The sequence below is a fragment of the Budorcas taxicolor genome, chromosome X, assembly GCF_023091745.1.
Source record: "Budorcas taxicolor isolate Tak-1 chromosome X, Takin1.1, whole genome shotgun sequence".
NCBI classification, from domain to species: Eukaryota; Metazoa; Chordata; class Mammalia; order Artiodactyla; family Bovidae; genus Budorcas; species Budorcas taxicolor.
In genome coordinates, this window is record NC_068935.1 from 131856405 (window position 1) to 131928493 (window position 72089).

General features: G+C 45.4%; 2 protein-coding genes across 2 annotated transcripts in view; both read right to left on the reverse strand.

Annotated features, from left to right (window-relative positions):
- Positions 1-30426: 30426 nt before the first annotated feature.
- TLR8 (toll like receptor 8) lies at positions 30427-33528 on the reverse strand. Its single transcript, XM_052663591.1, has one exon. It carries the CDS (start codon positions 33526-33528, stop codon positions 30427-30429), a length of 3102 nt encoding a protein of 1033 aa, XP_052519551.1.
- Positions 33529-69113: 35585 nt separating this feature from the next.
- The window catches only part of TLR7 (toll like receptor 7), a 3171-nt gene continuing 195 nt past the window's right edge, over positions 69114-72089 (reverse strand). Inside the window, exon 1 of the mRNA XM_052663607.1 lies at positions 69114-72089. This exon is cut by the window's right edge and continues 195 nt beyond it. Coding sequence (XP_052519567.1) covers positions 69114-72089 — 2976 coding nt within the window.

Sequence of the window (72089 nt, forward strand, 5' to 3'; positions counted from 1 at the left end):
AGATTTTCATCCTTGCCCAGCTGCTGTGCTTTAAATTTGAAGATTTTATCTAAATTAAATTTTGTCATATTTATTAATCCTAAGTGCACTTATTTTACAAAAAACAATTTTAAATATTGGATTCGAATTGGAATCAGCCATTAGACAAAGAAGGAAGCACGTCTTCAATCCTTTATAAAGCAGCTGTTAAAATGTCGTTTTTAGCTATTAAAATGTCGTTTTTCCGTATATGACAAGACTGGTAACTGGCTAAATACACCAAGTTTGACACCTGAAGTAGTGTGCTGTGAATTATACCACCTTCAATTTCTTGAGATGAGAGGTTCAACGTAGGCTTAACAAACCCTTTAAAAGTAAGGACTGCAATTATTTTTGTCAGTTTTCACTGAACTCCAGACACCAGGAATTCAATCAGCCTAAGAAAATGAACCATTGCCCAATTACCCAGTGTAGACGAGGTATTTCGCATACCTGGATGAAATCCATTTTGGTCTTTTACCCAAATTGCCAGATGTTTGTCATCTATCACTCCCCAGGCCACCCACTTTAGACCCTTTTACCAAGATTTCCTCTGAGTAAGCCACTCCTTCCAGAGACCAAAGCGTCACACCAGCCAGGTTTTAAAACTTTTTATTTGCATATTAAAAAAATTGTGCATTCCAATAATTAAAATCATTTGAACAACAAAAAAAATGGCACTCTGATTAAACTGCATTTTACAGCCCGCAGAACACCTTGGACCAGCTTTTTACTCTAGATTTCACTGTCGTCCCACCCAGCTTCCTCCTTCACCAACATGCAAGTTCTTTTCCTTCCCTGCCAGCCACACAGGCAGATGGGAGAGGCAGGCGCGGCCTACGTTGTCAGTAGTTCTCCATTCTTTGATGTGAAAAGGGGTAGCACAGTCATTTAAACTCGATCCAACCTCTTTGCATCTTACAAAGTTAAACAGCTAAAAGAAGTAAAATAAGAAGGCAATGCTTGTGGAATGTACAGTGCATACTGGCGGCACACGCTTCATTACGACTCGCCTGCTTGCTTCTCCTGTTCAATCGCTGTGACCAGAAAAGAAAAAGAAAAAAGATGGAGCGGGTGAAGATGCGAGTTCCGTATAGCGTAACATAGGATTATAGTCCTTTCTTCTGAAAAGATCTCTCCTTATCATACATACAAATTCTATCAAGTACCAATAGGCATTCCATCATGAAATGCTTCTACGAAACAGAACATTTTTACAGATAAAAAGGATACCGGCATCTGCATATTAATATGGAAAATTAAACACTGCATTAAATTATTAAACCCTATTGTTTGTTGGCTGCAGCAGTTTTAAATTAACCTTTGCAAGCCACCAGAATCAAAAAGCTGTTGGCTCCTCCCGCACTCCCTACCCCCACCTCAATTCTTCTCCCAGCCCCTCCCATCCTCTCCTACCCACCCGGCCACTCCCGCCCAGCCTTTTCGAAACAAGGGGGGGTGGCTTACTTTCTTTCGAAGGCAGTGGATTTTTCTCTTGCGTTTCCGTTTTCTTCAATTTCGACTTATCGAACTTCTCAATCTCAGCCATATCGGGTTTGTCAGACATGGTTGCAGAGGGCGCTGCAGGTACAAAGCCAAGAGGTTGAGGGTGAGCCACCTACCCCTCGTATTTCTGGGCTCAGAAAAAGCGTTCTGCCTTCCTGTCTCCTGCCTGAAGACGCACTTTTAACTCCTTCCACTTTCATTCAGGGCTAAACATCTTCCTCTTTCTACAGGAAAAAAAAAAAAAAGAGCGCTTTCCCGCTGCCTTTAGGATTTCAAAACGCGAGGGGCCAAATTGGGAAGACCGCCCACGTTAGGAGGCGGAATCTCTCGCAAGCGTGAAATTAATCACCGCCGATTAATGGCGGCGTTTCAACATAAAAGTGAAGTCATTTCAAGTTAAAGGGGAAGAAAATCGAGTAAGATTTCTGAAAATGAAGCCAAGGCTGCACAAAATGTTTTTTTCTATACTTGGCCTCTTCCCCAAAGATGCGAGCCGTGCGGCTTTCTTTTCTTCTCACAAAGGCGGCAGCTGCGGCCGGGCGCCACCGACCACCGCCCTCCCCGCTTCCTCCCTCTCGCCAACAATGCAGCCAGCCGCACACAAGGCTAGATCGATTACGATCTCCATTTAGGAGCAATTCGGCAGCCCTGCACACGTCCCCCTGCAAAAAGGACGTTTTCCAGATTTCATAATATAGCCCCGCAGCCCTAAACCTAACAGATACAGCCCACGAAGCCACCGGAGGCGAGAGAAATAACTGTGAGTCTGAAGCTCCGGGCTTGGGTGGGTGTGAATTGGAACAAAGGATCTTTCTATTCCTGATTCATCACCGCCTAAGAGGCTATGCAGAATGCCTTTGAGGGTAGGAAAGAGAAAAAAACTATTCCCTTCCAAACGGCAATAGCAAAAAACCAGTTTTAAAAACATATTTAAGAGTCACCGAATTCCCGACCCCGTTACCCATCTGAACGGTCTGGCATTCCCCATGCTCCCGAAGAGCAGCATTTTCCCAGACGACCCCTCGCGCTGGGTTTCGGGGTTGCGGGCGGCGAGGGGGCGAGCGCGGGGCGGGAAGGGGAGCGGAGGGCAGGAGGTAGAGGGCCCCGGGGCTCACCGGAGCGAACTGCGAGCGAGTGAAGTCGAATCTGCGCTGTGGCCGCCGCCGAGTGCCGAGCGGGGCGCGGCGGGCGCAGCTATATGCGCGCTCCTATGCAAATGGAGTGACGTCATCTGCCCGCCCGCTTAACTCCTTAGCGCCGGGTTTCGTCTCCGGAACGGCGTCCGGGGCCTGCATGGCGTTTGGGGGGGGCCCCGCGTCCACCCATGCACCAAGCCACGACGAGGGCGGCAAAATAAAGCGCGTAAAGCGCCCTCTCCCCGCCGCACTTCCTTCGTAACGTATCCCCCACCCCTTTATGTCGGTTCTAGCTGCGTGGATTTTTGCAGCGGCCGCGAAAACCGGCCCTTGGGGATACGAGCTTGTGATAACTAAGGGCCTGGGTGGTACCTAGCGGGACAGGCATTCCTTTACTGTGAAACTGCCTTTGTCCGTGGCAGACATCCCCCAGCCGGGGTGCAGTATGCCTCGCCCCGCGGCCTCGCCCACTTGCAGGGCTGCGATTCCTGTGACTCAGCTTTCAGACCAGTGGAAGCCCTACGCCCCACCCTGGCCCTCTTTGTCTCGCTAGCATTCTCCTAGACTTGACTGAGAAGTAAAGCACCCTTAAGTGATTTTTTAAAAGAAAATTTTCTCACTGAAACACGCCTATTTTTTTTCAATGCTGTAATTGTGGTGGGCACCCAAACCAAATAACCGGAATATTTGCGAGTTGGTAGTGAATTTTTCGGGGTTTATTGAGTACGTCGCCTCCCTCTTAGAAAAATTAAGTCTCAAGTTCAAGCTCTGCTATTGACTTGCTGCCGGACCAGGGGGAAGTTCCTTTACTTTCCTGTTCCTTATTTCCCTCAATTATAAAAGTGATTGCTAAGGAGGCCCGGGTACAAGGCCAAAGGCTGCGATCCCATTATGTCTAAAACCTGAATATTAAATTGAAAAGGCGAACTCTATCTCGAAGGGAGTCTTTTGAGCAGGATTCCATTTTGAGGTGCGTATCTGAGTTATATCCGGAAACATGGGAGCTCGAGGTAGACTGGAGCAGTTTTCAAAATGGCACCTGACTCTGCGAACACGAGGGACCCCCGCCCCTTGCGGCTGAAACAAGTTACAAATACCATGGGGGTGGGGCTGCCCGAGGCCTGTGAAGGGGAAAAAAGCCAGGTTGGGTTTTCAGATAAAGCAGTTAACGCAATGCTGCCCCACTCCTTCTCCCTCAGAAAATGTTTCTAGAAACCTCTTGTTAATCTCGTTTATGGCAGAGGCTTTTGTCTCACTGGGGATTAAAATCAATTGTTCTATAGACTCTTAACAGCCACTGCAGGAGCACCTCCGACTTCCCCATTTCTTCATCCACTAGACTTCCTTCTTCGTGGTGGGGGGCAGGTGACCGTCTGGTTCCCCAGTTCCTGCTCCGTCGGCGGGCAGCCATTCTGCTCCCGAACTGGGGGCACTGAGCCTTCAGGCAGGCACAGCATGTCACCTCTCTGGTTCCGCGTCCCTCTGACCTTCCCCTAGTTGACTGTTTGGTGAGTCCACTTCATCGTGGAAACTCAGGGTGGATTTGGGGCCCTTTTCAGCGGCAGCTGCTTCGTGCCAACACCATTTCTCTGGGGTTTGGAGAGTCCAGTTCCCCTCACCCAGCCGCTGTCAAAAATCACTTCTTTCCTCCTCAGTCTCCCGATCACAAGGGGACGCCACTAAGGCTCCCTGCTTCTCCCTGAGACCTTTTCCTCAGAGAGGGATAGGCCTTGCAGAGGCAATGCAGAAGTCTGCAGAAGCCTGGAGCATTTTTCCAGTTAGGTAATGGCAGCTTTCCTGCTGCCTGTCTGTTTAGATACCGATACAAAGGAAGGGAGAGTGGGAGGCGGCTCTCTAAAAGGAAGAGAGGGGCCGAGTGTTGGCCCTGACGTCCTGACTTGCCTGGGGTGCTAGAAAGAATGGAAGGGGCAGCAGGAGGCAGATGGAAGCAAATGCAAACTCAAGGAATATTCCTCAGAGTTGTGTGACCCTGGCCTATGAATTCTGTGTTTTCTAGTCTGCGAAATGGGCTTGGTCAGTCCTTAACCTCTCAGGGTTGCTGGGAGACCGAAATGCTTCAGACAGTGTGTGACACTGTTGTTATTGTTTTGCTTTATATTATTAGTATTTAGGATGGAAGGTTGAGAAAAAAAAAAGATTAGTGTCTGGAATTGACTGCATATTTTGTATTAGTTCTTTGTCTTATAAAGGACCAGTTGACTGAGATTTTCGTGGGATCTTTTGCTAATTTTTCAGCCAATAAAAAATAATTCCGGGCAGGCATTGTAATAGGGGCTTTACATGTGTTTTCACCTTTCCTGCCCAGGGACTTTCCATGAGGAGAGATTTACAGGTGGGGAAACTGAGGCTTAGAGATCCAGGGCTGTGAAAACTCAGCCAGTAGCAACTCTGTGGTACTTATGCTGAGAAAATTCTTCAGCCCCAGACCCCAAGTCTGCACCTGAGACCCATCAGGAAGAGCGTGGGGCAAGCTGTCTCGTTTCCCACAATGTCTGGTTATGTAGTAGTTGCTTAGTTAACAGTGAAAGACGACCTGGGACTAACTGGCGCCTGACTCAACTCCACTCTGCCCCTGTGACTCAGGCCACTGTGCTTTCTTCGCTTCAGTCCTTTCAGTATTGATGTTTTAGACGTCAGGGGGTCGTTCCTGCCTCCTAGAAGCTGCTGTCTGTAAGTGGGTTAGCATGTGCTGGGCCACCACTGGAGGTGGGAGGTCTCAAGACCAAGAAAAGGCTCGTGGTTTGGAGCACGCAGGAACAGCAAGCAGGATGTGCCTGGCGCTCTCCAGCAAAAGCTGAGGAGACAGCCCACCCAGCCCTGGCCCTGCCTTCCTCATCCTGGGGTCACAGACCCCGTGCAGACTGTGCCGAGAGAGAGCCTGCCCTGGAACGTGGCCAGCTCCAAGTCCGTGCCCAGTGGAACCAGGAAGCGGTGGCAGGGCACGCTGGGTTTCATGTTGCTTTCCGGGGCGGGCCGGACACAGATTTGGAGCTATTTCCAAAGCTGGAGAAACAGGCCTTGAAGTCTGTTGAGTTCAGGAAAATTCATCCTATTATTTTTAAGCGATTTTGCACACAGCACTGACCAGAGAAGAGGAAAAGGAATGGAGATGAAGCGGGGGCTCCCAACTCTTTGCTTTCTGAGGCCCAGGTCACTTGGTCCATGCTTCGGGGCCTCCTGCCATCTCCCCCTACCTGCCTCGATCCACCTTCCCCTGTGGCCCTGCAAGCCGCATCTGTTCATCCAAATCCCCTTAAACACACAGCCCAAGCCCCCACCCCACCCCACCGTGATGACAGGGAGGTGATATTTAGTGATCTTGCTATGTACGTTGGATCCTTGGTTAAAAGCCCTTTGTGTATAACATCTGATTTAATTCTCACCCTGCACAGGGGCTACTAATATGCCCATTTTACTGCTGAAGAAGCTGAGGCTCAGGGAATCTAATTTGCTGGAGATTATCTCCCAAGATCTGTCTACCATGTCTAATTCCCCTCCACAGAGGCCTATCTCTACCGGAGTCCCCAGCATGGGCGGCTCCACGTTGCACTCAGTGCTAGGGAACCAAAGGCGCCCCTAGCGAGAGGCTGAAAAGGAGGGGATGTTGCCAGGAGAGCAGAGGAGAGTCGGAGAACACTCTTGAGAAGGTCTGCCCGGGGGCTGCTAACTTCCCTATCTGCTTTGTTGATCTGATGGAATCTTAGAGCCCAGGGGAACTTTCCAGGGGATCTCATTCCGCCCAGTTCCCTTCTGTGGCTTGAATTTGCCTCTACAACATCCCCTCCAAGTGGTTACTTGGCCTCCTCACAGCAAGGGCAACAATAAGAAGGCAGAGAACTTTCCAGTTCGCGCAGGGGACAAGGATTTTCGCCCGGGGTTGCATTGAATGGGAAAAACTGACAGGAAATAAAGTTGTGGGGCAGGCAGGAGCCAGAGGGTATAATAATAACAAAAACAACAGCCAGAACCAGCACAACAAAACCAACGGCAGCAGTAGTCATGCCCATAATAATAGCCAAGACTCTTTTGAGGGCTCGCCATAAACAGGGGAGCTTTCCATGTATCTCCCCAAATCCTTGCACACATCTCTGACAGAGGCACCCTAAGGTTCCCCATTTTGCCAATGAAAGAGTCTTGGAGAAATCAGATAACTTACCCCAAACCACACAGTGAAAGCCTGAGGCGACATATGAACTCAGACTAGCTGGCTCAGAAACTGCCTCATTGAAACACAACACTTTTCTAAAAACCTACCCTAAGGCCTTTCATTGTCGTTCTGTAGGCCACTTCAGGGTAGAGTTCTGTTCCATTGCAAGAAACCATCCAGGGTTTCCAGCACTATAACATTGAAGCATACATATCATAGTCTTAGATCATATCAATTAAAAATTTGCCTGCTCCAATTTTCAAATGATTTTGTTACAGTAACCCAATCTGCTCTTTGCCTCCTCCGACACAGCCTGACATAGTTGTGGTAATGAGGATTCTTTATCATGAACACTGACAGTGTTACATAGCTTTTCACTACTTTAATATTTTTCCCCGCAGACGTTCATATTATGGTGGTTAAAAAAAAATTAGTAGGTCAAATAACATATTGAAAAGGGAGGTATTACGTACAGCCCATGGCCTCCTGTGTTAAAAATGAAACTTTATTCCACTGTGAAGTCGAATTGGAAGTGTTCATGTATTTTAATGTGCTTGTATGAAGGACGTCAAAGCTTTTTTTATAGAATATAGTTCCCACATCATCAGCAGAAGGTGGCTAATGGCTTTATGGTGAGAGAAATGAAGCTGAGGTGGGCAATGGACAGGTGGCCCAAATTTGGGGGGACACCTCACATGGGCCCTAATCAGGCTTCTTGGATGACTTACCATTGCTCCTCCCCTAGCCTGGATTTTTGGGGCCTGTGATGTGTGCTGTTGCACGAGGGCCCACACTCACAGAGGCAGTGTTTCGCTTAACGCTCTGCCACCACCATCTTGAAAGTCTTAATAATTTTGAACCAAGGGCCCCATGTTTTCATTCTGCACTGTGTCCCCAAGTTATGAAGCCAGTCCTGCCTCTCTCGTTCTCATTCCCTCTGTGCTCCCAATGCCCCTGGCTTTTCCTGGGGTCCACTGACTCATCTGTCTCTTCTTCTGCCTGGAATGCTCTCTCTCATCTTGACCACTCAGCTGCCCAGGTGTGGAAAGGTTTGAGTGTATACATGAGACGGTTCAGCCTCTCCCTCCTCTGCTAAGCTTCAAAGTTGCACTTGGAGCTGGTGGCCTGGGGTAGTCACCGCCTTTTTTCAAGGAGCTATGCCTGATGCATATGCCGGCTCTCTTCCCTTCTTTTCTGCCACGTTATTTTTCCTGTTCGAGGGATGCCGGCAGTGATCGGCCTACTTGTGCATCAGAACTGACTGGCATATACCAAGGCCAATGAAGGAACAAGCCTTTCCCAGCATCTCCACCCACTCCCCCAAGTCTCCCTGGAGCCTTCCCAGGGAAAGAACCTCATAGGCATCATTTCCATCAAAGCAAGAAGATGAGGAGGAGGATGTCATCTTTTCACCCAAAGGCAACACATGGAGCAAATGAAAGCACCAGGAAAGAGAGAGCTGAGTTCCAGCTTTATGCCACACCATTTTTAGACAGGAATGAACTGTCTGAGAGGGTCAAGATGATATGGACAATTGGGATTCCTAGACACCACAATGACCAAATCTCACTTTAGCAAATAGATTTGACTAAATATTTAAAAGTTAATCATATTCTTCACAGAGGTAAATAGTTAATGTTCATACGACCCAGCAATTCTACTTCTAGGTATGTGCCCCAAAGAACTGAAAGCATGTACTCAAATACTTGTACGCTGGTTCACAGCAGCACTATTCCAATTGCCAAAAAGTGGAAACGGTCCAAATGTCCCTCAGTGGATGAATGGATAAATGAAATGTGGTCTAGCCATATGGTAGAATATTATTTAGCCATAAAAAGGAATGAAGCACTGACGCATGCTGCCACATGGAAGGCCCTTGAAAACCTGCTAAGAAGCCAGATATGGAAGACCATGTATTGTATGATTCCATTTATGTGAACCATCCAGAAGAGACAACTCCATGGAAAGAGAAAGGAGATTAGAAGTTGCCAAGGAATTGGAGAGGGAGGAAAAGGGAGTGGCGATTTAACAGGTCCAAGGTTTCCTTTTAGGGTGATGAAAATGTTTGGGAACTAATTAGAGGCAGTGATTGCACCAGGCTGTGAATGTGCTAAATGCCACTGAATTGTTCACTTTTAAATGGTTAATGTTATGTGAATTGTAACTCAATTTTTAAAATGAAAAAAAAGAAGAAAAGTGAATCTAGTCCCATTTCCTCATTCCCCAGGGTCTGGTTCTGAGGAAATGGGAGGGGAGTCAGGGTGGAGTAAGCTTCAGGGGTTCTTAACTCTTTTTGTGCCAGGGCAAACTGAGGAAACCCCTAGACGCTCAGAATTATATAAATGCAGAAAACAAAAAACCTGGGACCACGAATGAAAGCAGTTCCATTTCCATACAGTTATCGCAAGGGTTGTAAGCACTGTGATGTAGTGATATACATGCTTCTTTCTGCATTAAATAACACAATTTAGGAGGAGGTCACACACCCAGCATAATTCAAACTGGAGATGAGTGTGTAGATAATCTGCAAAATGTGGACACGTATAAAAATACCTGTGATTTCTGTTGTTGCCACAATCTCAGGAACTGCTGATAACAGGGGTTGCTTGCTGTTACGGACAGAATGTTTGAACGAAGGCGGGTGTCTGTAAGCCAGGAAGTGGGCTCTCACCAGACACTGAATTTGCCAGCACCTTGACTGTGGACTCCCCAGCCTCCCAAACTGTGAGAAATAAATGTCTTTTGTGGGACTTCCCTGGTGGTCTGGGGGCTAACACTCCACACTTCCAGTTCAGGAGGCCTGAGTTCAATCCTTGGTCAGGGAACTAGATCCCACGTACCATAACTAAGACCTGCCGCAGCCAAATAAATAAACATTTAAAAAAATGTCTGTTGTTGAAGCTGACTAAGAGATGTGCCTCCACCTACCCTTGAAGGAAAGGCTAAAATAACACTTGGTTAGAGGTTGATGCAAATAAAGATGTGATTTTTGTCTAAGTTCATATATTCTCTCCAGAGATCACTTGAATGTCTATGGACCCGAGTCTATCTAAAAGAGATGTCTCTTGAACTAGAGAAAGTCCCCGGCAGGGTTTCTGAGACAGACAGGAAGAGATGGCTACCAGTACATCTGGGCTTCCCTGGCGGCTCAGATGGTTAAGAATCCACTTACAATGCAGGAAACCCGGCTTCCATTCCTGAGTCCAGAAGATCCTCTGGAGAAGGGCATGGCTACCCACTCTGGTATTCTTGCCTGGAGAATCCCATGGACTGAGGATCCTGGTGGGCTACAGTCCATGTGGTCACAAAGAGTCAGACACGACTGAAGAGACTTAGCGTGCATGCACACACGTATCAGATAAACCACTGAAGAACTCTGCTGTGGAAATTTAATCTATTCCTTCCCCCTGCATGCTGTCTGCATGGCCTAAATTCCACAGTAGAGAAGAGAATACCTAAAAAGGTTTAGGCACTAGCTCAGGGGAACCAGCATATTGGACAACAGTTGGGAAAAAAATTAAACTAACACGACCAGCTAACAGCTTACAGGTGTCACCTTACATTCTGGGCTGCGGTAATTCTTATGTAATACAACTCACATTTATCTGATGTTTCTACACTTTATCAATGCATTTTCTCATTCTGGCATCATTTTATCCTTCAAGCACCCTTATGCAGATAAAGGAATGAGGTGCTGGAATCAATCTTTCCCAGAGGATGAAACTCAGCACAGAGAGTTTTTGTGACCTGCCCAAGGGTATTCAGCTGGTTAGCTGAGCCAAGACTACAAACTAACTCCTGACTTGAAACTGTATGCCCCAGTCCTCTAGGCATGGTTTAGGTGTCTAGAGCTCAGACAATGCATACTTCACGAGAAAGATTTGAGATCTAGGATGACAAGGAACCAAATTCAGTCACTTGTGAAACACAGTCATCTATGGGCAGTATTATTAATATAACTAACTGCAGGATGGGGCTTCCCTTGTGGCTCAGCTGGTAAAGAATCTGCCTGCAATGTGGGAGACCTGGGTTGGGAAGATCCCCTGGAGAAGGGAAAGTACTACTCACTCCAGTAGTCTGGCCTGGAGAATTCCACGAATTGTATAGTCCATGGGGAATTCCTCATTCATGAAAGTGGCTCACCCAACATACTTATACACACGCTCTCCCCCAACTCTTATTTTACTACTTACGGTCCTTGGCACAGAGAGTAAGCGTACATTTGGACTTCAGTCTCTTTTTCTGTCTACATCCAGACAGGGACATAATTTTAGTTTGGGCCAGGAGGAGGTATTTTAATGTCTGAGTTTTCTATTTTGTACTCTATGGCTATGTTTGCAGAAATGCCTTACTTTTTTAGCTAAAATACTTGATCTGGTTTTGCATATGAAAGAATGTAGCTGGCCTTGGTCCCTGGTTCCCGGGAGGGAGCCTCGAAACTTTTGGCATTTCCCAAGTGTTTGGGGTGTCTTTATTATTCCTGATGGACCCCTTGGACCAGTCCCACTTGTTTATGATAACAAGGTGACTTACAGAAAAGTTGCAAAAATACAATGAAGAAACAATGAAGAATTCCTGTTTACTCATCATCTAGATTCACCCATTGGTAATATTTTGCTTTATCATTCTCTGACTCTCTCACTCTTTATCTGTCATCTATCTCCTAAACCCTTTGCAAATATGACACTTTTTACCCCCAAATAATTGGTGTGCATTTACTAAGAGCAAGGACCTTCTCCAGCATAGCCACTGGACAATTATCAGTACTAGGAAATTTCACATTGCTCCAATGCTGTTATGTTAGCTACAGACCTAATTCACATTTTGCCAATTAGCCTGAGACGATCCTTATAACATTTTATTTTCTGATCCAGGTTTCAACCCAGGAGCATGTATCACATTTAGTTGTGATGTCCCATTAGTGTATTTTAATTTAGAACTTCCTCAGTCTCTCTCGGTGTTTCATGACACGAATATTTTTGAAGACGACAAGCCAGTTGTTTTGTGGAATTTCCCTTGAATGAGGTTTGCCTGATGTTTCCTCATGATTAGATTGGGGCTTTGCCTTTTTGGCAGGAATACTACACAAGGGATGTTGTGGCCTTCTCAGTGTCTCCCATCAGGAGGCACGTGGTACTGGTTTGTTCCATTGTTGGGGATGTTAATGTTGATCACTTGACTAAGGTGTTCTCTGCCAGATTCCTCCATGGAGAAGCCATTATGCTATGAGACGTGCTTTTGATTGTATCTCTGTTCCTTACGTGGTGTGGCTCTTTTAGCGGTCCTCGAAAAGAACTCTTAGCCCAGTAATACCACAGACTGGGTGGATTACAAACAACAGAAATTTACTTCCTACAGTTCTGCAGGCTGGATGTTGAGATCAGAGTGCCAGCATCGTTGGGTGAAGGCCCTCTTCAGGGCCACGGAGTTCTCATTGTAGCCTCAAATGGCAAAAAGGCTAGGGAGCTCTGTGTGTGTGTATGTTGCGGGGGGGGGGGGGTCCTCTGTTATAAGGGCACTAATAACATTCATGAAGGCTCCACCTCTTGATACCATCACATTGAGGGATAGTATTTCAACACAAGAATTTTGGAGAGGACACGTTCAGACCATACCAATCACTCATGGTGGGATTAATTGTAACCTCCAAGCAGGTGAATTACTCTCCCCACCATGCACAAACCCAGCTCAGATTCTATACGACATTGAAGGATCTGGAGAAACCATGTGAGCACCATCCCAGCTTACAGGTAACTTGGCTGTCACTTGAACAGTACCACAGTATTCAGAGTGTACACCATTTCCAAAGGAGAAAATTTTAAAAGATAAAACATGGCAAATATATTTTCATTAAGTAGACTCATGAAGGTCTTTTCTTATTAGATGCTAGGGTATGGGGTAATGGGGGCTGCTTGTTGAACCTCATAGGATATAATTTGATCTCAAAAGCAGACCAGAAAGTTGAAGGATTCCCTTCCATCAGTGCCCTATGCAGTGTTTAGAGTCTCAGAGCGCCTTCGACTAGCCTGGCATTGAATATGTGTTCGAGAATCATCTGTTAGTTGAGGGGAGCCTGCTGTCCATCTACCCTGCTGGGGGATGTGGACTGAGCCTTTGGGGGGACTCGTGGCTGACAGTAACAATACAAAGCTCATCCCCAGAGTACTATCCCATGTGTTCCAGCATTCCCCTAACAATCTGGCTGGGTAGGCAGAGCAAACACCCAAAACATCCATCTTACAGTGGAAGAAACTGAGGCTCAGAGATATAACATGCCCATGGATGCTTGGTGAGGGAAACCAACCATTTAATGTGACAGTTTCAGTTTTCTTTTTCAGCGTCTGATTTGCATTTTCCTCCCTCAAACAGGAGCAGCAAGTAAGGAGAAGGTGAGGCCTCAGATACTGCAAAAGTTGTTTTGACTAGGTCAATTGACATCAGTTTTTTATTTTGGGGCACATTTTGTTGTCTGTTTTGCTTTGATGGGAACACACTAACATTTGTAGTTCTAAATACTCTCTGTTGGATCCTCTTAATAACCCCAAGAACTTGGTCTTAGGATGCTCATTTCACAGATGGAAAAACTGAGGCTGCAGAGTTTGGCAAATGGCTCATCTGGTTCCACAGTCTGGTCTTGAAGCCCCTTTCACTGAGCCAGAATTGATGTGAGGAGACACCTGCCCCCTCCATAGGAAGCTTTCAGATGCAAATCAAATAAGGAACCCTTGTGTGTCCCTTTCAGACTGGCAAAGTGAGAAGGTGGGGTAAACCTCCCGACCTGAGGTTGGTCAGAACGCAAGGGAAGGAGAGTGGGAAGCAGTTCTCCCAGGTCCTGGTGGGAAGTATAAATTCAACTTTTCAGAGTCGCCAATAAATTTCCCAGCATTTCTAACGTGATCTAGCAATTCCACTGTTAAAACTGTTTTCAATGGCTGTATTTAGACACACACAGAGAGAGATCTACATCCATATACATATATATTAATAACCTTTTCCCCATAGCACTAAGAGGAAAACCTATAATCAACCTAAGTGTATATTAATTAGGAGATCACTTAAATACAGGATAGAATACCCAAACAATGGAAAATGATGTGGCTGTTAGAAAAAGATTGGGGCAGGTTTATTCACAATGTCCTGGAAGAATGTCCAAAATATACTTACATGAATAAAAGAGAACCTCAGAAATAGTGTATGATCTCCTTTGTGCAATAAAAAAGTGAGGTGTATTGAGACAATTGCCAAAAGGGAGTTTTAAGAACTGTGAATAGAGGTTACCTCTGGGGAAGGAAAATGGACAATCCTCTATTATTTACATTTTCCCAGAAGCATGTACTATACCTTTCTATTTTAAAATATTTAAAATATCATTTTATGTTTTCATCTTTTATAGATTTTAAAAATATTCTTTATGGGGATGGTGGGGGACGCTATGTATTACTATGTGGCGGGGCAGGGGTATATGGGAAATCTCCATGCCTTTAACCCAGTTTTGCTGTGAACCTAAAACTGCTGTCAAAAATAAAGCCTACTGAAAAATATAAAGAGCTATATATATTATTTGTACCCTTTCCTGCCCCCCAAAATTTCATAAAACCAACACAAATGGGAGCTGAGTATGCGTTTGAAAAAAAATCAAATGTGACCTTGGACTTGGGGTTTCTTTAGTAAGAAAACACCTTTGAAAGGAAGTGAAACAGGCCCTCAGGATGGTGTAGGGGCACTTCCTGCTTAGCTGCACTTGAAGGAACTTGAGTTCTTAAAGGGGCAGGAGGACAGTTTTCTCCAAACTTTCCACTGACTTCTCATGTGCCTGCCTCGAGCATTAAGTGCCAATGAAGCGTGGCTGTGGGAGTTCTAACCAGGGCGGGGTCCACGCGTGTAGTGGATGAGGGGAGAGCCTGGGAAAACAGGTGATGTGCGGGCGGCATCGAACCTTCCCTCTCTGCCTCTCATCCATGCCCACGATCCCCAGTGACTCCCACTTGGTGACCTTGTGGGCTTCAGGGCCTGGGAGATGAAAAAGGGTGGCACAGAGGAGGAGGTGGGGGTGGGAGACAGAACAGAGCATCTTCACAGCTCATTCCTTCTGACATCAGCCAACTGTGGCTTTCCCGGCAGGATGTCCACCTCCATGGAAGCCCAGCAGAGAAGCTGCCCGTACCTGCCCTACAATCGCCATGATCACTGCCGATACTGACAGGATTCTGACGCCCTGGTGAAGACTGTGTCCTGTGTAGCCTTAAAGGAAACCCATCCTCTCCTTTTCCCCACTGTTTCCCACCACACCCCAGCACGGATGCTCCATTTAGCAGTTGGTTAAAAAAGCAGGGTGTTCCAAGACTGGACTTTCAGATAAATAACAGATAGCTTTTGGAGTCTAAGTTATCTAATGTGGTCTTCAAGACATTTAAATTTAAAGGTGATTCCTAGTGTATCTGAAAGTCCAGTTTAATGGGGCATTGGAGAGTTGATCTGGCAATCGTACCCTGAGAGGGGACACTTAGACCTGTCCACCAGACAGCTGAAGAGCTGTCTGTCCATCCAGATCCACCCAAACACAGGCAGGCAGACTGACAGACACACACACACACACATACAAAGAGACCTTAGTAAGTCTCAGGCCTCTCAGTTCTCCCCTAGGGCCTCCTGCCAGCCCTGCCCCACCGGGTCCTCTGAAAGAGGAGGGAGGGGGAGGGGAAGAAGCGGGGAGGGGGGCGGGGGGGGGCGGCGGGGAGAACTCTGGCATCAGGGGCAGCAGCCCAGAGGAGGCTGCAGACAGCCCAGCAGATGGGAGCCACCAACAGCACAAACAGGCTTGCGAGGCTTGGAGCTGGTCCACCAATCACGCCCACGATCAGACCCAGAGCTCCTGTGTTTTAAGACAAACGAGCCAAAAGACTTCCCTGTGCTGCCTAAGGCCCAGCGGGATCTGTGCATTGAGCTGAGGTTCCTCCTCCCGCAGAGGCTGGCCCCAGCCCGGGCTTCTGGTGGCCACACAAAGGCAGGATTGAGAACTGGCAGCCAGGGAGAGCCGGCTCCTGGGGACACAGAAAGTTTCTGTCCTCTCGCCCCTCAGTGCCTTCCAGCTCTCGTGGGGCAGAGAACAGCTGCGAGAGGCCACCAAGCGCCAGGCAGCATGCTCACACGACTGCAGGGCGCCTGCCCTTGCAGACTTCTCTTCCTAATGGACTCGATGGACAGTGAATTTACATCAAATAAAGCACATTCGTTTTAAGTTTCCGTCTGTGGATGTGGATGACCATGTGCGCCAGTGTCGCCATCATCCCGGTTGCTGGAGATACAAAATATTTCCGTGGCCCTAGAAAGTTCCTTGCCTCTCAGCCATTTGAGAGACTTGGCTTTAAATGACGCCCTCCTGGGTGAAGCTTTGACTTCCTGAAGCAGAAGGCAGTTTCCCCACACCCCCTGCCTCGGGAAAATCTTCTGTTGTGACGATTGCTCCCCTTGTTGCCATCTGTCTGCTTGCTCCCTGTCAGGCCTGTTTCCTTGGGGCGGGCCTAGGTTTTATTTCTGTTTCTATCTCTGGGACAGACACCTATCAGCCCTGAGGGAATAAGGCTTGCTGAATGCTTCCAGGGCAGAGTCGAACCCTGCAAGTAGGAAGATGATGAATCCAGAGAGTTCCTCTTCCAAGGCAGGTAGAGATCGGGTCGTCTTCCCCTCTCCCCTGTGACCTGGCTCAACGCAGATTTCTGAACTGTTAGTGGTCTCTGTTCATCAGGAGCCTGTATCAGTAAACAAAAGAAGTTTCGAGCATCAAGCCCTAAGCCCCTGCACCCGACCCAAGCTGTGCAACTGAGGGGATTCAGGCTGGAGACAAGCAGGATACTGGCCCTGAGGTACACATCAAAGGAATGATTTCAGTGAGCCCAGACTCTTGTATCTTCTCATACTTAGGAAAGCACCAAATTCATTAACTGGAGATGTCTGGTTTTCTTTATCAGTAATCTTTTGACGTGCTGACTACTTGGCATTTTTGCATAAACTCCTATATTTCCTGGCTCCTCCCTTACCTCTTGAGAGCACTTCTGCAGAGTGATTTGAGAGGCTGTCATCTGGGCCTAAGTCCTCAGTTTGTCCGCCGAATAAAACCTAATTCTCAACTTTTAGGCTGTGCTTTCCCTCTCTCTCTCTCTCTCTCTCTCTCTCTCTTTTTTTTTTTTTTTCAGTCAACAACCCCATGTGGGGGGACCAGCCCATGAGTCCTTCTTTCCAGGACAAGCAAAAGGCTTAATCCACCCTCGTGACCATAGTGTCAGCTGATGGTACCTTCATTCCCACTGACAACAGAGAAGTAATAATAAAGATGATATAACTTATATAGATGCTTCTGATCTTCAGTGTCATTCGGGATCATTGTAGAAAATCTGGAGAATATGATAACTGACATTTATGGGCTGCTTATCAAGCATGCCAGGGACCAATTCAAGCAATGCTCATTTCATTTTTAGAACAAGGTAATGTGGTAGGCATGAGGTAAGAACTAGCATTGTTAACCACCCCCTGCCACACACACACACATACACACACCCTTCATAGAAAGGAACCACCTAACTTGTCCAAATCCCATGGCTAATAAGTGGGAGCTGGGATCTCAATCCAGGCATTTGGGCATGAGGTGGGCCACTACCCAGGCCCCTCCCAAGTGTAAGAGAAGACTCTGGGAGAGATTCGGAAGAACACTCCTTTTTTAATTCATTTTCTGATTTTGTTTTAACTGCATAGTTTCTTCCCTCTGAAATTGACAATTATTGTCATATGATATAATTACATACAAGGAACACAATCAAAGAACTGATAATACCTCTGGAAACTGGAATATTCAGAGGGAAAAACCCAAATTGAGAAATAAGTTAATGTATAGCCAGTGACAGCTGTTCTTTTCAGGAAGTGAAATCAATTTTTGTCTTCTCAAAGGATTTCTTCTTCCTGAAGAAATGTATCCTGTTTACTACGGGCTCAAAGGCTAAGTGTGTGTAGGTGATGACACCCCAAGACAGGCCTGAGGCCCCCAAAATGAGAGGCCAGGTCATCAGGCCTCAGCAGCTTTTCCTTTTCCCCCCATATGCAGATGGTAACCCAAACTCATCATTTTGACTTGCCTGAGCTTGGGAAGATCCCCTGGAGGAGTGCATGGCAAAGCATTCCAGTATTCTTCCTGGGAAATCCCATGGACAGAGGAGCCAGGCAGGCTATAATCTATAGGGTTACAAAGAGTCGGATGACTGAAACGACTTTGTGCGTACACACACACACACAGAAGTTGTCCCTTTCTCCCCATTTCCCTGCCTCTGCCCCCAGAGCCCCTCATCATTGTGCTCCTAGGGTGTCATCAGACCAGCTTCCTCCAGTCCATGCTCATGCCCAGGCCTGCCCTGTTCCACACAGCCCCTCAGGAGAGTTCTCTGACCTGTGTCTACATCACCTCCTGCGTCTAAACCTTCCAGTATGTTTCGAACATATGCTATTTACCAGCATGCTTCTGCTTCCTGCAAGTCCCCAGACCTGCAGTCACAAGGGTACCTCATCCCTCATGCATATTCGTCTCCATTGCCTCCACTTCCAGACCACTGCATACACCATTCCCGCTGCTAAGAATGCACGAGTCTGGGGAGTGGGGTGGGTTGCGGGGGGGAGGAAGGCTCAAGAGGGAGGGGACATAGATAGGATTCTGACGGATTCCCCTTGATGTGCAGCAGAGAGCACCACAGCATTGGAAAGCAATTAGCCTGAGGGAAAAAAAAAGCATGCTCACTTCCAACCTGTAATTGTCCTGACTCTGACACTGACAAGCCATGTAACTATAAAATAAAAATAATGGTGAAGGGCATAGAACAGGGTGGGCAACACTAGGAGTGAGCAATTAATGAGACACGTCTTTTCACTCTGTCTCACCCAAGAGGAAACAGAGCCTCAGTGAGTTCATCAGCAGCCCATGGATGTCACGTGACAGGTGACGCAATTCACTTTCACTTCTCTGTGAATGTGAACTTTCCTACGTAGCCCTGACTTTTCTCAGCACGTGATCACATCTGCTCTCAGTGCATTAACTGTGTGACAGTACCCAAGACCTGTTCATACCTTTTTTACTCCTTTTTATAAAGCCTTGAAAGTAATCCAAGCACAGAGCTGGCATTTCTCACATTTGATAAATGAGGGCAGAGTAAATAAGTGACTAGCCTTAAGGCTCAAATCCAATTATCAGCTTTGCTGCGACAAAGATGGCGACATCAGAGTCTGGGGCTCCTATAACTCATTCATAACGCTGTCTGGAACCAGAACCTTTCTTCCTCCCTGCAGATTGCCCAACAGGACACACACTGGTCTGGGGGAAAGGCTACTTCTGGGGCCGATGGGTAGGTAGTCTCGATCTTTCCTGCAGCTCCCAGACTGCACTGAGGGAAGTGAGGGGTGGGAGGGAGGTAGCTCTAGACGCTACCAAGAGATGCTTTTAACCGTCGTGCAGCTGTGATAGCCCAGCCCTGTGATTCTTGGTGATGATGAGGTACAGTGATATTGCTAATATCAGAGTCTAGCATTCATTCACACATTAATTTCACTCTGAATCAAGTTACTATGCTCTGGTCTTGGGGAAAGTACCACGCTGGCAGAAAGTGATGCAAAAGTGAGGAGCAAACTCTCTTGCTGTCAGGGATTAGGGAGAAGACGGACAGGGAGGCCAAGAATTATAACCATATTGGAGAGGGAAATGGCAACCCACTCCAGTGTTCTTGCCTGGAGAATCCCAGGGACGGGGGAGCCTGGTGGGCTGCCGTCTATGGGGTCGCACAGAGTCGGACACGACTGAAGTGACTTAGCAGTAGCAGTATACCAGAGGGCCCCAAGCTCCGGGTCACGGACCAGTACCACCTGTCAGATGAGCTGCAGCATTGGATTAGAAGCAAACCTAGTGCGCCTGAATCATCCGGAAACCATCCGGAAATCATCCCGCCCTCTCTCCGGTCGGAAAACTGTCTTCCACGAAACCAGTCCCTGGTGCCAAAAAGGTTGCGGACCTACATAAACGCTAAAAGCCAGGTATTACGAGAAACTCAGTGGGTAAAAGCAAAGGTATAGAAAGGGCGGGGGGGCGGGGGGGGAGCCTCTCCCAGACGGTGGAAGCCAGTCCACTGTATTCCCTTCCGACGGCTGCTGTAACAAATGACACGATTTCGGCGGCTTAAACACCACAAATATATTCTTACGGCTCTGGACATCAGAAGTGCCTCATAGGTCTCACGGGGCCACAGTCAAGGTGCTGGAGGGGTGTGTTTCTGTCTGAAGACGCTAGAGAAGAATCTGCTTTCTTACCTTTTGCAGATTCTACAAGCCATCTGCACTCTTTGGCTTGCAGCTCCTTCCTCCATCTGCAAAACAGGAAGGTAGGGACTTCCCTGGTGGCCCAGAGGTTAAGCATCCACTGGCCAATGCAGACGCCACCGGTTCCATCCCTGGTCTGGGAAGATCCCACACACCGCGGATACAACTAACCCGCAACCAAGTCCCGGCACCCACGTGCCGCAACTCCTGAAGCCTGGGAGCCTAGAGCCAGTGCTCGGCAACAAGAGAAGCCAATGAAACTAGAAGCCTGTACACCTGCAACAAAGAACAGGGTTTCCAAGCCCCAACCCCCCCCCCCCCCACACACACACACCCCAATCGCTGCAACTAGAGAAAAGCCTGCGCAGCAATGAAGACCCAGCACAACAAAAAATAAATACAGTAAAAAGGAAAAAAACTCCAGCAACGCAGCCTCTCTTTGGCCCTTTCCCTCTAGCTACATTCCCTCCGCTTCTCCCTCCCTCTTCCACTTGTAAGGACGCTTGTGATTACATTGGCTTTATCTGGGTAATTCAGGAGTCCCTATTTTCAGGTCAGCTGACTAGCAACCTTCATTCCAGCTGCAACGTCAATTCCCTTCTGGCACATGACCTTCACAGTCACAGGTTCCAGGCAGTAGGATGCAAACAGCTTTGCAGGCCATTATTCTGCCTGCTGCACCCATTTCATAGATTACTTACAGTGTGGCCTTGAGTAGTTTATTCTAGACTCTCCGAGCCTGTATATAACATCTGTAAACGGTAGAAATCACACCCACCCAGCCCATCTCACAATGTTGCCCTGAGAATTTAATGAGAGAGTGTATATGAAAGTACCAGAAAAAATACTAAAGCCCTATGTCGCTGTATGTGGTGGCTCAGTGGTAAAGAATTCACCTGTCAATGCAGGAGACACAGGAGACCCGGGTTTTATCCCTGGGTTGGGAAGATCCCCTGGAGGAGGAAATGGGGACCCACTCCAGCATTCTTGCCTGGGAAACCCCCTGGACAGGGGAGCCTGGAGGGCTGCAGTCCATGGGTCGCACAGAGTGACTGAGGGCATGGCAGCATATGTGTTTGTATGGCCAGGGATGGGGCGGTGGGATAACCAGGACATAACCTCTTGTGAGTGTCTGTGACATTCTAGGAAGGCACCGCAAGATAGTTTCTCCTAGGTGGTACACATCTCTTCCCAATTCCACATTCAGTGACGTCCCACTTATCTGGAAATCAGCCACGGTGGGAGCATTTACATCATGGAAATAGGCAAACACTACCGATCAGGGTGCTTCACATGCCCCTCCCGGCCCCCACTCGTGTTTAAATATTCCCAGCACATCACAGCTTTATCCCGTTTCTTTAAGAGAAACCATCTGACATGATTATCATTACCTTGGAGGAAGGGTCCCCAACCTTTCTGGCCCCAGGGACCAGTTTCGCGCAGGACAGTTTTTCCACAGACTGAGGTAGAAGGATGGTTTGGGGATGATTCAAGTGCATAACATTTATTACGCACTGTATTTCTATTATTGTTACATCAGCTCCTCCTCAGATAATCAGGCATTAGATCCTGGAAGTTGGAGGTCCCTGCTTTAGAATACGGAAGAGCAAGGTGAAGCCCGAAGCCAGTGATAAACGTGCGTAAGATCACACTCCTGGTGAGAGGGAGGTGAGGCCAGCTTGTCACATACTCCAAGGATCCAGCCCGTCCAGCACACCCCGTGACCATGTTACAGCCCCCCAATTCTGCCTGCCCTTAAGAGGGCAGTTAGTCTAACCATCCAAAAGATTCATGGGACCTTACCGCATACTTAAAAATGTAACCATCAACAAAAGTTGCTAGACGACCATTTTTTGGCTGTGAAAGTGATGTGTCCTGGGGCTCATCCAAATCACCTCCTCCAGTGGTGGCCCCTGTGTACTAACCTTTAAACAGACTTGACCTAAATTGTGCCTGGAGCCTTCAGCTCCAGAGTTTCGGCAACATATGGAAACGGTGACATCACCTTCCAATGCAAAGGTTCCAAGAGATGTGGCACCACCAAGCTGCCAAGTCACTCAAAAGTCCAAGTGCCACATGGCTTCCTCTTAGACAACCAGAAAGTATTTGAAGGTCAGCCAATATGAATACAATCCCTTCATTCACAGATGGATAAAGTAAATAGCAGGCTGGTATTTGGGGGAGCACTTAATGGAGGCAATTGGAGAGAGAAAAAAAAACCTGACTTTGCTTTATGTTCCATTTAAATCAGGTTCCCATGTCTCTGACCCTGCACTAAGTGTTCCTTCCTAAGGTTGGGCTTCTATTTCAAACGAACTCAAGGCATGAGGAATCTAGTTGTGGATTTCATTAACACAGGAGCAAAGGCTCACATCTAACAGTGGTTCTGTCTTGGCGGAATACCAGAATCACCTGGGGATCTTTGAAAGCTCCAGCTGCCCATATTACATCCAGAGCAGTTCATCAGAAGCTCTGGGCTAGGATCCTGGAGCCATACATGCCCACGGAAATCCCCAGCTGATCCCCACGTGCAGCCCAGGAGAGACTCCCTGCTGCTGAGTTTATTTTTCTCACTCCCACTTTCCATTCAATTTCTGGGGGTTCCTGTTCTTCATAAAGTGTCTGAGAAAAGCTTAGTATCCAGTTACAGCTGGAGGCCCTGGCTGGGCAGGAGGTGAAAGGCATCAGCACTTTCTAGATGTTTCAGGGAAGAAAGCGGCCCCACACCTAGAAAACCAGTTCTCCCAGCCTCATCTGACATCACCAGGAGCCAATGAAAAACTTGCACTTGAGTTGACCGGTTCCTGTCTAAACTGAATAACCGAAAACTGACTGGACAAACCATCTAGGGTTATGCCCCCCTGACGCCCCCTGTCGCTCTCTTTTCAGGAGAGCCTATTCTCTGATGTGCACTGATTCAGCCGTCTATCAGCTTGCTTAGTCTCAACACATTTGTTCTGAGGCTGTGGATGGAGGAGGATTTGATTCCCCAGGCAGGTGAGAAGCCAGGTCTCAGAGTAAACAATAAGAATTCCACACCCCAAGATCCTTGCGAAAGAGAAGATTTTGGTAGATCGTGGCTGCCACCTGTCGGCAGTGATTGGTAATTGACTCCTGTGAAACCATCACACCCCTTGGTGGAGGTCAATCCTTAGCTGCAGCCATCTGACCCCGTTGCTCCATATGCGCCAGCAGTGCTGCAGGCAGAAAGAACTTTTCCTTAAACATATCAGATAGGGTAATGCAGATAGGGAGACACACGCATCAAAGCACATGAGCTTTGGATCATGTTCACTTGCAACTTAAATGAGCCTTCTTTTTGTAATCATTCATGTTCTATGATCAGAAAATCATGATTGTGTGTTTAGATTAGGGCCAAACTTGATACTTTTGACCACTGGAAGCTGGGCAGGTGTGAAAAACCCATCCTGAGGAACTGGAGGAGCAGGGAGACTAGAAGTAGCCAAACTGTCACAGCTTGGGTGGTTCAGTCGGTAGGTGTTTGCTCAAACTATATCCTCTCAGCATTGCTCAAACGAACATCATTAGGGACACATTCATTTAAGATACTGCCAACAGGAAACAAACCCTGGAAATCTCTGGAAAGGCTAATGTGTGCATTATTTATGTAATAAACATATTTATCAGATCACTTTCTAGAATTTCATTCTGCCTGTCTTAAACGACTGCTCTAAGATACCCTGTGCTTAGCACTTGGGGAATACAGGTGTGAGGCAGAGCTTCTCAACCTTGGCACTGCCAGTATTTTGGACAATTCTTTGTTGGGGGAGGGGTGTCCTCTGCATCGTAGGATGTTTAGCAGCAAGCCTGATCTCTGCTCACTACATGCCACTGGCACCCTCTCCCACAGTTTATATGCTACATCTATCAAGGAAAAACCATAATAAATTCCTAGAGTCCAAGTGTCTGTCCATTGGCTACAGATTATAAAAAGTTGCCCACTTTTGTCCTTAAACTGGGGAGAAAAAAAAAAGAGAAGGTTTGTTCCACGTTTATACTACAGCATACTCACACCTGTATCCTCCTGAGTGCCAAGCACAGAGCATCTTAGAGCAGTCGTTTAATAAATGTAGAGTGGAATTCTGGAAAACTCTGGCAAGTGAACTGACAAATGTTTTCCCTTTGCCTTCTTCGTCTGCGTTGCACTTGCTCTGAACCACAGCCCCGCCTTCAGAGAAGAAGGCAAGTGATTTCTGTCCGGGTGCTGAGCTTCATGGACTCAGCATCACAGCATCCAAGATGGTTGGTGCTATCTAGGACCCAAAGGACGACTGGCATGCTTGCCACTGCGAGTGGGAAAGGGGGAAATGGAGGGTTAAGGAGCTCCCCCCATAGATGCTGCGCTGTGACATATGACAGTGGGCCCTCCTGCCCATATCTATCTGAACTTTCATTCATGCATCCATTCATTCACTCACTCACTCACTTGAGAAGTATTTCCTGAGAATCTCTGTATGTCAGGCACGGTCATAAATGTTGGGGACACAATGATGGACTGAAAGGAACCTTATCTCATCTCTAGAGGCCACAGTCTAATGGAAGACCCATGCGTTAAAAGCACTTTATCCATTTCTCTGTGGTCTTCACAATAAAACTTGTGATCAATGCTAAGATGATAGTCTAGGTGAGATTTGGAGGTTAGGGAACAGCCTCTCTAAGTGAACCTCTCTCTGTAGGACGAGCAGGAGTTAGGAAATTGAAGCCTGGAGGAGGAGGGGCCTCAGGGCAGTAGCCTGTGTGAAGGTACTGAGGCAAGAGGGTTCGGTGTGTTCTCAGCATGAACCAAAAGCTAGTGACAGGGATGCACAGAGAGGAGGCCTGAGGGGCAGGCCAATGGGAGGTTACAGAGAGTCCTGTGTGCCTTGTTTAGGATTAAGATTTTAAATTTAATTCAGTAGTTGCATCTTTTACACGAATCACTGGCTGCTGGAACTGAACTGGGGGAGGGATCAGAGTAGATACCAGCAAGCCAATAAGAGATGCTCGTAGCTTGGATAAGGCATGGTGATGATAGAGACAGAGACGGAGGATGGATGGGAGAGAAATTTAAGAGGTCAAGACTGCTAGATGGGGACTTCCCTGGTGGTCCAGTGGTTAAGACTTTGCTCCCAATGCAGGGGCCTTGGGTTCGATCCATGCTCAGAGGACTAGATCCCACGTGCCATACTTAAGACCTGGCACAGCCAAGGAGGGGGGCGGAAATCTGCTAGATGAATGGTTGGGTATGGGAGTAAGATGGAGTAGTCAACAGTGAGCCTCAGGTGTCTGGCTTGGGGAACTGCCTCTGAGCTTCTACAAATCCAGACATCGATCACTCTTGATCAGCTCTGAGTTTCTGGTATCATCATTACTGAGATAGAGAGTTATACTTAAAATAGGCCAGGTATAATGTCAAGGGAGAGGAAGACTGGGAAAACAGAGGGGTCTTCTTTTCTCTCCTAGAAATGCAACTCACTAGAAATGAAAAGGCTCAAAAAAAAACCCAAAGAGCTTCCCCATGGCAATATTCTGCTATCATAAGTGGGGTTTTTCTCTTTGTACCTCTCATCTCTTCACACACTGAAGGGACATTTATAAAGACTATTTTCTCTTTGGGGTCATTGGCAGAGGATATCCCGTGATGGCCCCTTCTGGTTCAAAACCCAGTTTTCCCTCAGCTTGTTCCTCCAAGACTACACCGTGATTGCTGAGTGAGACATGGATTGACCAATTCTCGCATTCAAGGGCAGAAAGAGAACACAACTGCGCGACCTTCTTTTATGCTCACGGGAAATAATGGATACCATTATGGCTTTAAGTTCAAGGATAATGAGGGTGAAACCTGGCCATATCACTATTATAGCTTTATTAATAGCTGAGAGGGGAATTGCCTTTAGTCTTCCAATATTCATAAATGACTTTCCCTTTCACAAGGGCATTTTCAACTTTCACGGAGTTCTGAGTAATTTCTAAAGAAGCAAAGCCACAGTTGTTGTTAGGAGGTGAACTGTGTCCTTCCCATATTTTATGTTGAAGTCGTAACTCCCAGTACCTCAGAGTATGACCTCATTTGGAGGGACTTCCCTGGTGGTCCAGGGGTTAAGACCCCACGTTCCCAAGGCAGGGGGCTGGGGTTTGATCCTTGGTCAGAGAACTAGATCCCACATGCCGCAACTAAGAGCGCAGTCAAATAAATAAGAAAAATAAATATTAAAAGAAATAAAACACTACTTCCTTCAAAAAAAGAAGACTATGACCTCATTTGGAAACAGAGCTGCTGCAGATGTTATTGGGTAAAACACAGCCATGTTGGAGGAGGGTGGACCCTGACTCCAACAGGACTAACGTCCTTATAGGAGCAGAGAGACAGGGAGGGAAGGTGGCCATGCAACAGCGGAGGCAGAGACCAGAGTGACGCAGCGACAGGCCAAGGGACTCCGAGGACTCCCAGCAACATCAGGAGCTGGGAAAGGCAAGGAAGGACCCTCGGCTACAAGTTTCAGAGGAACCATGGGCCCGTAGACACTCAGATTTCAGACTTGTAGCCCTCAGAACTGTGAGACAATAAACTTTGATTGTTTTAAGCCACCCAGTTTGGGGCACTTTGTTTTGGTGATGCTAGGAAACGAATGCAGTTGTAATGTTGGAAAATCACATAGAGATCACGTAGTTCATTCTAGACATGAGGAATCGTGCTCAGAAAGGTGGAGCGGGAACTTCCCTGGGGGTCCAGTGGTTAAGACTCGGTGCTCCCAATGCACGGGGCCCGGGTTTGACCAGGGGGTCAGGGAACTAGATCCCACATGTCACAACTAAGACCAGTACAATCAAATAAATTTTTTGAAAAAGGAAAAAAAAGAAACACAGAGTGATTTGCTATGATCAGACCTGGGCATTCTAATTCCTGTGGTTCAGGGTTCTTTACAGAGGCCAACCACCAGAGATCAGTGCCAAACAGGGATTTGGCGAATCTTGACCAGCTTCGCCCACAAAAGAGGAAGACAAAACTGAGCTGATAGAGACGACTTCAGGAGTAGAACAGAAATGCTGGAGCTTCAGACATGGTGAGGCCATGCTGGAAAAGCCACTGAAAAAGTGGCCAAGAAGAGAAATAAGGCTGTCAGGAGATTCACAAAGTTATGCAGCCATCACTATCATGAATTTGAGAATGTGGCCTCACTCCAACAAGACATCCTGTGACCATATGCAGTCACTTCCCATCTTCTCTTGGCTCCCCCAGCCCCGGGGGAACCACTTCCCCAGTTTCTGTTTCTATGGATTTGCCTATTCTGGACATTTCCTATATATGGCATCAGACAACATGTGGTTTCTTGTGACTGGTGTCTTTCACTGAGCACCTGGTTTCCAAGGCACATCCATGTTGTCCTGTGTGTCATACTCCATCCCTTTCTAAGGCTGAATAATACTCCAGTGTATGGCGATACCCCATTTTATTTATCCATTCAACAGCTGATAGATATTGGGCATTTCAGAACCCACCTTAGGACTCAATACATATTGGTTGTTCAAAAAGCATCTGTCCATTAAGTAGAAATTGTGAATTGAAGAAGATAGATGAGATAAAGGGATTTTATTTTCTTATGCTCTAATGATTTCCAGTTATTTTCAGGTCAATTTCATAAGGTTCCTCTTCAAGATTCATACTGCAATGGACAGAAGATCCTATGGACAGATGCAGAGGAACAAAGGGCTAGCAGAGGTGCTAGGGAGGGACATCACTGTTTCACTTAGGAGAACTACATAAAGGGCACCGATACGTACGCATCGTGATCTTATGTCTTCTGAATAGGAAGTAGTGAAAGTAGGAATAGTGAAGGTGAAATCGCTGTCATGTCCGACTGTTTGCGACTCCATGGACTGTAGCCTACCAGGTTCCTCCATCCATAGGATTTTCCAAGAAAGAGTACTGGAGTGGGTTGCCATTTCTTTCTCCAGGGGATCTTCCCGACCCAGGGATCGAACCCAGGTCTCCTGCATTGCAGGCAGACGCTTTACCATCTGAGCTACCAGGGAAGTCCAATCCCCAGGGAATAGGACGTAAAGATAGAATTAATTTCTGTGTTAACAATTGTACACACTTCATGAAAACTTTCCCACCTTTGATATCTATTAAAGGTTTTCTTTTTCCCTAAGAATTCTCCAAAAACTCAGTGTTGGTGGTAATTTTATCTTTTAATCCCCCTAGGTTTTACTTTGATGTCAGCAAATCTGGAAAACTCAGAAGTGGCCACAGGACTGGAAAAGGTCACTTTGTCTAGTCAAGGCTATGGTTTTTCCTGTGGTCATGTATGGATGTGAGAGTTGGACTGTGAAGAAAGATGAGCACCAAAGAATTGATGCTTTTGAACTGTGGTGTTGGAGAAGACTCTTGAGAGTCCCTTGGACTGGAAGGAGATCCAACCAGTCCATTCTGAAGGAGATCAGCCCTGGGTGTTCGTTGGAAGGACTGATGCTAAAGCTGAAACTCCAATACTTTGGCCACCTCATGCGAAGAGTTGATTCATTGGAAAAGACCCTGATGCTGGGAGGGATTGGGGGCAGGAGAAGAAGGGGACAACAGAGGATGAGATGGCTGGATGGCATCACCAACTCGATGGACATGAGTTTGGGTGAACTCTGGGAGTTGGTGATGGGCAGGGAGGCCTGGCGTGCTGCGATTCATGGGGTCACAGAGTCGGACACGACTGAGCGACTGAACTGAACTGAGGTTTTACTTATTTTTAAAATTGAACTATAGTCGATTTACAATGTCATGTTAATTTCTGTATACAGCAAAGTGACAGTTATATACATATATACACTCTTCTTCATAGTCTTTTCCATTATGGTTTATCCCAGGACACTGAATATAGTTCCCTGTGCCTTGCAGTAGGACTTTGTTGTCCATCTATTCTGGATGTAATAGTTTGCATCTGCTAACCCGAAACTCCCAGTCCATCTCCCCCCACCCTCCTTGGCAAACACAAGTCTGTTCTCGATGTCAGTGAGTCTGGTTCTGCTCCACAGATGGATCCCTTTGGGTCATATTTCAGATTCCACATATAAGTGATATCTCTTTCTGACCTACTTCACTTAGTACAATAATTTCTAGGTCCATCCATGTTGCTGCAAGTGGCATTATTTCATTCTTTTTTTATGGCTGAGTCCATTGTACATATGTACTGCCTCTTCTTTAACCATTCATCTGTCAATGGACATTCAGGTAATTTATTTTATATTATATATTTACTTCCCTGTATATTTATTATATGCTCATGATGTGAAATGAAGCATTTTAATAATTAACTTCATGATTTACAGCAATGGTGATTGACAGATAACTCCAAATGTTTCTAATTTAGCTGCAGACTTAAAAAAATGGTAAAGCAAACAAACAAACTTAACTACCATCCATCTTAGCCTTTAAATGGTATCTAAACCTTAGAAGTGAAATATTATAGCCAGTATTTATAAAAAGTAATTATAAAAGAAGGCCTAATGCAACCATAACATAATATAACCACATAGCCATGGATATATGATAAATCTAAACAGCAACTTAACATCAGAACTATTACAGTCACAAAAGTTCTGAGATACTGAAAAGAAGCCAAAGCAGGCCAACTGTCAGGATGGCCACGGTGATCCCTGCTCCTGGTGTTCACCATTTACGACCGAGATGGCAGGCTGAGCGAGCTTACCATGACTGCCCACCTTGGTCATACACTACTTTCCCCAGACTGAGGTGATCACTCCCATGGAGCTGGCAGGGCCGCTGATTTACTTCTAACCAGCAGAATATGGTCAGAGTGAGGTGTTATCACTTCCCTGATTGGGTTACAAAGATGGCAACTTCCATTGTGTCAGCAACCTGTCTTTCTTGCTGGCTTTGCTGAAGCAAGCGGCCACAGGAAAGGGTCCGTCCATGTGGCCGTGAACTGAGTGTAGCCTTGGGCCGGCAGCCCAGGGAGAACTCAGTCTTGAAAACCACCACACAAATGCAGCTTCTGAAGTGGATGCTAACCGTAGTAAGATGCCTGTGGCCCTGGCTGACAGAGAGATTACCGCCTTTGAGGGGCCCTGAGCCAGAACTCAAGCCCGGATTCCTGGTCCACAGAGACGATGACACAACAAAGTGTATCATTTTAAGCTATAAAGTTTGGAGTACTCTGTTATACAGCAAGTGACAGCTAAGAACAAAAGGAGCATTGCTGTGCATTTTGACTATGCCTGTGACCCCTGGCTTAACATCAGTTAGTACTGCTTAATGGAATTGACATACAAGTTGTTATACCGTGAATCGTTGGCTGTTAGGACGACGTTTTTCAGACTCTGCCAAAACAAGCCTTCCGCCTTGGGGTTATCAGGCCACTGGAGGATGGAACTCTTGCAGATCCTCTGCCGCAGCCTCAAATACTGCGAATGCTGCAACACTGGCTCCAGCAGAATAAAGACAATCACATCCATATTCTCCTCCATTAGCCTCTGCAAGGCCAAGTAGAATGCCGTTTTAAAATTCCAGTTTTTGGCATATTTTTTGGTTAAAACAAATATTGTTTTCTTGCTTTGGTTGATGCTCTGCATGAGGTTGTCGATGATGGCTAGACCCGGGTCCCAATCCCTTTCCTCTAAACACAGGAGCACATTCTTGTCCTCACTCTCTTCCAGGTGGAAGCGCAATTCATTGATCACCCAGTCCGTGACAGAAGCATCTTTGGTGTCATAAGAAACATAAGCATCGTAGAAAGTCTGGGATGTGGACAGAGACCTGTAGCCTTTGACCTTAGCTAAGCACACATGGTAGATAAACCAAGCATCCCAGTAAAACCAGTGGTGGGCCAGGGCAGCCAGCATCACTGAGATGGTGACAGAAAAGGTTAAGAAACAGAATATGGCCGCAATGGTATCTGAAACACAAGTGGTGAGGTCTAGACTCACAATGCTCTTGCCTTCTTGATCCCCGGGACTGGCACAAAGGACATCGGTCAGTCTGGGAACCCTGACGTTCAGATTTCCGTCCATCCATTCTCGAAAATCTCCGAAGTCACAGGTACAGTCGAAAGGGTTACTCCCTAGTTCCAAAATGGTTAACTTGGTGGCGGTCTTCGTTTCAAACGTGGATCTGTTGAGCATCTTGAGCTGGTTGGAGCTCAAATCGAGGTGTATCAGGCTGCTGGCTCCAGAAAGAAAGTCAGATGGCAGGTGGGAAATTCTGTTTCGACTCAGTAGTAGCGTCTCAAGAGAAGATGCAAATGTAGATAGGCTATTGGTTAAAAAGAACAGCTGGTTTCCACTTAAGTCAAGCAACCTGAGGTGAGGGAAGTATTCCAGTAATGACCAGTTAAAGAAATTTAACATGTTATCATTTATATATAGGTCAGTGAGAGTCCTGGGCAAGTTAAGGAAGGCCTGACTGGAGATATGCTGAAGGTTATTACGGGCTAAGTCAAGCCGGGTCAGATTGGTGAGATTTTGAAAAATTTGCCAGTACCTGACATCTTGAGCATTCCACAGAAGGTCAAGGCGGTTCCCACTGAAAACTAATTCTCCTAGGGACGCGCTTTTCAGTTGTGTTTCTGTTAAAGTAAAAATGTCATTGTTGCTCAAGTTTAAAACTCTCAGGTTAGTTAAATGTTCAATAAACCCTAGACGGTGCGTTACCCCTGCTATTCGGAAATAGTGCGCATTGTAGCTGAGATCGAGAACTTCCAACAACGGCAACTCACTGAAAGCAGCATCATCATCAAAGTCTAGTCTATTGTTTGTCAAATCCAAATACTTGATACCAGACAAGCGTGAAAATTCCGTTCCATTTAACACCTGGCCATTGCCATTTGAAGACAGATTTAAACAGGAAATGTTTCCAAAATCTTTAAACTGGTTTACCCCAATAAAGAAAATACTGTTCAAGCTTAAATCTAAGGCATTGCCAAGACGTGAACATTCTGTCTTTATTAAAGGATGGGTGTTATGATAAAAATTCGAATGTGGGTCAAATTGAATGTCAGCTGAGCGTCGCTTCAGGATGTGACTCTGGAAAAAGGTCCCATTTGCATCATGTTGCTCAGTATCACTGACCAGGGGCGATATTCTGTTTTCTGACAAGTAAATGATTTTCAGGTTGGGGAACCAGTGGAAAATGCTAAAATCAATCTGCTTAATAAAGTTAACGCCCAAGTTGATAGTCGTTAAATTTGAGAGGTGCTGCAGGGGCTTGAAATCTTTCCTTCTAAGTTCCTGGAACACATAACCTCTTAAATGCAACATCTGGAGAGATATAAGCTTCGAGAAATTTTTGGAAATGTTAATGTGCTGAGGATATTTTTTCAGTTCGTAGTTGTAAGATAAATCAAGTATTTCTAAGGAGGGCAATTTTGTCAAAAATTCCCCCGAGGCTATTTCATCCATTAAATAGTTGAATTCAAGATCCAACACCTTCAGATTGTGCATGTTGTCAAACCACCTGGCAGGAACCTTCCGGAGTGAAGTGCTAGAGAGGTTTAGGTAGCGAAGTTGGGTCAGGGTTTGAAAAGCAAGAGGGTGTATCTGAATTGAAGCACCTCCTTGGCAAGGTACACAGGGAAACGGAGCATTAAAACATCTCGGGCAGTTTCCACTTAAATCTAGTACTCTTAAATTGCTCAGTTCCTTGAAGTCTTCTTCACTGACGTTTCCAATATGGGTATTGCTAAGGTAGAGTTCTGTTAGCGAGCTTGGCAGACTCGGTGGCACGCTGTGAAGGGGATTAAAAGATAATGACAGCACCTTCAACTTGGTAAGGTTTTGGAATGCTCCATTTTCTATGCTAAATTTTTTATTACAAGCAAAATAACAGTTCCAGCCCAAATAGAGACGTTCCAGGTTCCCAAGTCCAGAAGTGTTCTTTTTCGTTAACGTAATTATGTTGTTTTGAATTAGACTAAGTTCTTTCAAAGATTCTGGCAAACCAGCCGGTATTTCTTGTAACTGGTTGTCTTCCAGCAGCAACTCCCTTAGGTGTTTGAGGTTGAGAAATGCCCCATCTGTAATAGTCATAGCTTTCTTTACAGCAGGATTTCCACTCTGGGACTTGGCATTATGGTTCAGGTTGATTTTAGTCAGATTTTGCAGCCCTTGAAAGGATTCATTCGTTATACATGTGATGAAATTATCAGACAGGTCTACTTCTGTCACAGCTTTGTCCACTGTTTGGGGTACTTCCTGTAATCGACGACTGTTACATTCTGCAATAAAAGAGCCATTTTTGTTTTTCACATCGCAAGGATAGCTTCGGGGATAACTGGCTTCAGTGAAGAACTCACAGGAATCGGAGATGAGCAGGAAAAGGGAGGTCAGAAGCAAAAAGCGAAGGGTCATGTTTTCCTAAGAAAAATCAAAGTGGAGTCACAATGTTAGACTGGCAATATTTTCTAGGCATTTCAGGATGAAATTCACAGTGCTTTGATCATACTTTGAATGAGTTCTGAAGTAGGAGTTCTCTGAATGGTTAAAGAAAGTGCAGCAAGTTAAGTTCAGAATGGTTTTAGTTTTCACCCTGTTCAGCTTCCTGATGTTCAAAGAAGCAAAAGATGAAGCTATCTGAGATGTGATGACAAGAAAACCTGAAAAGCTTTGGCAGAAGCACACATCAAGATGCCCCACCATCACAGGGGGCCTGATATTGGATCCTGGGCTATGGTTCATGCCAGACCTATAGCAGAGCAAGGTATATGTCTTTTGCTTCAATCTATTAGCATAACTCAAGGAAACTGTGGCCAGCCCCAAGGAGAGTCCAGATCTAGCTTCTACTAGGCCATCCTTCAAGATTTCCAAGCTAGAGTCTCTCTACCTTATCTATACAACCATATATTTTATTGATATTTCCCACAATCTGTCTATACCTCTATGATGGTATGTATCAAATTCTCTCATGTCCCAGCATGACAGGAAGGTGGACACTTTCCGTTTATAATAATAGCGAAGTGTCACGTGTTATGCTAAACACGAACATTTTCTCACCCATGTTTATGCTCCCAACAATACAATGCAATAGGTTCCATTATTATCCATAGGTTGTAAGTGAGACTCAAACTCAGAGACTTCACTACTTTTCAGAAGGATGATACACTGCAGAAGTGAGACGAGTCCATCAGATTCCAACATGGTGCTTTTAACCAGTAACCATCATGCTACACAATCTCATTTTGAAATCTTTATGTTAGACTACATCTTCAAATGTAGACAACACTCAAAAAGCTTTTGTAGGGAGGCTACCACTTATATATCCCTTATCATACAGACACTGGTATTAATAGCCATTCTTTTGCTTTTGTAAACTTTTGTGGGCAAGACACGGCATTTAGTGTTTTTGTACGCACTCTATAATGTTTAGTAGGGTGTCTCACTTTCTGCGATTCTTAACGGGAGGCTGAAAATATTATTTTGGTAATTATACAAAGCAATGAAAAGATTAATGTGATTGGTATGATCAACTGCTACTGCTAAGTCACTTTGGTCATGTCCGACTCTGTGTGACCCCATAGACGGCAGCTCACCAGGCTCCCCCATCCCTGGGATTCTCCAGGCAAGAACACTGGAGTGGGTTGCCATTTCCTTCTCCAATGCAGGAAAGTGAAAAGTGAAAATGAAGTTGCTCAGTTGTGTCCAACTCCTAGCGACCCCATGGACTGCAGCCCACCAGGCTCCTCCATCCATGGGATTTTCCAGACAAGAGTACTGGAGTGGGGTGCCATTGCCTCCTCCGGGTATGATCAAGGGTCATAGTGAAAAAAAAAACAAACTCTCAAAATCGTATTTCACTGGATGTGGAGACCAATCTTTACTAAACTGTATTTTTCACTAAAATCCAACTCATCTCCTTAGTGTGAGTTATACCAAGCACGTGCTCTCTTTTTAAATTCTCCTTAAATTTAGGATTAGTGAACTAATAGTCACTACTGTACCCTTCCTACAATATAAAAAACTTGCATATGGATGTTGAGAATTCTGAGGATCAATAATTATTGCCCATTCATAAGAGCCAAGGAAAGGCCAACTCCTTATGAGACGAAAGTTAAAGTGGAACAGAACTTGCAGGCATTTTCAGTTACCTGTAGTTACTCCCAAATACAGCACCATCAAGGTACCACTGTTTAATGTTTAGCTTTTACTGAAAGAAAGCCTGGCTTTACATGGGGTAGGCAGAATTTTAAGGTGATCTCTATGACCTTTGCCCCCTGGTATTACTCCTGTAATTACATTATGTGACAAAAAGATTATCTAGATGGGCCTAATCTAATCATATGTGCATGCCAAGGCCGCTTCAGTCGTGTCCAACTCTTTGCTACCCCATGGACTATAGCCTGTCAGGCTCCTCTGTCCAAGGGATTCTGCAGGCAAGAATACTGGAGTGGGTTGCCATTTCCTTCTCCAGGAGATCTTCCCAACCCAGGGATCACACCCATGTCTCTTTTTGTCTCCTGCAATGGCAAGTGGGTTTGTTACCACTAGTGCCACTATGCCTTTAAAAGCAGAACGTTTTCCCTGGCTAGTGGCCAAGGGAAGCATCAGAGGGATGGGAGGCCAGAGAAGAAATAGACACGTCATTGCAGATTTGAAGCTGGAGGGGTGGGTCCCTGGCAAGGAATGTAGGCATCCTGCGAAAGCTGAGAGCAGCTCCCTGTTGACAGCAAGGAAACGGGGGCCCTGATTTGACAACCCAAAGAACTGAAATTGAGGGGCAGCCCAAATGAACTTGGAAATGACTCCTAAGCCAGAACCTAGCAATAAGAGTCCAGCTGGCCAACACCTTGACTTGAGTCTCACAAGACCTAGAGCAGAGAATCCACTTAAGCCCACCCAATCTCTAATGCCCAGAAATGTAAGCTAATAAATGAGCATTGTTTGAAGGGTTTAAACATGGGGGTTATTTGTTATGCAGCAATGGAAAACTAATACATCTAGAAAACGTGTGTGAAAAGATGCTTCATGGCTTCAAAATATGCAGCTTTTGCGGAGTCCACCCCAGGTCTCCAAGTTCAACGTCTCCGTTGGGAGAGACACATATGCCAGGAGGGTAATGAACCTTGGAGAAGCAAGGAGCTTGGGTAGGTGACCCAGGCAATACTGTGTTTGCTTGCCACCTAAGCAGATCTCAGCCCATGTGATTTTCAAGTGTGAATATCACTAGATTTGGAAGTCACTTCCTGACTCTTCCTTGTCCTTTCCTAGCTAGTGGGTGGCCTGTTGGGGGTGGGGCAGTGGTAGTGTTAAAGAACCCGCCTCCCAATGCAGGAGACATAAGAGACGCGGGTTTGATTCCTAGGTCGGGAAGATCTCCTGGAGCAAGGAATGGCAACCCACTCCAGTATTCTTGCCTGCAGAATCCCATGGACAGAGGAGCCTCACAGGCTGCAGTCCATGGGGTTGCACAGAGTTGGACACGACCGAAACAATTTAGAAGGCATGCACGCACAGATTATTAGTTAACTCACAGACATAAATGAAACGCAACCACATTACAAGAACTTAGTGATGACACAAAGAAGTGAGACTAGAAGAGCCTTAAAACAGGAGGATTTCACCTCTTCATGGAGGCTGGGAAAGGTTTCCCTGAGGAAGTGAAACTTGAGCTGGGATTTTCAGGTTGCTTTGGCATGAAGAAGACATAAAGATGTCAAAAGAATGTCTCAGCATATGCAAAGGCCCTGCGAGCATTCCTTTGAGTTTCCCACGCAGTGCCGCCACAGGAGCCCTGGACAGCACACAAGAGGGGTATGGTGTGGGCCAGAGACAAAGCACAGCAGGCTTCAGAGCCTCAAAGCCCACCAAAACCTGAGGGGAGCTGCTTGCAACAGCAGCACTCAGAATAAGTAGGGCCAGGAGGACTGGAAGGGCATGTGAGAGATGACATGGGCAGAGATCCTCAGCACCTCCATGTCACTACCATCAGCAGACATTTCTCAAGTCTCATCTGAATGAGCATGTGACTCTAAGGGACTGAAAGAAAGTCACGGATGTAAGAATCCATGAGTGTGGATTTTGATCTTGATCTGAGGAGCAATGCAAGCCTCTGAAGGTTTTAAGCAGGGTGGTGCCATGCTCATTATTCTATAGTAGTCTCTAGCAAGAGGGCACAGACCTTCAGGAGAGTGTAATTTTCACTGATTCTACTGTGTAGGTGAGGCTGTGGGGAATCAAGTATTCCTATATTTTACTTGGAGGGGTCTAAATTAGGTGGAGAGAAATTTGTAATATCTATCAAAATTAGACATACTTAGAACTTAACAATTTCAATTCTAGAAGTAGACCACAAGAGAGACCTTCACATATACCAATGCCTGTCTACAAGGATATTCCGTGCAGGGCTCTCAGTGATAGCAATAGATTGGAAATAATCTAGATGCCTATGAGTCGTGCTCCAGTTAAATAAAGCAGGGTGTTATAGTCATAAATGGAATACTATACAGCCATTAAAAGGGAAAGGGTAGCTCTACATTCATTTATTCATTCAAAAATATTTACTAAGCATATACTTTATTGGGGGAAATACAGCAATGAACAAAACAGATGAAAATATCTTCCCATTTGGAGCAGTATGTTAGATGGTGTAAAGTACTAGGGAGAAAATGACGGGAAAGGGGATAGTCATGTAGACTGTCCCTCAGTTGGGATGTGTCTGATGTCTTTGTCAGGATTAGACTGGGGTAATGGGCTTGGGGGAGGGCAATCACAGAGGTCAAAGGCTACTCGAGTCACAGCTCAGCAATGGCACATACAGGACTTTCACTGTTGGTGCGGAGCTTGATCACCTGGCTGAGGTAGTGCCTGTCAGCCTCCTGTTAATAGATTAATAAATAATTAAAATATATATATTTTTTAAAAGTCTCCTTTTTAAAGGAGGTGGCAAGGCAGGCTGGTTGCAGACTCTTCCCTGCATGCAGTACACAGAGTACTGTTAGTAGGTGAGACATTGCTATGTGGGTACTCGGGTGGGGGTGGGGTGGGGGTGGGATGGGGGTGTCCCCAGGACAGGGAGGTGCTGTGCAGCCTCCCCAGCCTCGTTAACTCCTCAACATCTGATTCCAAACTCAATTATCACACAACACTGAGCAATTGAGGAGAAAAGCCTCTAGGTGGCGCTAGAGACCACGAGAAGAGCCCTTTGACACTTGCAGATGAATGTTGAAGCTTCACTACTTTGTCCACCTGATGCAAAGAGCCAACTCACTGGAAAAGACCCTGATGCTGGGAAAGATTGAGGGCAAGAGAAGAAGGGGACGGCAGAGGAAGAGATGCTTGGATGGTGTCATCGACTCAATGGACATAAGTTTGAGCAAACTCCGAGAGATGGTGATGGACAGGGAAGCCTGGCGTGCTGCAGTCCACGGGGTCGCAAAGACTTGGACACAACTGAGTGACTGAACAGCACCACCATGGCCTCCCAGAGAATCTGAGGCAACTTAGGGGCTAGGCCATGGAAATGAGCGTAATATTGCAGAGAGGATTTCTAAGTGAAGAGCTTGAGGTTCCTAACTCCAGCCTCCCCAAAGAGTGTCCTGAGGTAAAAACAGGATTTGACAAATTCCAAATAACTTCAATTTGAAAAGAAGTACATGGATGGGAAGAATGGGAGGTGGGAAGTAGGCAACTAGCAAAGATCTTAAAGAGAAAGCCCAATAGTTCAAGCCTCTCCATCTACCTCAGGGCCTCAGAGAGGCAAAACGGACTGCAAATGCTCATCATCCATAGAGCGAACCCTAGCTCACCACATCCACTGGCCTCTGAGGTGAGAGGGCAGAGCCTAAAGCCCTGGGCAGCAAAAGCCCCACCTTGGTAGCCAAGTTCTTCCTCTTAGTCACACCCATGCCTCTGGCTTCCAAAAGTCTTGGCTCCAAAAGGTCTTCAAAGGGAACCAGATCCCAGAGAACTAAGAAGGGTACTCGAGAGAATTTATTCCCTTAGTGGATAAATGAATAATAAATAATGAAAAAAAACATTCAGCTTGGCAGAAGAAAAATGGCAACACTGCAAATAAAATAGAGAAATGGCAACTACGTGGAAGAAGAAAAAAAAAGAGAAATAGCAACTCTGAAAATAGAAGGGAAAGGGTCAATTATGCAAATAGGATAGAAAGCAAAACTATGCAAATAAAGCTGAGAAAGAGAGGGAGAGACAGAGACACTTCTGCTGTTTAAGGCTAACAGCTGAAGGTACCCATTAAAGTGAGAGCAAACGGTTAGGATTGTACAAGGTGAGAAAGGGCATTAAGAGGAAAGCACAGGAGACACGGACTGTGTATGAACTTGAGGAAGACAGAAAGCAGATGGATGAGTGGTAGGTGGTACGGCAGAGCGGAGAAGGGCTAAAGCTGATGAGAGTCAGGTCAATTCATAGCAGACAAGCCCACAAAAGACTCGGGAGCTGCAGACAGCAGTCATAGTGTCACCAGTGGAGTGCCAGGTGGGGCTGCACAAAGGACGGGCTGGAAGTCTGCATGAGAAGTTAGACCCCACCTGAGTCCCTCCCTGAGACTTACTACCTTGAAAGGTTGAATCCAGAGCCTTGGGTTCAGGAATTCAGGCACCAAGTGAAGGCAGGGGCGAACTGTCATAAAGAAAACAGGAAGGTTAAAGCCCCATGTGTCTCTGCAGCGCAGATCCCCGTTCTCTTCCCTCCTCTGGCCCTGGGGCCCCTGACATCCACCTGGTTCATTAGTGCTCCACTCCACCCCCCAAGCAGGAGACTGGAGCACCTCATTGGGAAAATGGAAAGGCACAGTAGCAGGGCCACAGTAGCAAAAATTAAGAGGATGCCCCAAAAGGTAGTCATCAAGATGAAAATAGTTTACAAAAAAATGAAAGTTCCTGATGGACCATATATCACTATGAAATAATGACAGAGTTGGACCCTGCACGTGCCAGGCAGTAAGTTCCCTGCCTTCCCCCATCCCGGCTCTGGTTCCAAGAAAACTCACTTTACCAAAATAGGCCCCCAGCCTGTGGGCCAGAGTTCCTCACTATGACTTTTAAAAATAGAACACTAAAATATTATGTGTCCTGACTGCCAAGCTGTTGGGGACGTTACCTGCCTGCAATTCTGCACCCAAAGCTAGGGCCTCACTCCCCTCACCCTAGCCCTGACCCTGCACCACAGAAGAGACCTGTGGTCACAGTGGTGCACCAAGCCCAGAAGTTTGTTCCCATCCTAGGCTGGGACCCATCCTTTGGAAGGCCTGTTCTTGCAACTGAAACTTCTCATCAGCTGTTTGGGGCTTCATGCTTGAGTAGGAAGTAATAGTCAGTACCTGTTACAAAGTAACAGTCAGTACCTGGCATTTACCCAGCATCAAAGAGAGATGCACACAAGCAAAAAAAGAAAAGGAAAATCACAAACATAGAAATTGGTAGAATCAGGTCTTCTGGTCACCAGGACAGTGGCTGATGGTTTATATTCTGAATGCAGGTCCTGTCTTGTATGGGTGCTCAATAATCTCTCCGCAGCTCTGAAATCCTTAAAAATCTGAGCACCAGAAGATTGGGTTTTTTTTTTCTAACTTATTTGACAGCAAAAGCTGATCTGAACTGAGCTAAGGCTACTAAAATGTTTATTTATCCACTTATGGGAGCTCCCTGGTTTCAGAGCGGAAATTACCACGTGCGTGATCGTCAGGGCTTCTGTGGCCCCATCCAAAGTGTTTTATAATAAATCCTCTATGTACTATGATGGCATCACCAACTCAATGGACATGAGTTTGAGCAAGCTCCAGGAGATGGTGAAGAACAGGGAAGTTTGGAGCGCTGCAGTCTATGGGGTCGCAAAGAGTCAGACACGACTTAGCAACTGAACAACAAAACTATCTTCTCTCGCTACAGTGCAAATTCTGAACTTTGACACAATTCTAGCCTACAGGTTGCAGGCAATGGATTGTGATTCAACAATTAAAGCTCCTTCACTGGAAACCTATTAGCAGTTCCTGAACTGTGCTTGGCATATGTCAGATCAGAAAAGAGAACGAGGTTGTCAACAGCACTGAGTTACGACTTCATGGGCCTGAGATGCTTTCGCCTTTACGGCCTCTTCCTCCATAAAAAAAAAAAAAAAAAAAAATTAGTAAAAAATTATATGTTATGACCACGTTGGCATAAAGACAAATATAACCCAGACTGGAATATATTCACTCTTCTGCAGATTTTAAAAACAACTAAAGTCTTTGCTTAAAGTGTCATGGGCCCAAGGCCTTGTGTCTTTTCTGACCAAAGAGAGACTGGCCCTGGTTGTCAATGATGGTATCCTGGGGCTCAGACCAAGTCCTGGAAAAGTAGTCAAGATAAATAGGAGATACTTGCTTAAAAGTAAGGTAAGTATTAGGTTGGGAGAGGCTGAAGGGGAGGCCTAGGGTTGAGTGGAAGTGGCAGAATAGAGGACCAGAAAAGGACAGTGTTGCAGGTTGAATCGTGTCACCCCAAAATGATATGTTGACATTTTAGCTTCTCCATGTGAATGTGACTATGTTTGGAAATAGGGTCTCTGAAGTTGGAATCAAGCTAAGGTGAGGTCATACTTAGACTTGTTCAGTTGCTAAGCTGTATCTGACTCTTTTGCGACCTTATAAACTGTAGCCCCTCAGGCTCCTCTGCCCATGGGATTTCCCAGGCAAGGATACTGGAGTGGGTTAACATTTCCTTCTCCAGGGGATCTTCCCCACCCAGGGATCAAAATCATGTATCTTGCACTGGCAGGCAGACTCTACCACCGAGCCACCAGGGAAGCCCCATACTAGACTTGAATGGGCCCTCATCCAATGACTGCTATTCTGATAAGAAGAGAGAAATTTGGACACAGACAAGGGAAGAGAGCCATGTGGACATGGAGACAGAGACCAGAGTGATATGTCTACAGGCCAAGGAACATCAAGGATTGCCAGACACCACCAGATGCCGGGGAGAAAGGCACAGCCCAGATTGTCCCTCACAGCCTCCAAGAAGGAGGCAACCTTGTTGGTAACACCGGGATTTCAGACTTTTGGTCTCCACAATTGGTAGAGGATACATTTCTGTTGTTTTGCGTCACCCAGTTGGTGGCAGCCCCAGGAAACAGAGAGGAAGAGCAGAGAGCAGGGGAATAAGAGATGACCAGCAGACCCCATGGCTGAGCCGAGTCTGATCTGCTAGAGACAGCTCTTTGGCCGTGGCAGTGAGCTCTCTGCACAGCACACTCTGCCAACGACGGTCCAGTCTACACAGTCTCCCTGCGTGTCGCTTTTGAATACCCAATGGGGAAAAAAAATCAAGAACCCATTTCTTTAAAAAAAAAAAAAAAGCATATGAATCACACACAACAAAAGAAATTTGCCTCACGTCCCACTCCATGCCGAATAAAGCATTGCTCACTATTGAGGCAGTCATTTCACAACTGTTTTCCTGGTTTCCACGGCAAATCAGTCCTCTGGTTGGGTCCACGGTGTACAATAATCCAGTCCTCTTTTTCCCTCATAGCTCAGTCGGTAAAGAATCTGCCTCCAGTTCAGGAGACCCAGGTTCAATTTCTGGGTTGGGAAGATCCCCTGGAGAAGGAAATGGCAACCCACTCCAGTATTCTTGCCTGGAGAGTCCCATGGACAGAGGAGCCTGGCAGGCTACAGCCCATGGAGTCACGAAGAGTAGGACGACTTCACCTCTCTCTGAAAGCCTCCTTCGCTAAGATGTGATCTGCCTCACGCCATCTCCCGAGCTGCACTGCTTTCTCAGAATGGATCCTGCTGATGCCCCCTGACACGAAAATGTCAAAGGAACCTATGGATTGTAAAAGATGAATCCGCCCAACTGAATCACTGAGCCGTTTGGCCATGATGCAGGATTCTACCGGAACTAAATGCTTGCCAAACTGGAAACATTTTCTAATTTTGCATGGGTTCTGATGTCTTCATAGTTGACTATGTTGACCACTGATACATTCTGAAAGTAAATTGATAAAGAAGTGGCAGAGAGAATTTGTCACCTGAGATGAAATTTACAGTAAATACTAGCTACTTGACTTGATCCATTCCACATTTGATGGATTCACTAACACCTTTGGAAGACCAAAGAAACCACTACCACTAAATGCATGTATCAACGAAGAGGTGGAGCCTGATTTCATACACATAAAAATATGAAAAAGTATGCTATTTGAAATCTAGCAAATATGGTAGCACACATTTGTTGAGTGCTTTAAGCAAACGCTGGGAGCACAAATCAAGTATTTTCTTGTCTGATCTTCATAAAAATCAGTGAGGTGGGTGCTGTCATAAGCCCTGATTTTACAGACATGGAGCCTGAGACTCAGAGGCTCCTTTACCCAAGGTCAATCAGATGGTAGGTGGCAGAGTGGAAGCTGAGTCTAAAGGTAGCCACGTAGGTAACAAGGTGGTACCAAGCAATGATCTGGTTTCAATTATCAGCAGAAGCATCACAGCCATACATGGAACCTTCTGGACTTCAATGGCTGGGGGTATTACCCACCTTGCCTTTCCACTGATACCACAGAGTACTTACAGGTGCTCTGTAATTCCATAGAACAGCTGGAAATCCACTGATTCTAGACATATTAGCCAATGAGTGGCTATTAACAATCAGCTGAAAAGTCAGCCCAGTCTGTGCTAGGCAACGTTGACCCAGAACCATGGGTTATGCATTTACATGTACCGTCTCTATAGCCCTGAAGAGTTATAAATTGGGAGTAATAATTTAAAAAACCACAAATCCCTCAGCACCATTCAATAGGTCAGCTGAACTCAAATGATATTTCACTGAAATGACATCCCCCTCAACAGACCCCAGAGGTGACGCTGAGACACACTTACAAATAATATCCAACTGAGTTTCCAAGGCTGACCCTGGGTCGTGACACCGTCTCATGTCAGACATACCCTGATACTCTGTCAGTCTGGGTTTCCACAGGGCTGACTTCTCTCTCATCAATTCCTGTGCACTTTTCAGGATTATTCCATGAAAGAATGAGAAGCAGAAAGAAGAGTGGACAGCATCAAGTGTCCCTGCCCTGATCCACAGCCTCAGCTTTTTGGATAAGGTATACGTGGAACTTTTATTTTGCTTTCTGGAATCAAGCTGAGAGGCTAATGAATAAGCTTCAGGTCTTCCTGGAGGCTTCGTCAGTCCCACTCCCAAAAGTCTGTGCTCCTTGCGGAAAAGACCAAATGGGATGTTCAGATGCTTCTCTAAGGTGGTGGTCCTTGACTCTGGCTGCTCGCGGAGATACTTGGGAAGTTGAAAAACTACCAATGCCCAGGCCCACTCCAGAGATGCTGATTCTATTAGTCTGTGGTTCAGTCTGGACAGGGGGATTTTTTTAAAGTTCACTCTGCGGTTCTGACACATAGTCAAGCCTAAGAACCTCTACTCTTGAGACCAGGAGTCAGCGAGGTCCTTGCCTTCCACCCACCACCAATGACAGGGAGGCAGGGCATTTTTCCAAGTTGAGTTTGATTTCATTCTAATATCATTTTCTTCTAATGCAATTATGTTGGCTATCACAACAGTTTGTAAATATCAAGTCGAAATGGGATAAGTTTAAATGCAATTCCCTATATATCATTGGCCCTGCTGGCCTAATTCCTTCTGAGCCTTTGCAGTCATTCTGCAAAGCATCAGAGAATTTCAGGGCAGACTTAATTTACTTTCAAGATCTATAATGGGCAGTCACTGGATATAAAAAAATGAACTTCAAGAACTTACATATTTTAAATAGTGGTAAAAAAATAACTCCAAGAACTTTAATAGGCACTAAATGATCACAGAAAAAATATACTAAAGTAAACATTGCATGAGATTCTCTGGAAATCAGTCTTTGCAATGATGCTTAAATTGCATTCAATTTTCAAGAAAATACAAAATTTTTTACAAATTGTTAAGTTTTTCAACCTGACAGTTCTTGACAGTAACAAAAACTTACCACCTTCTATGTCTAAACACTACAGAAGATAATTATAGCAAAAGTAACATCTTCACTTAAGCATTCTGAACAAGAAAACAGAAATACTGAATGCACCTGAAGCTCCTGGTAGGAGATGAAGTTCGGGTTTTGCCTAGGCACCAGCAAGCAACCTGAATGAAGAAAGAGAGCTTGTCCTTTTCTGTAGAAATAGCAAAGAACAAACACCTCCCCTCCGGCCTTTTGGCTTTAGATGAGAATACTATTTCTGGCAGGACTGGATCAATTCCTAACTTGGAATTTGCTTCTTTTCCTCTTGAAAATGCTAAGACCACGGCACTGGATTTCTTACACTTCCTGCACACCGGACCACTCCACCTACACTTAGAGCTGCTTTAAGACTTCGCCTTTTCATGCTCATCTGCCCGTTCTCCACTTCTTTGGTCACAGTTATTTGCCACCAAACCCTGTTTCATGGCCAGAAGTCCTCTATTTTGCTGGAAAGCTTTGTTAAAAGAATAGAAGGGGCTTACCGCACCTCTGGTGGTGTCCTAACTGCTCATTCTAGAACCTGCAGTGCTGCCGAGTGGCAACCTCTGTGCTGTTGGGTGTATGCGCACAAAGAAACTAACCAACTTCCTAAAACTGGCCGCTTTACCAGCAGCAGAGCCTCGCCTACGGTTTGCAGAAGCTTATATGGGAAGAAAGGAACTCGTGATTTCTTAACTGTTGCCAAATCATTTATTGACTAGGCTGTACAATTTCAAAACTGAAGTGGAGGGGGTGGAAAAAAGGCATTTATAAAATGATCTAAATATAACACAAGTCAGATTGACCTGGCACCTCTTTGTGAGTTTGGGTTCATTTGTTTGACCAGGTGGGTTGGTGGGTGGTTGCTGCAGCGAAATGTTAAGAGCAGTGAGCTCTGGGGAGCAGGATGAGGGGGAAAGGAGGGAGAAATGGGGAAATTTTTCCTTAAAAAAACATTGAGTGTTTTTTCCCAACTTTACCACAAATGTATACTTGATTTACGGTTGCACACACTCGTTTTGCTCATGGATGCAGTTAAATAACATTGCATAACATGCATGTTAAATAACATTTGAATGGCTTCATCTTTGTTCTGCCCATCTCTGGGACAGCCCTTGGTGTCGTGGGCGCGGGTCCCCCCACCATCTTTCTCCTGGGTGTCCCTGCACCCCCAGACAGTCCCCGGCATGTAGCATAAGCTCAATACACCTTTGGTGAATGACTGAAGGGATGAGCAGGAGCATGAGGCAGGAAAATTTTACTTCCTGATCTGCTGATAAGTGGATTGCTTCTTAAGCTCTCAGAGAGAAGGCTCTAGAAGGTTTACCAAGAGCAGGAGTCAGCAAACTCCAGCATATGGGCCAAACCTGGGCAGGGAGTAGAAAATGATTTTCACAGATGAACTTTGCCATTGATCAGTTGAGAAAGAACACTATCTATAAACTGCCATGAGGCAAAAGAATTCCAGAGAATTCCATTCTTATTAATAGACATAAAAAAAACCCCTGCATTTGGTTAATATTTATAAAGTTCCTATCTCTTTTCTTAAAGAACCTACATAATGCCCTCAATTGGCCTATTGTCCTGCAAAGCCTAAAATATTTACTTTACAGAAAATATCTAGATGATAATGATAACCCTGTATGCAAGACAGCAAAAGAGACACAGATGTATAGAACAGTCTTTTGGACTCTGTGGGAGAGGGAGAGGGTGGGATGATTTGGGAGAATGGCATTGAAACATGTATAATATCATATATGAAACGAATCGCCAGTCCAGGGTCTATGCATGATACTGGATGCTTGAGGCTGGTGCACTGGGATGACCCAGAGGGATGGTACGGGGAGGGAGGAGGGAGGGGGGTTCAGGATGGGGAACACGTGTATACCTGTGGCGGATTCATGTTGATGTATGGCAAAACCAATGCAGCATTGTAAAGTAATTAACCTTCAATTAAAATTTAAAAAAATTATATTAAAAAAAAAGAAAATATCTGCTAACCCCTGGCCAAAAGAATAGTCTTGAAAGAGATATAATGTGGTTCACATTCCCCTGACTCTCCTTGAATTGGAGGGAGCCACTTGGGGGCCAGAGTGGGTAGGAGGTTACATTTTCTCACACACACACACACACACACACACACACACACACACACACACTTTACCGTTATTATTTTCCCTCAGGCCCAAGGTCTGCCTCTCGTGCATGACCTCCAGGTGACAACCTCGTTACCAAGGCATGCCTTTCAGAACACACAGGCTTGGCGGCAGCTCCTGAACTGCCCTCCACCGGTCTCTCAGGTGAGTCATGGCCTGACACATGGCGTTAGAAAGAGATCACAGCTATTCCTACGATATCAAAGAACACGGCCCGTGGCTTCACGGACTCACCAAAACTCTGGGTTATAATCAACACGAAGGCCTCATCTGGCCACCACCCAGTCCTCTTGCGTGTGTGTGAGTGTGTGTGCTCAGTCGTGTCTGGCTCTTTGCAATCCCGTGGACTGTACGCCCACCAAGTTCCTCTGTCCATGGGATTTCCCAGGCAAGAATACTGAAGCGGGTTGCCATTTCCTCCTCCAGGGGATCTTCCTGATTCAGGGATTGAACCCGCGTCTCCTGCATTGCAGGCGGGTTCTTTACCACTGAGCCACCAGGGAAGCCCCACCCAGTCTCTTGGTTTCCCTTAAAACGTTTGCTTAGAAATAAAGTTTAAGAAAGTAAATCAGCGTGACCGCCAGTAGTAGAGCAGTGGAGCGTGCTCAGCCTTTCGAGAAAAAGCCAGACACACGTGGCCTGGCCCCAGGCTACAGAAATCACCCACTAGGCAGCTGAGATCACACAAAGCATGGCACACACTTGCGTTATACTTGCCAACAGTCCAGTGCCTGTGCCAGGCGGATCAGAAAAATGAGCTACTTATTCAAATCAAATGAGCCATCACAGGTTTTTCCACACAGCCAGTAACTAAAAAAGATGAGCATGAAAATGGAATCGACACCAGGTCAAAACAGTCACCATGAGCCAGAACCCTCAGAACAGTCCCTAGCACAGAGTAAGCGCTCCACAAGTGGAGCGGATTATTGCTTCTCTCACTGTCATGGACTTCACTCATCTCTGGACTGCTGCCTGAAGTAGGCCGGAGGACCACTCCAGGTCTGGCCATGACCCTTCCCTCTGGCGGCCATGAGCATCAGCACACTCACAGGGCAATGGACGGCTTCTCCCCATCAAGGACGCAGCAAAGTCCCTCGTGTGGACCTACCCCATGGAGCCCTGGACACGGCCCAAGACCTAGGACACCACCACGTGCTGGGAATGAGTTGTTTGTCCGGGAAAAAAAACAATCAATGTGAAATATATATATATATATATATATATATATATATATATATATATATATATAAGGATAAAGTGGAAGCTGTTTCCTAAAAGAAATATTCCTCAAGCAAAGGATTCAGACGAAGAAGTACACAAGAGGATTCCTCTACAACAATCAGACGTGACGTGAGCCCGTTCTGGTTTTAAACTGTAGTGCAGAGCTCCTGAGGGGACAGCAAGTTCCCCTTCCTGACTGGAGGGGACACAGGTGACACAGGCCACAGGAAGCAGGTATTGTCAGTCTCCTGGACCTCCTCCTCTGCCTCCCTAAATCCTGAGCCCCATAACCCACTCTTCCCGAGCCCTCTCAGTCTCAGCATTCACCCTGATTTATACTGCCTCCACTGTGCACATCCCCACCACAGAAGTTCTTCTCCAGCCGTGCTATCATTTCTCGTCTTAAATGAAAGCTTAAAACTAGTCTAGATAACTCCCCAGTGCCAATTAGAAAATGACAGCACAAGAAGCCATCTGCCAATGTAGGGGTTACGGGTTCGATCCCTGGTCCAGGAAGATTCCACGTATCATGGAGCAACTAAGCCCCGTGTGCCACAGTTACCAAAGTTTGCTGACAGCATGCTTCCTGTGGGCTGATGTAGGCCACATCAGGGCGCAGAGCTGGATAAGAGGAGGGAGGGCTGGATTCCAGGCTTGCTTGGCCATATGGCCAACTACCCTTGAGCAGTGGACAACTTATGCAAGTATACATGGCGGCCCAGCTAAATGCAACTCATTCCATCATGCTGAATGGGACCATCTCCCCTCAACAGCACATCTGACTGACCAAGAATGGGGACAAGGGAAGGTCTCTGCTGTTCTTGGCAAATTCCCTTCTTGAGTCAGGGACAGGTTGCATGCAGCCCAATTACCTGTGACAATCTGTCTTTCCATCAGTTGAAACCTCTTCCTGTCTTTCCTAAAGTCAGTGTCCCCCCATATAATTGGCCAAGACATCAGAAAAACCCATAGCACCCTACAGCTGGAAGGGCCCCTTATTTTTTGATGAGGAAACTGAAGCCAAAGGTCAAGAGTGCAACAGTGCTGGAGAGAACGCTCGTGGCTCCACTTCTGCTCCTGTGTTCTTTCAACTTCTCCCTTTGTTAACCTCCTAAGAAAGGAGGTGCTCCATAGCCACAGCTGACTTAGGCAGGGCTTACTATGGGCCCAGAATTTTTCCTTGATTAATTTCTTTACCTTGCCCAGAAACTCCGTGATGGAGGGACTGTGACAATTTCCAATTTTCCTATGAAGAAACTGAAGCACAAAGAGGTTAAGCAAAGTGTCATCTTCTGGACTTCCCTGGTGGTCCAGTCCATAAGAATCCACCTGCCAATGTATAGGGTTACGGGTTCGATCCCTGCTCCAGAAAGATTCCACGTGTCACAGAGCGACTAAGCCTGTGTGCCACAGTTATTGAAGCTGGTGTTCTAGAGCCCATACTCCCCAACAAGAGAAGCCACTGCAATAAGAAGCCCCTGCTCATCACAACCAGAGAAAGCCCACACAAAGCGATGAAGACTCAGCACAGTGAGAAAAAAAACCAGTCATGTTCCTCTGGCTCCAGAATTGTGCTCTTATCCACTATCCAGTATTCTAGCCATGCACAGGATCCCAGAGACTCATAAAAGCCATCTAATTTAGCAAAGAGAAGATTGTTGGTGACACTCAACAAAGTAGCTTCCATTGTGGCAGAATCAAACGCTGGGTTCTAAAGGGCTAAACAAGTAGTGAGGGATGACAACAAACATGGTCACCTTCCAGCACCAATCCCAGCACGCCAGAGGAACTTTCCAGAAGGAACACACTGATGATCCTCACCATGGTGGAGTTGGAACCCCTGTGCTGAGAAGCAAATTCCTCCGCAATCTTGATCCAGTCTTTCCCAATGTTCCCTCTCCATAGCCCTAGACACCAGTTCTCCTCCTCAGGTTGACATGACTGCCCCTCACTGCTTGAGAAGGCCCCACACCCTGCTCGCCTCTGCAGCCTTCTTCCTGCTTCACGGCGAGCTCTGCATTGGCCCCCACCTCCTGGGATGGGTGCCTCCTAGCCAGAGGCGTTTGGGGCACAGCTGTCAGCAGCCTGCTCATCTCAGCCAGCACCCACGTGGCCAGGCCCGCCCAGCAGATGTGTGCCCTGTGTTCAGTTCCCAAGCCCCTCCCTGCCTCTGGTGGCATTTAATTTCCTCCATCCTAGGCACCCACCTGAGGCTCCAGCCATGTACATTTCACACTGTGCTTTGGTGGTTAGTAAAATCTCCACTTTTAGAGAGGGAAACATGCTTGCAAAGCTCCAGTAATTCACCCCAATGAACCAAAAGCTCTGTAGAACTTGTCACGTTCTGTCTTGTATTGTATTTTGGTAGGTCCATTTTACCTCCTCTATCAGACAGTAAACCTTCTGAACCCAAGGGCTGGGTTTCTGGGTTTTTGTTTTTGGCTGCGCTGTGTGGTTTGTGGGATCTTAGCTCCCCAACCAGCAAGTGAACCCACGCCCTCAGCAGTGAAAGCGTGGAGTCCTAACCACTGGACCACCAGGGAAGTTCCAGGTTTTGTTTCTTAATGGCTCTGCTGTATACACTGTATGGACGTAACATTTTATTTAATGAATCGCCTATTGATTGACTCTTGGGTGTCCTAATCATTTTTTTCCCTGAGCTGTAAGTATTGATGACTTACAATACTGTGTTAGCTTCAGGTGGTTTATTCAAAATAGCCAAGACAAGAAGGTAACCCAAGCGCCCATCAACAGATGGCTTAAGAAGATGAGGTGTGTATACACACACACACACACACACGTTCCATTGTATGCATATGCATATGTGCATATACACACAATGGAATATTACTCTGCCATAAAAAAGAATGAAGTATTGTCCTGATCTTTTAACATTACAAACAATGCCACAATAAACACCTTTGGGGGGAAGGTCATTTTAGAAGAACTATGTTCAAGTGAGGAGAAGTGCCAGCAAGATGGACAAGAGGGATGATGAAGCATATCTGATATAGCAAGTAGGCCAAAGGGAGTGAACCAGGAGCAGAGGTGGGTGGAGCTGTATCTTAGGAAGGGCCACCTAGGGGGGGCACCTAAAGAGGGGGCCACCACTCCTTGCAAACAGGATGGGCTCTTTGGGGAAAGGATCTCGGTTTTGTGAGCTGGTGTGGAAGACAGTCACATAAAACATATTTCAATGTTGAGGGGAGGAGATTTGGAGAAGTGCATGTCGGGGGCTTCCAATTTCTCTGATGGATATAGGAGGTGAGGTTGGTTACCGGGAGAGAGCGCAGCTGGTAGAGGAGCATGTGTCGGCACTAGAGGCTGAGAACATGTGAGAAGACTCGGGGGACAGCCACGTAATTCACGCAGATGAGGGCACCCTGAACACATGAGGACATGCTCTCAGGTTTGAGGCCCCGGGCTGGGTGCGGAGAGGAAGACTCCAGGTCATCAAGGGATTTCCCACAATCCTTAGAACTCCTTCTTCCCTCTCAACTTGTCTTCTTTCCTCTTGCCTTCTAATTCTCTTTTTCCAATCTTCACCTCTCTCAATGTGGTGCTTCCAGTGTTGTAGAAAACCATTTTGGTTTCTCCCTTTGTGGGTCTGCACTCCACATTCCCCACCCTCTCCCAGCCCCTCAAAGGACTTCAGTACTCCTCCAGGGTCAGAAATTACTTCTGGAAGATCCAGCCCATGGCAAAGGAGCTAATAACCATCCTGCCACCAGGTGGCGCTCTCCACCCAGTATTTTGGATTTCTGATTAGGCAGAGGGGTCCTTTTTGTGTGATGTGTATGGGATAAAATGAGTATAAAATTTTACACTGCTGTAAAGGTTACTAAAATCTACACATGTATAAAAAGTTTATTCCTCATGTAGGGGCCATTTCAGTTAAGGCAACTCGAGTTTCCAAATAAAAACAATGTTTATGCACAATTTGCCCTATGGGTCTCAAAGGTTTAAGATTCAAGGAAAACAAACACCATGAAGCCATAAGCTTTTGCCCCTCCATCTGGGAACAGATAGAGACTTTTAACTAAACAATGAGCTAGAGGCTGGTCAATTTCATAAATGAAGAAAGTGTATGTGGATTTCCCTGCTGGTCCACTGGCTAAGACTCCGCACTCCCAATGCAGGGGGCTGGGTTCCATCCCCGGTCAAAGGAACTAGATTCCACATGCCGCAGCCAAGAGTTCAGAAGCTGAAGCTAAAAGATCCCGCATGCTACAACGAAGAACTAAGACCCAGTACAGCGAAATGAATACACTAAAAAAAAAAAAAAAGAAGAAGAAGAAGAAGAAGAAAAGAAAAGAAACTGAATGAAACAAAGCTCGGACACTCCAGGAGATAGTGAAGGACGGGGAAGCCTGGCGTGCTGCAGCCCATGGGATCGTAAAGAATCGGACACAACGGAGTGACTCAACAACAACAACAATACTCAGTCCACTTACTGAGTTAGATTTTGAGAAAACAAAACCATATAACAAAAGAAAGACGGCCAGGTAGAAAATGTTCCAGGAGTACAGCGGATAGCTAATGCACCCGGCGTGGATGTCAGTCTACCAACTGGGATACACAGCAAGACAGCTTCATTTTCGAATATTTGATTTTGTTTCTGTCACTGAGCTTTCATCCTACCTGAGGTCTCCCGAAGGTCAACTCAGACCCTCAGGGGACCGGAGGACCCTTGCCTTCCAGGACTTGTACACAGCTTCTGGGTCTAATATAGTAACACCTGGGGGTGGGGGATGCATGTGAGAGGAGGCACAATCCATGTAAGCATTTTCCACAGAAAGTTGGCAGGTCCTCTCTTTTCTCGGAATCAACAGGACTTCTCAGCCCTCCAATTCCCTTCCCTCTTGGCTTCTCTCTCTCCCCCCTAAAAAGGTTGAGGAACTTCCCTGATAGTCCAGGGTTTAAGATTCCAGGCTCCCAAGGCAGGCGGAACGGGCTCAAACTCGATCCCACCAGCTGAGACTAAAGGTCCCAAACACCACAACTAAGACCCGGTGCTGCCCAAATAAATAACAAAATCCAAATAACGTACTCACCCCACACAAGCCCCCCAAGGCAGTGGGCACAGAGCTTAAGGCCAACTTGAATTGGAATGAAGGAAAAGGGAAGAAGACAGACGTTCTTAAAGATGACTCAGCCTCCCAGTGCCATCTTAGCATCCAGGGCAGGGTTTTGCAAAGGTTTCTCTCTACAGCACGTACATAGGATCAGCTATTTCTTATTTAAAATGCAAATGTCAGGACTCAAAAAACTCAGGAGCTCTGGGGCCAATGAAGTTTGCTGCTGCTGCTGCTAAGTCGCTTCAGTCGTGTCCGACTCTGTGAGACCCCATAGACGGCAGCCCACCAGGCTCCCCCGTCCCTGGGATTCTCCAGGCAAAAACACTGGAGTGGGTTGCCATTTCTTTCTCCAATGCATAAAAGTGAAAGTGAAGTTGCTCAGTCATGTCTGACTCCTAGTGACCCCATGGACTGCAGCCTACCAGGCTCCTCCATCTATGGGATTTTCCAGGCAAGAGTACTGGAGTGGGGTGCCATTGCCTTCTCCGAATGAAGTTTGAGAACCACTCAATAGAACAGGAGTTCTCCAAGGGTAATTCTTAGCCTAGCAGCTTTGGAGCCCCCAGCCCAGCTTGTTAGAGATGCAAGTTCTCAGGCTCCAACTTGAGACCTACTGAATCAGAAACTGAAGCGGGACCCAGCCACCTGAAGTTTAACAAGCCTCCTCAGCTGACTCTGTGCATGCTCAGGTCTCAGAACTAACTGCAATAGAGCAAAGATTCTAAAGCAATGGTTCGCACTGTTGCCTGCAAATTGGAATCACCTGCAAGCTTTTAAATTCAAATGCTTAGGCTCTATCCCAGACCAATTAAAGCAGCATCTTCATGGGTGGAGATTTTTAAAGAACCTCACGTAATTTCTGGGCTCAGCTGGTAAGGAACCTGCCTGCAATGTGGGAGACCTGGGTTCGATCCCTGGATTGGGAAGATCCCCTGGAGAAGGAAACGGCTACCCACTCCAGTATTCTGGCCTGGAGAACTCCATGAACTGTATAGTCCATGGGGTCACAAAGGGTCGGACACGACTGAGCAACTTTCACGTAATTTCAAGGACAGCCAAAGTTAAGAACCACTTGTAGGAAGTGGGGAAACTGAGGTATCACCAGGACTGTCTCACAATAAATAAACCCTCCCTGCTGCGATAGCCTGCTATTGTCCCCAGCCTGAGACTCTCTGCAGTCCTTATTATGGATGGAATAGGGTCACCTTACACCTGTGTGTTTGCATGGATTAAAGACTTAAATGTAGGGCTTAACACCATAAAACTCCTCGAGGAAAACAGGAAACACCTCCTTAATACTGATCTTGGCAATGTCTTTTTAGATATGACACCAGAAGCACAAACCACAGAAGCAAGAATCAGCAAGTGGGACTACATCAAATTAAAAAGCTTCTTCATAGCAAAGAAACACATCAACAAAATGAAAAGGCCATCTATAAAGTAGGAGAGAGTGTTTGCAAACCATATATCCGATTAGGGGTCACTATTCAAAATACATAACGAACTCATATAACTCAATGGCAAAAAGCAAGCAATCAATTTTAAAATGGACAGAGGATCTGAACAGACATCTTCCCAAAGAAAACATACAAATTGCCAACAGGTATGTGAAAAGGGAAGTACAAACCAAAACCACAATGAGATATCCCCTCACACCAGTTAGAATGGCTATCATCAAAAACAAAAACAAAAACAAAAACAAGAAATAACAAATGCTGGCAAGGATATAGAGAAAAAGGAACACTTGTGCACTGTTAATGGGAATGTAAATTGGGGCGACCACTATGGAAAACACTTGAAGGTACCTCAAAAAATTATACCATATGATCCAGTAATTCCATTTTTGGGGTATTTATATGAATAAAATGAAAACACTAATTTGGAAAGGTGTCTGCCCACCTCCCCCATGTTCAGTGCAGCCTTATTTACTTTAGCCAAGATACAGAAACAGGCTATCCCAGCAGGGAGGGTAAATGTCCACTGATGGATGGATGGAGAAAGAAATGTGACACATATATATACATCTATCTCAGCCATAAAAATAAAGGAAATTCTACCATTTGGAACAACATGGATGAATGTGAAGGACATTATGCTAAGTGAAATAAGTCAAAGAGAGAAAAACAAATACTGTCCGATGTCTTTATAAGTAGAATCTAAAATAGTCACTCCAGCACTCTTGCCTGGAAATCTCATGGATGGAGGAGCCTGGTGGGCTGCAGTCCATGGGGTCGCTAAGAGTCAGACACGACTGAGAGACTTCTCTTTCACTTTTCACTTTCATGCATTGGAGAAGGAAATGGCAACCAACTCCAGTGTTCTTGCCTGGAGAATCCCAGGGACGGCGGAGCCTGGTGGGCTGCCGTCTATGGGGTCGCACAGAGCCAGACACGACTGAAGTGACTGAGCAGCAGCAGGATAGTCAAACTCAGGACTTCTCCAGTGGTCCAGTGATTAAGACTCAGTCGGTTATCTGTTTTATATATAGTAGTGCTGTATACCTGAAACTAGCCCAACACTGTAAATCAACTCTATTTCAGTGAAAAAAAATGTTTTAAGTGTAAGGAGAAGAGGAAACTTCCTCCAGAGTATCATTCTGAATCAATAAGAATCTGTCTGTTCCTTTTCAACAAAGAAATCAAATAGTTCACTTCGGGGGGGGGGGGGAGGCCTTTTTAAAATTTATTTATTTTTTAATTGAAGGATAATTGCTTTACAGAATTTTGTTGTTTTCTATCAAACACCAACAAGAATAAGCCACTTTTTCACCAAGAAAATCAGCAAATACCCATTGGCTCTTCGGCTTTTAGAGCTGCAATGTCCAACAAAAATGAGTCACATATGTAATTTAAATTTTCCAGCAGCCACAATTAAAATGTAAAAAGAAACAGGTAAAATTCATTGAAATAACATATATAACTCAATATGGGCTTCCCTGGTGGCACAGCAATAAAGAATTCACCTGCAATGCAGGAGATGTGGCTTTGATACCCAGACTGGGAAGATCCCCAGAGAAGGAAATAGCAACCCACTCCTGTACGCTTGCCTGGAAATCCCATGGATAGCGGAACCTAGTGAACTACACCAGGTCATAAAGAGTTGGACATGACTTACTAACACAACCACAGCCTAACCCAGTGTCTCAAAAATATTATGTAAAAATGTATGACAGTATAAAGTTATTAGAGACATTTTATATTTTAAAAAAAGAGAGAGAGAGTCTGCCTACCAATGCAGGGGACGTGGATTTGATCCCTGGTCTAGGAACTAAGATCCCACATGCTGCAGGGAAACTAAACCCATGTGCCATAACTCCTGAAGCCCACATGCCTAGAGCCTGTGCTCCATAACAAGAGAAGCCACTGTGAGGAGAAGCTCACAGCACAACTAGAGAAAGCCCGCACGCAGCAACGAAGAGCCAGCTCAGCCACAAAATACATAGATAAGTTATAAGAAGAAAACAGTCAATTAATTTTTGCCTATTAAAATTTTTGATGAATTAAATTTTTTATTTTTATTTTTATTATAAAAATTAAATAGTCAAACTCATAGACTCCGGGAGTAGAATGGCGCTTACCAGGGGCTAGAATAAGGTGGCTGGGGCAAATGGGGAGATGTTGGTCAAAGGGTACAAATTTCCAGTCATAAGATGAATAAGCTGAGGATCAAATGCAAGGCATGATTATTCCATTAATAATACTGTATTTTACACTGGAAACTTGCTAAGAGAGTAGATGTTAAATGTTCTCACCACACCCGCCCCCACAAAATGGTAACTATGTCAGGTGGTGGATATGTGGTAATCATTTCACTATATATGCATATATTAGACCATCACATTGCAGACCTTCAATATATACAATTTTTATTTGCCAATTCTGTCTCAATAAAATCAGGGAGAAAAAGAAAAAGGAAGGAAAAAAAAAACCCATCTGTCTAGAGTAACATCCACGAATACGAATGCAATTAGTAAAAACATTAGGATTCTGTTTACACCAAACTATACTAAATATTCTTTGTTTAAGAAAGTCAATTAGGTGCAAAACACATATTCATTTGTTATTGGGCACTAATTGCCTGCAAAAAGTAACAACTGTACTTGAGACTTGAAATCATGAAATTTTGAAGCCACCAACTCTTGAAAATAGGAGTACAACCAGAGCTCTGATTTATGAGTTTGGAAACTGCATATGTTCCTGTTTAAACATGTGCCATGTTCAACCATATGTGGTTCCTTTAAATCTATTTATAGACGGTAAGTATATTTAAGGCAGTCATGTGTAGCAAACCAGTTGTAGATAAAATTGCACAATGTCTTTTTCTTCTCTTTGACTATCAGACTGAAGACTTGCCTGTTAGTCGACTTTAATGTGCAGGAATCACCCGGGAACCTGATTCAGGAGGTCTGGGTTGGGACCTGAGACTCTGTATTTCTAACAAATCCCAGAGGGTCACTTCCATCTCTCTCAGTTAAATGGGCACTCCGCAGTCCTCATCTTCCGCTTCATCTCAGCACCATGTGACATCGCCCTCATCACCCTCGCTCCCTTGATATCTTGGACACTGCTCTCCTGATTTTTCTTCTCTGTCTCCTCGTTTTCACTGTCCTTTTCAGGCTCATCTTCTGCCAGCTGTGAACAATTAGAATTCTTCAAAGCTCAATTCCCATCAGCTTTCCATCTATTCCAAACATTGCCCTTAGGTCAGCAGCTCTCCACTGAGGTGTATTTTGTCCCCCAAAGGACATTTGGCAGGGAAGGATGGTTTCCACAGCTTGAGGGCAGGGGAGGTGCTCATGGTATCTAGTGGGTAGAGGCTGGGGATGCTGCTGAACACCCTACAATGCACAGGACGGCTCTCCCCTCAAAAGCATCCCCCCTACACACTTCATCCCAACAAAGGCCTTTTGGTCAGTAATGCTGAGGTTAATAAGCTCTACCCTAGGGCAGTGCTTCTCATACTGTAGCATGCCTGGCAACCGCCTGGGCCTGTTGTTGAATTCAGATTCTGATTTAGGAGGTACAAAGTGAGCTTTTCTGAGGAGCTTCCAGGAGGTGCCAATGTGGCTGGTCCAGGGACCACACTTTGGATAGAAAGGCCCTAAACTATATCATTTCTGTGCAAGGCATCCATCACTGTCACCACCACAGGAGACCTGAACTACATATCTCTAGTTCACAGCTCTCTTTCTTGAGCTCCATAGATGATGGTCAACTACTGACTCAGCATCTCCAATGTGGGTATTGGAAACGTCCCCAAATCAATATTACTAAGCCACACTTGCGACCTCCTACCTCCAAATGCTGTCTTCTTTCAATGCTGTCTTGTTCAGTCAACTCATTTTCACATCTCAGCTCTGGTGGTCTTCCTTAGGCTGCCTGCTCCTCCAGTTCCCCAATCTGACTCAGTTCTCTGACCTGTAATGTGAGAATTATATAATCTTCTAGAACATTCTTCCTTTCCTTCAAAGTACTTGAATCTCCCCCAATATGATTATCTGAGTAATGAGTTTCTGAATAAGCTCTAAGGAAATGAAATATTTCTATTTTTGCTGATCAGCATCTCCTTGGGCCCTAGAATGATGCCTGGTCCATAATAATATTTACTGAATACCTGAAGAAAATGAATAAATGAATGAGTGAGTGAATATAATTGACAGCTTCTAAATACATCAATATAATGCAGAATACAAATTCTAAATAACTTAATCTGCACTATCTCATAAATGCTTAAAAGGAAATTATGGCACCCAATCAATAATACACGACTGAGCGACTGAACTGAACTGAATCAATAATAAGGAGTCTTAGAAATGATATCTTTAGTGCCCTTGAAGGTAACGACTCTGTCTGTCTCCTGAAAGGATGAGAAACCTTTAAGTTTTGGTCTTAGACTCTAAAAAGAAGAGTCTTCTTCATTTCATGAGTCCAAGCATGGCCTGATGTTGTAGAGGCTAATTTATTAATACAGTACATTTAATTGAGACTTTATTCATGTCTTATTGATTCAGAATGATACTCTGGAAGGAGTTTCCTCTTCTACTTACACTAAAAAAAGTTTTAAATTGAAATCTAGTTGATTTACAATGTTGTGCTAGTTTCAGGTGTTCAGTTCAGTTCAGTCACTCAGTCGTGTCTGACTCCTTGTGACCCCATGGACTGCAGCACGCCAGGCTTCGCTGTCCATCACCAACTCCCAGAGCCTGCTCAAACTCATGTCCATTGAGTTGGTGATGCCATCCAGCCATCTCATCCTCTGTCGTCCCCTTCTCCTCCTGCCTTCAATCTGTCCCAGCATCAGGGTCTTTATCAATGATTTGGTTCTTCACATCAGGTGGCCAAAGTATTGGAGTTTCAGCTTCAGCATCAGTCTTTCCAATAGACATTCAGGATTGATTTCCTTTAGGATTGACTGGTTGGATTTCCTTGCAGTCCAAGGGATTCTCAAGAGTCTTCTCCAACACCACAGTTCAAAAGCATCAATTCTTTGGTGCTCAGCTTTCTTTATAGTCCAACTCTCACATCCATACATGACTACTGGAAAACCATAGCTTTGACTACACAGACCTTTGTTGACAAAGTAATGTCTCTGATTTTTAATATGCTGTCTAGGTTGGTCATAGCTTTTCTTCCAAGGAGCAAGTATCTTTTAATTTCATGGCTGCAATCACCATCTGTAGTGATTTTGGAGCCCCCCAAAATAAAGCCTGTCACTGTTTCCATTGTTTCCCCATCTATTTGCCACAAAGTGATGGGACCGGATGCCATGATCTTTGTTTTTTGAATGCTGAGTTTTAAGCCAACTTTTTCACTTTCCTCTTTCACTTTCATTAAGAGGCTCTTTAGTTCCTCTTCACTTTCTGCCATAAGGGTGGTATCATCTGCATATCTGAGGTTATTGATATTTCTCTTGGCAATCTTGATTCCAGCTTGTGCTTCATCCATCCCGGCATTTTGCATGATGTACTCTGCATATAAGCTAAATAAGCAGTGTGACAATATACAGCCTTAACATACTCCTTTCCCGATTTGGAACCAGTCTGCTGTTCCATGTCTGGTTCTAACTATTGCTTCTTCACCTGCATACAGATTTCTCAGGAGGCAGGTAAGGTGGTCTTGTATTCCCATCTCTTAAGGATTTTCCAGTTTGTTGTGATCCATACAGTCAAAGGCTTTGGCATAATCAATAAAGCAGAAGTACATGTGTTTCTGGAATTCTCTTGCTTTTCCCATGACCCAACGGATGCTAGCAATTTGATCTCTGGTTCCTCTGCCTTTTCTGAAGTTCACGGTTCATGTACTGTTGAAGTCCGGCTTAGAGAATTTTGACCATTACTTTGCTAGCGTGTGAGATGAGTGCAGTTGTGTGGTAGTTTGAACATTCCTTGGCATTGCCCTTCTTAGGGATTAGAATGAAAACTGATCTTTTCCAGTCCTGTGGCCACTGCTGAGTTGTCCAAATTTGCTGGCAAATTGAGTGCAGCACTTTCACAGCATCATCTTTTAGGATTTGAAATAGCTCCACTGAAACTCCATCATGTCCACTAGCTTTGTTCGTAGTGATGCTTCTTGAGGCCCACTTGACTTCGCATTCCAGGATGTCTGGCTCTAGGTGAGTGATCACACCATCGTGATTATCTGGGTCATGAAGATCTTTTTTGTACAGTTCTTCCATGTATTCTTGCCACCTCTTCTTAATATCTTCTGCTTCTGCTAAGTCCATACCATTTCTGTCCTTTATTGTGCCCATCTTTGCATGAAATGTTCCCTGGTACCTCTCATTTTCTTGAAGAGAACTCTAGTCTTTTTCATTCTCTTTCTTTGCATTGATCACTGAGGAAGGCTTTCTTATCTCTCCTTGCTATTCTTGGGAGCGCTACAGTTCCAGGTGTATAGCACTACTATATATAAAATAGATAACCAACAAGATCTTCTTACTCAGTGACATCAAGTCCTGAAGTGGGGCATGCGGTCTGCTATGGGCTGATTGATGATAGTTGGAAAATGGTAACTGATCCTGTCTGTCTTGGTCCCCTGGCTCTTGTTCTCTCAGGACAGCCTGCCAATAATAGGGCACACCCCCCACCCTTGCTTCTACCACCCTGAGGTAAGCCCTGTATAACAGGGCACCTTCACTCTGGATTGAAGTTTCTTCTTTTCTGCCTGTAGCTGGGTGGGCCAACTCCATGGAGTTGGGGGGTTGGAGAGGTATCAGATGACAAGTCTATGCCATGGGCATCAAATTTAGCAAATGCTGGGTCTTAACCCCACCTGACACCAGAATGTACAGCTCAGCAGGAGAGAAGTGTAAGGAACTCGGCTCCCCCAGACCCCAACAATTCTGCAAACATCACATTCTAAATGGAATCCTAAATGTCCAAGTGAACCTCACCAAGGCGGGACTTGATGCAGGTTTGGTATCTAGCACCTCTTAGGGAGAGATCAACCCTGCCCATCACATTCTCGGAAGAGAGTACTTTATACTTTTGTATGTAAACCTTGATACGGTTTCTCTCCACAGGGCTTTTTAAAAGAAGTTTTTGGAAAACAGGCGATATCAGGAAAATTGTAAACTCACATGTGACAATGGAAAAAACCCATTATATCCAGAGTCAGTGACAATATTAGGAGATGGTGGGGGAGGGGAAGAACGGGAAAAGCTGCATCCTGATTTTTGACAGTAAGGAAGCACACAGGCTCCTATGCAGATGAACACGGAGCTCCTTCAGACTTGTGGGTTTTCTTCATCTTCTTGCAGGATCATAGGAAAAAGCAGAACTGGTGACATATGGGAAATTGGATCAACGAAAAGGGACTTTCCTCTGATAAGTTTTGAGCAGGAAGTGGTCAGCATTCTCAAGATATGAAGATTATGGAAAATGAAAACTAATACTTATGAAAAAGGCCTGATGAAATGAGCTCTGGATATCTAAGACATTTCTGGAAAGTCTGATGGACATCAATTCAAAGAAAGCAAGAGGAGACCAAACTGTGAGTGAGACTATGTAATGCGTGGAAGCGCTAACAAATGAAATATCACCCTTTGAATAAAAAAATTTAATTATATGAACATAATACATGAAATACATAAACTTTACACAGCAGAAAAGGCCAAAAGAAGGATATTTCCAGATACTGTACACTAAGAGCAAAAGACTAAAAATATTAGTGAATATGAGGAATGAATTAGTGAATATGAGGAATGTTCTATAAATATAAGAGCAAGTGAGCATGCCATCATCTTTGACTTGTTTAATGCTGCCTGTGGGAAGTGGTCATGAAACCCCCAAGCATCGTGCCCACCCAGAGACAGTTTTCATCAACTCACAGTTAAGTAGGATGGGAAAGACCGCTAATCCTCAAACGATTAAATTACAGCAGGCTTTAAAGATGCCATACATGGGCTGAGGGGGGTGATGAGGAGGTGGTGGAGGAGAACAGGTAGATTAGTCAGAAACAGGAGACAGAGAGAGAGAGAGAGTGCTTAGTGAGTGAGATTGGAGTCAAGAGAGCGACGAAAAGGTGTCACTACTACATAAATCACAGTTCAACATGGCGGCCATGTTATATGGAAAGAGGAGATGTGTCATAGGGAAAAGAAAGCCGCTCACCCGGTTAACTCAGGTTTTTCTTCTACACCCGCACGTGCAAATGGCAATGCATGGCCAGCCCCATCTTGAGACAGCAAGCCAAGCAATGGAAATAAGTGGTTGAAACAAAGAGTTAATTGTCTATGGTCCTCAATATTTTCAAATTGCCCTCTCATCAATAAACAACATTGAACATACAGCCCTACATATTTCTGTGTTAACACACTGGGGATATGATAAAATAGCCACAGACACACTTTCTAAAAGATGATTATATCTATTATATTCTCTGTCCACACCCCACTTTGGGACCTAGCCAAGGGTCTCAGTAGCAGACCAGCAACACACATGAAGTTTCACTAGGTGGCGCTCTGCACCGCATATGTACAACCACAGTCAGCATATAACTCAGTCAGACACTAGGAAAATGACAGTCAAGACATCCTTGAAACCCTGAACACAAGCAGCAACTCTACTGGTCAGGATCCACAGGACTTCGAATCACTTCGCCACCTGTCTCTGTCACTACTCAAATCTGTTCGGTGTGCCTGCCCAAACCGTCTTCACATGTTAGCCCTGAACAGAACTGCCAATCCTATATGGTTAGACTATGTCCCTCCTGAAAACAAGCACCAAGAGGGAAGCGATTTGAGTTGAAGGGCAGTGGGTTAAGAGCGCCGAGGTCTGGATGCAGGAGAAAGAGAAATCGAGCATATCTGGGGGCTCGGGCTTTCCTTGCTGAAAGGATCCCCATGTTGACTCTCCCTGGTATCCCAAAGGAAGATGTGGTGCTTCCTGCATGGGCTCCACAAACCAGCTGCTTCAGAAGCACTTAGGGAGTTTCCAAAATGTCCTGGGTACCAGAGACCAGGATCTCTGGCATGAAGGACTGCAATCCACATGATATCTAAGCTCCTTGGGTGATTCTGAGCCCCTGTAAAATTGGGAGAACGAACTGGTCTGAGTGGACAGAGCTGGGTCAGTTTGGGGTAGGGCCATTTCCAGCTTCATGGATCTTGGCAGTTGACTTAACACATCTGATCGCACGTTCATCTCTGAGTTAATCCATCCTCTTTAAGATGGAGCCCCTAATACCACCTTCAGGGAGCCGCTGTGAAGATTTAATGGAATAAATTAGGCACTGAACTTGGCATTTGCTGCTTTATAAATGTGACTCCTTCCCCTCCACTTCCCTCTCCAGACCCCACTAGATAACGCTGTCCAGGTACCAGTGACTTCATCTTATGCCCTTCTTCCCAAGATCCTCCTTGCTCTCTCCTCACCTGTCACTCCCTTGGGGGCCTGCCCTCAAGAGGAAAAGCAAATTGGTGATGATTTTACAGTTCATTCTTCCCATTCCACTTTCATCGAAGGGCAACTAAATGGTGGGAAATGAGGACCCAGGGGAGAGAGATGAGCCCTATAAAAGATTGTTATTTAATGCATTTCTTGTTGTTTAGTTGCTAAGTCATGTCTGACTCTTTTGCGACCCCAGGGACTGTAGCCCACCAGGCTCCTCTGTCCATAGGATTTCCCGGGCAAGTATACTCCAGTGGGTTGCCATTTCCTCCTCCAGGGGATCTTCTGGGATCAGGGATTGAACCCATGTCTCCTGCTTGGGAGGTGGACTCTTTATGAGACTGAGCCACTGAACCACCAGGGAGGCCCACTTACTGCATACCACCTGATTACAAGGTCCTGCTTGGTGGGCCACCGCTTGGACCTGGCCCAGGAGTATTATCCACTGTTTCAAGGTGACTTCAGGACAGCAGGCTGGTTCTAACTGCCAAAAGAGTCCACACTCTTCCCATTCCCTGCCAGTTTTTTTTAGCAGCACAGTCCCCCTGGACAACGGGCCTCGGATATGGGTTCATGGAGATGTTCCTACCAAGTCCTATGGCTCATGCAATTCACTATTGCAAAAGCCTCTGGGATGTCTGACCCGCTGCATCTCCTTGGCCAGTGACGAGTGAAGCAGTCATGTGTATCATACAAGACAAAGACGGTGTCCTAGTTGTCTGTCTCTGGCCTTTGCTTCAGGGGCATCACCAGCCAGGATTCTGAGAACCGTTTTCTTGTGTTAGAAGCATCTGCCCATCTCACTGTGACCACTGGTGGGCTCTAGGGATGTATGAAAATTGCCATAAGGCCACAGGGACTTCCTCTTACCCTCCAGAAACTAACAGACTGTTTCTGGAGGGTGTTTGTGAGACACTGGCACTCAAACCTCCTCAGTCAATTAGTCTGGGCTCTTCCAAAACTGTTAATGTAAATTACCAAGAGGGAGATGGGATGTTTATACAAAGAAATACAACCACTGAAGTGTCATGGCAAACATGTTAGAAACTGTCAATACTTACAACCCAAGAGCAGGGTAATCTTGAAGGCAGAGCACCGGATCTCATCCAGTTTCTTAGCCCACATGCTTGAAAATTGAGATAAGTTGAAAGAATATGAATTTGAATGTGACGGAGAGTCTGGCCCATGTCGGCCAGGGAAAGTTCCACCATGCCAGTTCAGAAGCTCAGGCTCACTGAAGCAGGTGGGGATTGACTCTGCGAGTGTGGGAAAGAGACCAGTGTTAAACCAGGATGTTAAACACACCAAACCAGTGCTTCCCAACAGAAGAATCCACCTGCAATGGCGGCGCTTTCTCTTCATTCTTGTGCAGGACACGGGATTGGCTGTGGGCCCTAAAGCCGAAAAGGGAGCTGAGAGGGAGAGGGAGACAAAAGAAGATATAAAACCCTCAAACAGGGTGCAAGTGCCCTGATGCCATCTCCCCGTCACCAGCGTGGATGGCCCCCGTGTCACCAGGCCTTCCACCACACAAGCTCCTCACGAGTTTGGGGCTTTTTCGCTCTTTGTAGCCCTCCCCCCCACTATGTTGGTCGGCTGGCGCATCTCATGTTTGCCTTTGTTACATTAACTCAGTGACATGGATTCATTTTCAGGCCTCGTGTTCTCCAGAGAACATCTCCTTTGGAGTCGCCCTCGATCACATTCTGTGGTCGTTTTCCTCCCACACTGATATTTGTATTTCTGGAGAGACAAGGAATTCCCAGTGCTTCTTAGGCTCAAGGGTTCAGACTTCCAGGAGAGGGGACTCGTGTCCCACTACCAACTTCTCCTGAGGTCCAGCATCCCACGGCCCAGCTGGTCAATCTGCCCCCTAGCCAGGGTTCTCTGCTCACTTGAGTGTGTGCAGAAGAGGTGTCCCCACCCCCCATTGTAAAACGGGGCCATAAATACCTTACAGGAGATGCAAGCTGGATCCTCTTGGTGAGGACCACGAGAGGTCAACAAAAAGTGTGTTTTATCGGGGGGGGGGGGCAGGGACAGCCTCCTGAAAAAGAGGCGAGTGCATCCTTGCTGTCCCCATCAGCTTCCACGGGAACAAGACAAGACGACACCCAGACTGTTACATCACTGCAGCCCCTCTCATGTACTCTGTACTCCCTGACTACATGTAAGAGATCAGCTGGACCTAAGACTGTTTGGGCAGAGCTGGGAGCAGACGTGAGGATGGGCCAAGAGACCTTAAGAGACCCTGACTCAGCCATGGGGTTGCAGTAATACTCAGCCTTTCTCTGCTCTACGGACTGCAGCTGTGTGTTTCGCCTTTTTTGCAGCCATAACACTTAACTGCCCAATGCCTCTCTTGGCTTGGATCCTACAAATGCCCAAGTCGTGCTAAGGTACAGTCTCTATCTGAGGAGGAAGGACAGGTTCAGGGCTGGAAGTGGTTGGGAACCCCTTCATGGTAGCATGGGATCCATGGACAATCTGGAGTCTCTTCCATACTCAGAGCTTGGCAGGGGACCTAGCAGTCATGTTCTCCTGGTGGCCTGAGTTGGTGGCTTTCGAGCCGAGCCATCTATGAATGGCTCTAATGGTACAGGACTCCACAGAGGACCCTCAGGAGATTAACAGAGTGGCTTGTCAAGATACAAAGGAATTAAAATGAAAACCACCTGTTACTGTGCTTTGGGTCATTTCCTACAACAAACCACTGTGCACAGCCTCATGTTGAAATACACTGCGGTTTCTGAGTTGTGTTGTCAGTTTCCCTTCCTCTTGGTTCATTTCAGAAGATGTTTGTCTTCAAGTGCTTCATGGTTTATAAATCACCAAAATAACTTAAACCTTGTATAGTTATGTGTTTTAATAGAAGAAATTGATGATGCCAACAGCCAGTTTTTATGGCGTTATCTGTGCTTTCACGTAGGCGCCTATGAAGTACAATCAAGCTTACCGAGGCTATCAGACCGCTGGCTCTGTTGATTCCAGAGATTAATTTGGGAGTTTGTGACCCTTATTGATTACATGTCCTTTGGAAATAATACATATAGCCATCCTCAGAGTAAAACCTTTGGCTTTTCCATAGATGAAGAAAACACAGTTATCTCCCAGATAATTTGAAGTCTGGGATTTGAAGCTATCTTTCAAAGGGCGCAGACACCTCTGTAGATAACTTCTTTCATGAAATAAAAACAAACAGGTCACATTTCAGACTTTGGACTCATGCAAATTTATAGACACTTAGAAAGTATGTGTGTCTTCAGAACATCTTGGTCCTTTCTGGTGTGTGTTTTTTTTTTTTTTTTTTTTTGAGTACTGAAGCCAAAGCTCAAGACTGAAGCTTTCTCAGTGTTAATGGTGGTAAACCTCTGTTCCTCCCCCAGCCTCCAAATTTAAAGGAATCCATGTGACTGTCATCCCTGCTTGCTAACTCTAAATAAATATATGCTCTTGGGTTCTCCTTTAGAGTTTATCATCAAAGCTGTCTGACATTGATGGATCAAGTTTTCAGATAATTACAAGTATACAGTATTAGTTAATAAAGCAGTTTGAAAGATCATTGGATGAGGCAACTTTTCTTTGGAAACAGTACTTTGCCATGCAAATAAAAAAATCTGTCTTAGCTCAGCTGCTGTAACAAAACATCACAAACTGCATGACTTAAAGAACAAACATTTATTTCTCACAAGTCTGAAGCATGGAAGCCAGTCTGAAGGAGATCAGGGTGCCAACATGATCTAGTTCTGCTGAGGGTCCTCCTGTGTGTTATAGACTGCCAGCCTCTCTCCATACCCTCACATGGTGGGAACACAGCAAGTTAGTCCCCTGACTGCTTCTTCTAAGGCAGTAATCCCATCACGAGGGCTCCAGTCTCATGACCTAACCACTTCTTAAAAACCCCACCTCCCACCTCCCAACACCATCACACTGGGGGATTAGGATTTCAACATTTAGTCCAGAGCCATACTTAAGCAGGTAAGTTATCATCAAAAGTAAAGAGCATGACTTTATTCTTCTCCCACTTGTAAGCAGACTATGTCCATCGATGACAAAGATGTTTCTATTTCCCCCAAAAACCCAGTAACAGGCCCAGGAGAGAAAGAGCAAGGAGCGCTTGAGCTGTACCACCTGCTGGGGACCAGCACTTGGTCTGCACAGAACGGGGCACTAGATGGTTGAGTCAATTGGCTGAGGAGTTAACTGTGTCTTTATTTTTATCACTAATTAACTGGTACATTTTAATGCCATATAAGCAGACTCTGAGCCTTTTTTTAAACCCTATTTCTATACATACCAGTGCCTCTTAAGGGTAGAAGTGCAGTTCTTGGTGACTGTGTGTATATGTAATAATCACAATTACAGGAGAATCAAAGTCCCACATCCTCTACTTGCCACCCTTCTCCCAACAGTATTTTATGCAAGGGCAGAAGACAAAGACTCAAGTGCAAATGGAGACAGAGAGAGCTGAGAAAGATGACTTGATGCTTATATAAATCCCATTTTTCCGCTTCCTTTGTCATGTATTGGTGACTCCTCTCCAATATGGGCAATCCCAGGCCTTGGAGAATCTTAGAACACTCTTTTGGCAAGACATGGGTGAGCCGATCAAGGCAGCTGAGCTTCTCCTTGGTAGCAGTCACATTCAGCAAAGAAGGGCTAGGCTGTCTCTTTGAACACCTGACTGTAGGTCACGTGATTGTCTGTGGCCAGGGCATTTTTCAGACACTGCCAGAAGTACGGGTGAGCCTGTGGGTTTGTTGGCCACTCAAGGACAGAACTGCCACAGAGCCTCTTCCGGAGTTGGAGAAACTTGGACTTCTGAAGGGGCTTCTCAAGGAATATCAAGATGATTACATCCACTTTTTCATCCATGAGCCTCTGATGGGATAAGTAAAATGCTATCTTAAAATTCTCAGTCTTTGCGTACTTGTCTGTCATCACAAACACTGTCTTTTTGCTAAGCTGTATGCTCTGGGAAAGATTTTCCAGAACAGGCTGCCCTGGTAACCAGTCTCTTTCCTCAAGACATAAATTAAAACACTTCTCTCTCGGGTCTTCCAATTTGGCCACCAGCTCGTCCAAAACCCACTCTGTCACTGCTGGGTCTTTAGTGTCATATACAATGAAAGCATCATAGCAAGAATTGGGTGATATCAGACGTCGATACCCTTTTATTTTGGCTTTACAGAAATGATAACTATACCACACATCCCAGAAATAGAGATGGTTTGCTGTTGTGATCATCATCAGAGAGAGAACTGCTGATATGGAAAGTGAGAACAGGATGAAGTTAGTCAAATCTAACTCACAGGTATATAGATCCAGAGAGACCACACTCTGGCCCTTGTGTGCTCCTGGTCCCATGCAAGTCACATCTGTGGCCAAGTAAGGAATAGTCACCTCGGTATGGTTAACCCACCAGACAAACCACACAGCATCACAGTTGCACAGAAATCGATTGTGATGCAAAAACAAAATGTTTAGATTGTTGAGGACGTTTTCTGGAAAACTTGTCTTTTGGATAACCTGAATTTTATTTGAGCTGAGGTCCAGATGTCGCAACTGGAAAGCACCTTGGAGAAAATACTTTGTCAGGCACCTGATTTGATTATTCTTAAGTATGAGTTTCTTGAGGCTGCGGGAACAGTTGGATAATCTCTCAGGGACAGTCTTCAGCTGGTTGAAGCTGAGGTCCAAAGTTTCTAGATTCTTCAGACTCTGTAGTCCTTTCCAACTGAAAGACTTGAGCCCATTTTTGGCCAAGGAGAGAGTCTTTAGATTTGGAGGCATATTATCAAAAACTCCCAAAGGTAAGAAACTCAGAGAATTTTCAGAGATGTCTAGCTCTTCTAAGTTTAGCAGATTCTTAAAGAATTTTAAGTATCTGTTATCACCATCTCTCCATAAAATATCCAAATGGTTGCCTCTGAACTCCAGGATTTGAAGAGATTCACTCTCCATGGTCCTGCTGGTGGAGGTAGCGATGTCATTATAGTTCATCATCAGTTTCTTCAGAACCTTGAGGTTCTTGGTAAAATTTAGCATGTGAGTAATTCCTTCTGATTGAAAATAATGGCTGTTACTACTTATATCTAGGACTTCCAGGTTGTGCAGCTCCTCAAATGCCGTTGAGTAGAGTAAATCAAGCCGATTGTTAGAGAAGTCCAAATATTTCAACTCCACTAAAGGCTGAAATTCACTTCCATTAAGCGTCTGGCTAATGCTATTTCCTGATAAGTTTAGGCATTTGAGGAAAGAAAGATGCTGGAAATCAGAAGACTTGATAAAAAATATATTATTTCTACTAAGGTCCAAGGTCTGCCCATACATATAACAATCTTCATTAAGAGGTAAGAAAGAAGGAGGCTCTTTGCTCTTGGACCGGCAACTCCTTGCATACTCATCATATCTGAAATAATGCAATGCTTCAAGGACCTGGGGCCCATGGCCTTCTACAGAAGTTCTCATGTTAGAGCAGAAACCACCTTCAGTTGACTCTCCCGAAGGTGATATTTTATTCACTGAAAGATCAATGAATTTCAATGTTTTAAATTGTCTAAATATGCTGAGGTCAGCAATTTTAATAAAGTTAGTGCCAAGATCAAGAACTTCAAGATTGGGAAGATTACGTAATGGGAAGAGATTTAAACTATTCAGCTCTTTAAAGACATAGCCTTTGATTCGCAAAACTTTCAATTTTTTCAGTGAAGAAAATGCATCTGATAGATTTATAACTGCATGGTAGACCTGAAGATCATAATTGAAAGACAGATCCAAGTTGACAAGGTTATGAAGAAGATGTAAAAATCTGGCATCCCCAATTTCTTTGGCCAAGAAGTTTTGGGAAAGATCTAGTTCTTTAAGTTTGTTAATGTTTTTAAACCATCTTTGGGGCACATGCTGAAGAGAGTTACTGTGTAGACGTAAGACTTGCAATTCTGTCAATGCATCAAAAGCATTTAGATCAATCTGTAGGGGAGAATTATTTTCACAGGGTGTGCAAGGAAATGGAACATTATAACAACGAGGGCAATTTCCACTCAGATCAAGAACTTGTAGTTGACTGAGGTTATTAAAATCATCTTCTTGGATTTTTGTAATGATGTTATTGTAAAGATAGAGTTCTGTCAAACTAGATGGCAAAACAGTGGGGACAGCTGAGATATTGTTATCTTTTAGGGAGAGCAATTTTAAACTTCTCATATTTAGGAAAGCATCTTTTTCGATAGTAAATGAAACATTACAAGGGTTACGATAGTAACAGTTTTGACCCAGGTAGAGTATTTCTAGGTTGGCCAGTTCTGTTAGATTCTCCTTCATGATCAAGAAGATGTTGTTGGCCTCCAGGCTCAGCAGCTGTAAGCTGGGAGGAAGATCCTGAGGTATTTCTAGAAGCTGGTTTCCATCCAGGTAAAGAGATTTTAAATATGTGAGTTTGCTAAAGCTGTTGGGTTTAATCTGTAGCCTTTTGGTGCACACGTTGTCTTTTGGCCCCAGTCGAACAGGTATGCAGTTGCACCTGAAATCGATCTCCACCAGATGGTCCAGCTGGTGGAAGGAGGCTGGAGAGATGCCTGCTATGTGGTTAATGGTGAGGGTGAGGTTGGTGGCATTGGCAGGAATACCTCCAGG

Excerpts from the sequence above, each read along its gene's own strand:
- TLR8 (XM_052663591.1), bottom strand. The coding sequence starts at position 33,528 with ATGACCCTTCGCTTTTTGCTTCTGACCTCCCTTTTCCTGCTCATCTCC.